The sequence below is a fragment of the Etheostoma cragini genome, chromosome 20 (assembly GCF_013103735.1).
Source record: "Etheostoma cragini isolate CJK2018 chromosome 20, CSU_Ecrag_1.0, whole genome shotgun sequence".
Lineage (NCBI taxonomy): Eukaryota > Metazoa > Chordata > Actinopteri > Perciformes > Percidae > Etheostoma > Etheostoma cragini.
Window position 1 is genome coordinate 9,173,456 of NC_048426.1, and position 72,089 is coordinate 9,245,544.

At 39.5% G+C, this 72,089-nt stretch overlaps 3 protein-coding genes across 4 annotated transcripts in view; 2 read left to right on the top strand and 1 right to left on the bottom strand.

Moving 5' to 3' along the window:
* Positions 1–3,112, top strand: part of d2hgdh (D-2-hydroxyglutarate dehydrogenase) — a 6,187-nt gene extending 3,075 nt beyond the window's left edge. The window contains exons 5-10 of one of the 2 annotated variants that reach the window (XM_034858412.1): positions 1–110; positions 701–869; positions 983–1,126; positions 1,225–1,367; positions 2,023–2,188; positions 2,543–3,111. The exon at positions 1–110 is cut by the window's left edge and continues 84 nt beyond it. In XM_034858412.1, coding sequence (XP_034714303.1) covers positions 1–110; positions 701–869; positions 983–1,126; positions 1,225–1,367; positions 2,023–2,188; positions 2,543–2,805 — 995 coding nt within the window. In that variant the 3' untranslated portion in view covers positions 2,806–3,111. Of the gene's footprint in view, positions 111–700; positions 870–982; positions 1,127–1,224; positions 1,368–2,022; positions 2,189–2,542 lie in introns of both variants that reach the window. The other variant, XM_034858413.1, reaches the window with a different exon arrangement.
* Positions 3,113–12,227: 9,115 nt separating this feature from the next.
* acvr1l (activin A receptor, type 1 like) lies at positions 12,228–21,427 on the bottom strand. The gene is made up of 10 exons (XM_034858520.1): positions 21,248–21,427; positions 20,463–20,546; positions 19,008–19,268; positions 18,665–18,876; positions 17,691–17,790; positions 16,372–16,518; positions 15,598–15,873; positions 15,014–15,211; positions 14,687–14,817; positions 12,228–13,563 (listed from the first exon to the last, which is right to left on the bottom strand). The coding sequence occupies exons 2-10, from the start codon at positions 20,533–20,535 to the stop codon at positions 13,432–13,434; spliced, it is 1,530 nt and encodes a 509-aa protein (XP_034714411.1). The 5' UTR covers positions 20,536–20,546; positions 21,248–21,427; the 3' UTR covers positions 12,228–13,431.
* A 2,123-nt stretch (positions 21,428–23,550) lies between these two features.
* otomp (otolith matrix protein) lies at positions 23,551–30,767 on the top strand. Its single transcript, XM_034858521.1, has 9 exons — positions 23,551–23,867; positions 24,072–24,208; positions 24,448–24,550; positions 24,801–24,986; positions 26,693–26,867; positions 27,889–27,956; positions 28,763–28,947; positions 29,277–29,448; positions 29,599–30,767. The coding sequence occupies exons 1-9, from the start codon at positions 23,777–23,779 to the stop codon at positions 29,607–29,609; spliced, it is 1,128 nt and encodes a 375-aa protein (XP_034714412.1). The 5' UTR covers positions 23,551–23,776; the 3' UTR covers positions 29,610–30,767.
* The last annotated feature ends 41,322 nt before the right edge of the window (positions 30,768–72,089 follow it).

A 72,089-nucleotide genomic window follows, 5' to 3' on the forward strand; every position in this document is an offset into this window, starting at 1 on the left:
TTGGGGCAAAAGGCAGTTGCCACATTGGGGGAAACGTGGCAACGAATGCAGGGGGACTCCGTCTGCTGCGATACGGCTCCTTACACGGGACTGTTCTGGGTCTGGAAGTGGTGAGTGGAGCTAATAAACGAGGAACTTTGATGTTCCTTGACAAGCATTACATTAACCCTTGTGTTGTCCTCCCAGGTCAAAAAGATTAACACTTGTTTTGTTTTTTGTTTTTATCCTTTTTCCGACATTTGACATTTTCAACGCATTATTTATTTATTTATTTATTTCACTAGCTCCACCTTACTACCACTAGTTTTACACTACCTTTTGGAATCCATGGTCAATAACCCTCATTTGTATAGAATTATACCTCAAATTTGAGCTAATAAAGCAGAAACTATGAATTATTTTGACTACTAGTAAAGATCAGAGGAACGTCTGTTGAGTGGAGGAGTTTGGTCAGGAGACTGATTTGAAACCATTTCAATTTTCACCCGAAATTCAATGAAAGTGATTAATTGTGTTTGCAAAGAGCGTTGCATGGTATCCATCCTTTTTTGTGGAAATTTGGTTAAAAAGAATGCCATATTTATGATATAGACATTTTTAAAAGGGGTCAAATTTGACCCGAGGACGACAGGAAGATTAAACTCAGGCTAAAGGATAATAAGCACTGATCTAATGTTTGTGTGTGTTGATGTATGTACAGGTGTTGGCAGATGGGCGAGTGCTGGACTGCTTGGCCACACTGCGGAAAGATAACACAGGATATGATCTCAAACAGCTCTTCATAGGGTCAGAGGGCACGCTGGGGGTCATCACTGCAGTGTCCATCCTTTGTCCACGGAAACCCAAATCTGTTAATGTGGTTTTTCTGGGTATGATTGTCTCATTGCTTCATTTTGACACTTTGATTGGCAATTGTTGATAAGCACGTGTGCCGAAGTTAAAGGTCCCACGACTTGATTTTATTCTCTTAAATTCTTGTTAGGCTGTGAGACCTTTGAACAGTTGCTGAAGACATTTCAGCTCTGCAGGGGCATGCTGGGAGAAATTCTGTCTGCCTATGAATTCCTGGACAGTGAATGTATGCAGCTGTTGAATATGCACCTCAATCTACCCAATCCCATCTCTGGTAGGAATACACACAAATCCACAGCTTACAACGCAAATAAACACACACACACACACACACACACACACACATTGCAAACTCTTTCTTCCTTCTTGCAGATTGCCCATTCTACGTTGTCATAGAAACGTCTGGATCTGACCCAACACATGACGGGGAGAAACTCCACAATTTCTTAGCGGAAGCAATGACATCATCATTAGTTACTGATGGGACTGTAGCAACCGAAGACTCAAAAATAAAGGTTTTCTTGTCTTTTAAAGAATAAGTCTGTTGATATTTTATAACAAATCCCATGAAAAGGAAATTGATTAACAAATATTTATGCATAGCTAAATTGTAATAAAGCATATTCCTCTGCTATAGGGCTCCATTATTGTCATTGAGCCACATGCTGCTCCATTGCGGTAAACATGACCACTGCAGTTTATTTGGAGTGAAGCCCATCACACCATCCTGCTGCTGTAAAAACATACTACGCAGCTGAGAATACTCCCCCAACAAATACATAATTTAATCCTGTCTGAGTAATGTTTACTAAAAAACTGCAATGTCCAGTTGTTTTTGGAAATGATGTAAGATTTTTATGAATAAAAGCATAGAAGTGTGACTTGTTTTTAAAGATTTAAGAAGTCTTCAGCAGGAACAAATATGTTTCGTACTGAGTGCCACAGACGGCATGGAAATCGGAAAGTATTAAGAGACGCGTTGTTTGTTCTTTTTATGGGATTCATAATGATCAAAAATTATATAAGAACTCTTTAAAGCTCTTCACCTAAACTTAATTTTTACCTTTCATATTAGGGTTGTTTTATCAATGCTTCTGTCGGGATTCTATGAATCCTGCCATTTTGAGTTTTTTGATGATGTAATCAACCTTTCTATTTACACCTTTTCAGGCACTGTGGGCGATGCGTGAACGTGTCACGGAGGCGCTGACTCACGATGGCTTCAATTACAAGTATGACATCTCACTTCCGGTGGAACGGATCTATCAGCTGGTGACAGACATGAGGGAGCACCTGGGGGGCCGAGCCAAGCGTGTGGTGGGATACGGGCACGTAGGTAAGGCCAGAAGCCGGGAAGACTACTACTTCTAGTACTACTAGTACTACTAGCTCGGTCAATAGGGAGTTGGGTGTCCCCACACAGACCAAAGTGGTGGACTGGTAGCTGGAGAGTTCACCTCCTGGGCACTATTATTATTATTATTATTATTATTATTATTATTATTGTTATTATTATTATTGTTATTATTATTATGAATATTATTATCATACCTCAAACAACTCATTCTCCACTCTGAAATACTCTTATGTATACCAAAATACCAAGTTTTTGAGTAAATGTGGTATTTAAGTGAGTTACACATGTCTCACTGCGAATTGTCCCATTATCTCTTTCCATCTGTTTCGTCAGGAGATGGAAACCTCCACTTGAACATCACCTCTCCTGCCAAAGACCCTGCTCTTCTCGCTGCCATCGAGCCCTTTATCTACGAGTGGACGGCCAGCTGTCAAGGCAGCATCAGTGCAGAGCACGGACTGGGCCTGAAGAAGAGGAACTATATCTACTACAGTAAAGCCAGCCAGGCTGTGGCTCTCATGGGTAACATCAAGGCCATGCTGGACCCCAAGGGCATTCTCAACCCGTACAAGACTCTTCCAGATAACCTGAAATGACCCATGCTGTCTCACTGCTGAGAAATATGGGTCAAGTGGGAATGTATGCTTATGCAGACCCATTTATCTATAAACGTATTGTCATATGGTTTTTGTGTCAGTTTATGCCCTTTTCCTGCAATACCCTTTTCACACATTTAGTGCCGAGCTGCAGGTTTAGCACCCAGTGACATTGCCATCTGCACAAAGCATCACTTTCAGAATGACTTCAACACTGTAGAAGTCGTAGGAGGAGCTACAAGGGAAGTTACTGCTAAATGTTATCAACTACCACTACTACTTACAGTACAAGTACTGCACAGTGGCTAGAATACGTTTAAACACACATACTAAAGTTGATTTTTAAAAAAAGTGATCAATAAGTGTAAACTTCTTCAAGCCACTGTAGCTGTAGTCCTCCTGCCAACTTCTTCTTCCATAGAAAGTCAGATTGTATAATATATGAAAAACATATTTTAGTATTGATGAGTGGATGTGAGTAAATGATCATAATTGACATCTGTAGGCCGTAAATTGCCTTCTAGTAGGTACTAGAGGGCAGACAGCGAGAACTATAACGTCTGCATATACAGTACTAGGTCTTGTGCATTTAAAAAAAATTGTCAATATGCAATGTACATATGAATCTGATTGTTTTAAGAGTAAATTATGAACCTATAATTTAAAAGTGTATTTGTTAAAATGCTGTACATCTTTTTCTCATAGCACAGTCTAGCTAACCCTTTGGCAAGTGTGCAATAAATATTTTATTAAATTTAAAATAAGCAATATTTGTTTTCCAAAACAAACCCAGCATTTGTGAACAGTTGTAGCTAAGCAACTGTATCGGTTTCTAAAATGAAACGTGAATAAATTAATTGAATCAGTTTTCCAAATTAATGAGTGTTTTTCTTGTTATTTAGGCAACTTGTACAGTGTTGCATGCTGGGACATGGAGTTAATAGAAGCCTACCTCACCACAGAAAACAACTTTACCTCCAACATCTTAAAACAATGTCAGATCTAGCTCAAACAAGTCTTCCTTGATTCCTCTCTGCTTACACAGAAGAGCCAAGCAGAGAAATTCATATTCTTATAATACGCTACAGATTAATGTCTTTTGGCAGGTACTTTATACTATACTATGAGTTTTTAAAGGCATTTTGTTGCCATACTATACTATGACTTTATGACATACCATACAGTGATTTTTTTTTTCATGACTTTTTTTAAGTACACTTATTCCAGAAAGCACGTACAAATTATGACAAATGGAATAAAGCACATGCAGGTTATGGTAAATGAAATATTTAACAGTCAAGTGGTTCTTAAGAGGCAGGTACACACTTTTTCAGCTCATTTCTAGCACTGTGCTTCTTCCAGGCTTTTTCTGCATTTAAAATGTATGTTTATTGTGTGACTTGTGTGTGGAGTTTGAATGTGTTTCCAGACTTTCTTTAACATCCTATGACTTTTTTATGACTTTTTTTCCACATACTATACTTTTACTTTTTTAACACTTTTTTGACATACTATACTTTTACTTTTTTAACACTTTTTTGACATACTATACTATGACTTTTTTATCACTTTAATCAAAATACTATACTACTACTATACTATAACTTTTGTTTTGAAAAATACGGTACCACGACTTCTTTGACATACTACATATGACTTATTATTGACATACTATACCGTGACATTTTCTATGAACTTTTACCATTTTTCAACATGCTATAGTATGACTTTTTTATCACTAATTTAGTGTACTATACTACTACTACTATAATACACTATGTGTTATGTTATGATTTTTTGAAATATTAAACTTGGACTTTTTATCACTTTTTTGTATTGATGTACAATAGTATGACTTTTTCAAAATACTTTACTATGACTTTTTCTATCTACCATACTTTGACATTTAATCATATTTTTCAAAATATTATACTAGGACTTTTTATCACTTTACTTTGACATTCTATACTATGACTTTTTTCAACATACTATTTACTATGACCTTTTTATCTTTTTTTATCGAAATACTATACTATGACTTTTTTATCACTTATTTCGAGATACTATGCTATGACTTTTTAACATTCAACACAATGACCTTTAATCACTCACTTCAACTTACTATACTATTTTTTTTTCCAATTGCTTTTACATATTATGAATTATTTTGACATACTATACTATGATGTTTTTATCACGTTTTTTAATGACGTACAATAGTTTGACATTTTTCAACATACTATACTACGTAACCTTTTAATCCTTTTTATAGAAATACTATACTATGACTTTTTCACTTTTTCGATAGACTTTGACATTTTTCGACATGCCTCTGACTTTTTCAACATGGTCTACTACGTTTTTTTGACATACAATACTATGTCTTTTTTTAGTAAAACAGCTTTATCTCAGGTTAATTAGCGTAATTTAATAAGAATCTGACTTGAAAACAAAGTGTTGATTGTTCAAACCTTATATGTTTCATTGAGGTTTAAGGTCCAGCATACTAAACAAAAGAGACAAATATGTCAAACTCCAGTCAGGTCATGTAGTTTAGAGTGATGAGAGAATGCTTTGTAGATAGCTGGTTGAGTGTTCCAATCCTTTATGTTTCAGTAAGTTTTGAGGTCCAACATACTAAGTGAAGAAAACAAATTAGCCTAAAACAGGAAGTTAGTTTCATGTAAGATGGTTTAGAGTGATGACAGAATGGTTTGAATACAGAAGGTTGAGTTTTCAAATCATACAGGGTACAGGTTTTTTCAAGACCTACTTTATGGGAATGAGGAATTCAAATAGATGGTGTAAAAAGGTTGTGTTCATGCTACTCTACTTGGATCGATGTACACTAGAATTACATTTTTCAACATAGTATATACAGTGAATTATTTTGACATACTTTACAATGACTTTTAATCATAATTTTTGAAATACTATACTATGACTTTTTATCACTTTTCTTCGACATGCAATATTAGGACTTTTTTGACAAACCATACTATGACTTTTTATCACTTTTTTCAAAATGCTATTCTATGACTTTTTTTGACACACTATACTATGACGTTCAATCACATTACTTTGACTTACTATAGCTATACTATGACTTTTTTCACTTTTTTAACAGACTATACTAGGACTTTTTGATCAGTTTCTATTGACTATTTTTCAACATACTATACTATATGACCTTTTAATCACTTTTATCAAAATACTATACTATTACTTTATTTTTACATACTATACTTTGACTTTTTTCAACATACTGTACTATGACGTTTTTTGACATACTATACTACATGACCTTTCAATCACTTTTATCTAAATACTATACTACGACTTTCTTGACTTTTTTTGCCATACTATACTTTGACCTTTTGTACCTTTTTTGATAGACCTTGACATTTTTCGACTTGTCGTTGACTTTCTTCATGGTCTTGTTCTACTATGTTTTTTTTGACATAGGATACTATTACTTTTTTTTACAAAAAGAACTTCATCTCAGGTTGAGTAGCTTAGTTTGATAAGAGTTTGCCTTGAATACAAAATGTTGACTGTTCAAATCTTATTTGTTTCCTTAAGGTTCATTAAGTAAAAGAGACAAATGTGACATAATCCCAAGTACACCTGTCAGGTCATGTAGTTTAGAGTGATGAGAGAATGCTTTGAAGATAGCTGGTTGAGTGTTCCAATCCTATATGTTTTGAGGTCCAACATACTAAGTGAAGGAAATAAATATGCCAAAAACAGGAGGTTAGTGATAGGTAAGGTAGTTTAGAGTGATGACAGAATGGTTGGACTACAGAAGGTTGAGTTTTCAAATTGTACAGGGTGCAGTTTTGTTTCAAGACCTACTTTATGGGAATGAAGAACTCAAATAGATGAAGTGTTAAGAAGAAAAAGAATGTTAGTCTGAAGGTTGTGTTCATGCTACTCTACTTGTATTGGCGTACAATAGAATGAAGTTTTTCAACATACTATACTATGTCGTTTTCATCCCTTTTTTGACATACAGTACATCACTTTTCAATCACTGTTCTTCCACCTACTATACTATGACTTTCAATCATTATTTTCGAAATACTATACTGTGACTTTTTATCACTTTTCTTTGACATGCTACATAGGACTTTTTTTGACAAACTATACTATGACTTTTTATCACTTGTTTCAACATGCTGTTCTATGATTTTTTTAACATACTATACTATGACTTTTGTGACACAAAATGATGACCTTCAATCACTTTACTTCAACTTACTATAGCTTTAACATGACTTTTTTCACTTTTTTCAACATACTATACCATGACATATTTCTACCTACTATACCATGACTTATTTCTACATACTATACTATGACTTTTTATCACTTTTCTTTGACATGCTATATTAGGATTTTTTTGACAAACTATACAATGACGTTTTTCAACCTACTATACTATGTCTTTTTTGACATACTAGACTATGTCTTTTTTGACATACTATACTATGACTTTTAATCATATTTTTTGAAATACTTTACTATGACTTTATTATCACTTTTCTTAGACATACTATACTATTACTTTATTATCACTTTTCTGTTTTAATCACTTTTATCAAAATACTATACTGAGTTTTTTCTACCTACTATACTATTACTTTTAATCATATTTTTGACCTACTATTCTGTTACTTTTTTAACACTTTTTTCGACATACAATGCGATGACCTTCAATCATTTTACTTTGACTTACCATAGATATACTATGACTTTTTCACTTTTTCAACTTATTATACCATAACCTTTTCAAAATACTCTACCAAGACGTATTTCTACTATACCACGACTTTTTGTGACTTTTTTTGATACGTTGTACTATGACTTTTTTCGACATACTATACTATGACTTTTTTACTTTTTCGACATACTACAATATTACTTTTTCACATATTGTACTATGACTTTTTTCAACATACCTTACTGTGACTTTTTTCAACATACTATACCATGACTTTTAATCATATTTTTCAAAATACTGTACCATGACTTTTTGTCACTTATCTTCGACATGCTGTATTAGGACTTTTTGACAAACTATACAATAAATCTTTTATCTCTGTTTTATTGACGTACAATAGTATGACTTTTTTAACATACTATACTATGACTTTTTTGACATACTATACAGTGACTTTTAATCATATTTTTTGAAATTCTACAGTTTGAATTTTTTATCACTTTTAGACATACTATACTATGACTTTTTTGACATACCACACTGTGTGACATTTTAATCACTTTTATCAAAATACTACAATATGACTTTTTTCTACCTACTATACTATGACTTTTAATCCTATTTTTTGACATACTATACTGTGACTTTTTTATCACTTTTTTCAACATACAACACGATGACCTTCAATCATTTTACTTTGACTTACTACAGCTATACTGTGACATTTTAACTTTTTTCAACATATTATACCATAACCTTTCAAAATACTCTACCAATACTTATTTCTACGATACTATGACTTTTTATGACTTTTTTTGATACATTGCACTATGACTTGTTTCAACATACTATACTATGACTTTTTTACTTTTTTCGACATACTATTATACAACTGTTTTTAACATATTATACTATGACTTTTTTTAACATACTCTACTATGTCTTTTTTCATACTTGTCTTTCTTTAATCCCATTTTTTGAAAGGCTATAGTATGACTTTATTATCCCTTTTCTTAGACATACTATACTATGACTTTTGTTGACATACTACACTATACTACACTTTTCTTCAACATGCCATACCAGGACTTTTTTATCACTTTTTTCAACATACAATACGATGACCTTCAATCATTTTACCTTGACTTACAATAGCTATATTATGACTTTTTTTCACTTTTTTCATCATTACTTTTTTGACATACTACACTATACTACACTTTTCTTTGACATGCTATACCAGGACGTTTTGACACTTTTTTCAACATACAATACAAGGACCTTCAATCATTTCACCTTAACTTACAATAGCTATACTATGACTTTTTTCACTTTTTTAAACATATTATACCTATGAACTTTTTTTTTAAAATACTCTACCATGACCTTTTTCTACCTACTGTATTATGACTTTTTTTCACTTTTTTCAACATATTATACCTTTAAACTTTTTTTCGAAACACTCTACCAAGACTTATTTCTACTATACCATGACTTTTTATGACTTTTTTTGACACGTTGTACTATGCCTTTTTTCGACATACTATACTATGACTTTTTTACTTTTTTTGACATACTATAATATGACGTTTTGTACTTTTTTTGACATACTATAATATGGCTTTTTTTTCACATATTATACTATGACTTTTTTCAACATACCGTACTGTGACTTTTTGCAACATACTATACTATGACTTTCAATCAAATTTTTCAAAATACAACTATCTTTGAACTCTTTTTTTGAAATAGTCCACCACGACTTATTTCTACCTACTGTGCTATGACTTTTTAATGACTTTATTTGACATATTGTACTATGACTTTTTAACTTTTTTCGACAAAGTATACTATGACTTTTAATCATATTTTAAAAAATACTATACTGTGATTTTTTTATCACTTTTTTCAACATACTATACAATGACCTTCAATCATTTTACCTTTGACTCACTATAGCTATACCATGACTTTTTTTCACTTTTTTCAACACATTATACCATAACTTTTTTTGAAATACTCTACCAAGACTTATACTATGACTTTTTATGAATTGTTTCGACACACTATACTATGACTTTTTTTTAAATATTATACTGTCTTTTTGCAACATACCGCACTGTGACTTTTTTTGACATTCTATACTATGACTTTTAATTATATTTTTTGAAAGACTATAGTATGACTTTACTATCACTTTACTTAGACATACTATACTACGACTTTTTTATCGATTTTTTGACGTACTATACTATGACTTTTTTTGACATACTACACTATGTGACCTTTTAATCACTTTTATTAAAATACCGTACTATGACTTTTTTCACTTTTTTCATCATACTATACGTTAACTTTTTTCGACACACTACACTATGACTTTTTTCTACCTACTATACTACGACTTTTAATCCTATTTTTTGACATACTATACTATGACTTTTTTATCACTTTTTTTCAACATACAATGCAATGACCTTCAATAATTTTACTTTGACTCACTGTAGCTATACTATGACTTTTTCACTTCTTTCAACATATTATACCATAACCTTTTCGAAATACTCTACCAAGACTTATTCCTACCATACTATGACTTTTTATGACTTTTTTTGACATGTTCTAATGTGACTTTTTTCGACATACTATACTATGACTTTTAATCATATTTTTCAAAATACTATTCCAAGACTTTTTATCATTTATCTTCGACAAGCTACATCAGGACATTTTTTGACCAACTATACAATAAGTGTTTTATTTCTGTTTTATTGACGTACAATATTATGACTTTTTTGACATACTATACCATGACTTTTTTCACTTTTTTCAACATACTCTACTATGTCTTTTTTCATACTTTGTCTTTCTATGACTTTAATCATATCTTTTTAAATACTATAGCATGACTTTATTATCCCTTTTCTTAGACATACTATACTATGACTTTTTTTGACATACTATACTATGTGACCTTTTAATCACTTTTATCAAAATACTGCACTATGACTTTTTTGACATACTACACTACACTACAATTTGCTTCAACATGCTATACCAGGACTTTTTAATCACCTTTTCCAACATACTATACAATGACCTTCAATCATTTTACCTTTGACTCACTATAGCTATACTATGACTTTTTTCACTTTTTTCAACACATTATACCCTAACTTTTTTGAAATACTCTACCAAGACTTATACTATGACTTTTTATGACTTTTTTAGACACACTATACTGTGACTTTTTTTTAACATATTATACTGTGACTTTGTTCAACATACCGTACTGTGTGAGCTTTTTTGACATACTATACTATGGCTTTTAATCACATTTTTTAAAATACTATACCATGACTTTTTATCACTTTTCTTTGACATGCTATACTAGGAATTTTTTGACAAACTATACAATGATGTTTTTATCACTTTTTTATGACGTACAATAGTGTGACTTTTTTGACATACAATACTATAACTTTTAATTATATTTTTGAAATACTATAGTATGACTTTGTTATCACTTTTCTTACACATGCTATAATATGAACTTTTCATCACTTTTTTAGACATACCATAGTATGACTTTTTCCAACATACAATATACTACATGACCTTTTAATCACTTTTGTAGAAATACTATACTATTACATTTTTATCACTTTTTTTGAGATACTATACTATGACTTTTTTTACATCACTTTACTTAGACTTACAATATCTATACAATGACTTTTTCACTTTTTACAACATATTATACTATGACTTTTTCAAAATACAATATCATGACTTTTTCCTACCTACTATACTATGACTTTCAATCACAATTTTTGAAATACTATTCTATGACTTTTTTATCACTTTTATTGACATATAAAACTATGACTTTTTCACTTTTTTCAACATATGGAGCTATGTGTTTTTTGATATACAATACTATGACTTTTTTCTGCCTACTATATTATAACTTTTCACAATATTTTTCAAAATACTATATGACTTTATAATCCCTTTTCTTTGACTTACCATACTATGACTTTTTCACTTTTTTCATTATATAATATTCTATGACGTTTTTTGACATACTATGACTTTTTTATCAACGTACAATAGTATGAATTTTTAACATACTATGACTTTTAATTACTTTTTTATTACTTCTTACAGCATACTATGATATAAATATTTTCACTTTTTTGGACATACTATGACTGTTTTAAACATTTTTTTTTTTTTACATACTATACTATGAATTATTTGTCCCTTTTCTTCTACACAGAATACTATGACTTTCATCAACATACTATATTATGAATATTGGGCAGGCCTGGGCCTTGCTTGAATGCAAAGGACTGTTGTCCTTAGCATTCATTTTAGCTAGGTGAACCTAATAAACTGGCAATTGAGTTCAAATCTTTTAAACTCCTTGGAGTGATGACTGGTAGCTGAAGAGCTGCTAGTTCATCTCCAAGGCAAGCTGAGTTTCCCTGGAGCAAGGCGCCGAACCCGTAACTGCTCGGAGCGCCTGGCTTTGTCAGCCCCGTCTCTCCACAACAATATTGCATGTCGATAGGTCCTTTGTTGTGCGTGTGTATATTTTGGGCCTGTGTGTGTACCAAGGGAGTAAAAAAACAGAATTTCCCCGAGAGGAATTAGTAAAGTATACAACTTAAAAACAGTCTGGCTAATCATGAAGCAAGAGTACAGTTAATGTTTTATTACATATGAAAAAGACAAAGCAAAAGAATGTTCTAAAACAAACCCAGCATCTGTGAACATGTAGGCAACGTTATCTGTTTAAAATCTTGATTAAAACAATTTCCAAATTAGTGTTTTTCTTGTGATTTAGGCAACTTGTACAGTATGGCATGACGGAGTTAACGGAAGCCCCCCTTCGCTAAATAAAAATACTAAACCTCCAATATCTTAAAAAATGTCAGCGCTAACAAAGAGCCACAGCGAGTGCCAGGCAGAGAGGATTATATTGTTCTTATTATAAGATACAGACTAATGCCTTTTGGCAGGTACTAACTGTGTGTCTCCTACAGGAATCACCAGGATAATTACATCTGTAGTATTTTATCCGGATTTATTCCATTCAACAAACAAGCTTAGCAAGAACAATTCCCTACCTTTTCCCTCTATTGCTTAACAACTCTTTGCTTTCTAGCATCATTAATGACAATATGTGGAGAGAAAGTCTAGCAGAGTAAATGTCTATATAAGTATAAAGTCCATTTCACACACAATCAGCCTTACATATCCTCAGTAGTTTGGTAGCAGTGGACATTTCATAAATATCATACTATTTTTTGTTTAAAAAACAAATGGATTATTTTGGCTCCTTTCCTTTTGTAAGTGAACATATTTGTGTGGTCTGTAGTGTATGTCTTTGTGGAATAGGTGGCATGTTCTAATAAAGCTAAGTGAGTAAAACACTTCCGATTGTCTCTGAGCAGAATGACACGGCAGCATGCCGAAAACGCGGCCTGGGGATCAAAAAAATGAATTGTAAGAGATAATCTGTGTCTGTCTGTCTGTGTGTGTGTGTGTGTGTGTCAGTCTTAAATGGTCATTAAAGCATTGTTATGGAGTACTACAATATGCCATCCATGTGCTTCACACTCAGTAACAGTCAACAGTTCAGGTCAGTGCGGGCACAATGGCAACTGGTTTGTGTCCTGTAACACAGGCTGGCTTATTCAGACAGGACAGGTCCAAACGTCTGTGTGGGCTTCAAGTCAGAGAGAGGGATGTCGGTGAAAGGCAACCACAGAAGGATGAGGCTGCATGACACTTGAACAACTCTTTTCTCTGGTCTCTCTGTCCGTCCCTTTATCATCCTCGGGTTTCACAATCACTAAGCCGATCCCTGACATCAGGCAGTGGGCTCGGAAGTTTCACGGCTCCTTGCCCTTCTCCAGAGTGCTGTGAATCTTGTCCAGGGTTTTCTTGATGCGCAGTGCTGTCAGCCTTGCCGAGGGGTTCTGGTACCAACACTCCTTCATCAGTTTCACCAGAGCAGAGAGAGTCTGCGAGGGAGGAGAGAAACAGAGGATAAAGAGGTTAGGGAAATAAAAGAAGAGTCCCGCAGTGATACCAGCCCAGTGAGAGGAAACTTTGTGAAAATGTGACTGCAAGAGCTTTTAGATGTCTAAGCACATTCTGGGAACTAGCGGGTTAAGGCCATCTCACTTGCATTGGTACAAATCTCTTTTGCCTTGTTCAGCAATTTACAGTTGGGAGATCAGCAATTATCACATTTAATTAGTCATGTCTCTTAAAGCTATGGTTGCCAAATTTTGGCTTCTGACAATAAAATTCATAAAATGTCCTACTATAGCATGCCATAATCATACCATTATGTCAGAAAATAAATTTGTCATAGTATAGTATGTCAGAGAAATGTCAGAAAAAAACATCACTAACAAGGTACGTATGTCAAAAGACATCATAGTATATCAGAAAAATTTCAGAAAAATGCAACAAAGTTTGTAAAGAAACGTCAACGTATCAGAAAAATATAGTATATAGTTTGTCATTAAGAACCTCATAGAATAGCATGTAATAAAAAATTGTTAGTGAAGTATATATATAAAAAAAATGGTATAGTATGCCAAATACGTCATTAAATTATCATGAAAATCATTGTGGTATAAAATGCCAGAAAAAAATCTTATAGTACATTATAAAAAAAAGTATGGTGTTGTATGCTTTAAAAGTCATAGTATAAGGGTGGGGTATTGTCCAACATCGGGGACAGTCTCATAGGATGGAATCTAATAAAGTAAACAAGGCGAGTTAGCCCTTTAAGATAATGCGTACTAGTCCTACATTAAAATGGCTACTATAAGTTAAGAATTAAAGACAGGCATTACCAGCACAATGTCCTCAAATGGACGTCATCTTTAAGGTGGAACGTTCAACTCTAATATAATGCTGGATAATGGTGTTATTTTGTTAGTAAAATCTGAATCCCCCACGTAACCAGAAAGTCATTAGCAGTTGTGTTGCTATGGGGCCTTCTGTAAGTTACTTTGGGGTACCATGATTCTGGAGAAAGCTGCAAGCACCGATACCACAAACCAAGCATTTATTAACGGGCACTGCCCTAGTTGAATTAAAAGAGTATAAGTTAAAAGAATGAATACTTACAGGATCAGAGAACCAACGATTAGGAATGAAAGGCCTCTGCTGCTCCACACACACCACCTTCCTCATGTCCTCGAAGCTGGGGTCATTTGGCACCTGGTCGTAGAACGGAGGCTTGTACTCCTCAACAATGCCTGGACAGTCAAATTGAGATGATAGAAATGAGTGCACGTAACAGGAGCAATAGGATGAACCAGTGGTAAATGCTCCCTCCTAACAGCAATGCCTGAAGCCAATTTGAATTCACAATCATACATTGGAATATAAGATATAAGAGGCGATTGTCTATTATGTCACAGTCCTAAAAATGCACCAAGGCACGCCACTCACCATTGCTGTATGTGCGTCTTGCTATCTCCCACAGCACCAACCCAAAGGCCCAGATGTCCACCCTTTTATATGCATCAAAGCAGTCTATCTGAATGGTCTCGTCCAGTACTTCAGGGGCCATGTAACGCTTGGTGCCGACCTTCGGATTGTTGCCCACATCCAGCAGGTTGTCTGCCTGGGAGTGGGTCACAGCCAGCCCTGTAACATGCAGTCAAATACACTATTTACAGTACATACAGGGTTTTAGCTGGACTTAAAAAAAGATCTGCGCTGACATAGACATTCTTTCACCAGGTAAAAGATAAATAGATATGGCGACTGTGCAAAAGACCAATGGATGAACCGAAGACTGCAACCCAATGTTCATGATGATAGTTTCCAAACATTAAAAAAATGCTCAGAAAGATGCAGTCAGAATATTGGTTTGATTAACATAATGTATTTTGATGTTGGTTTGTCTGAAGCATGAAGTGCTGGACAAGGACCTCTATCATGAAAGGTCTAAAAAAAACAAAAAAAACGGAGACTAACAGATTAACAGTGATCGAAGTAGATGAAGGTAATGTAATGGACGACAGACTGACCCAGGTCTGCGATGCAGCAGCGCAGCTCCTTTGTGACCAGGATGTTTTTGCTCTTCAGATCCCGGTGTGCGATGGCCGGTTTCCCCTCAGTGCCGAAGATCTCTGTGTGCAGGTGCACCAGGCCACACGCTATGGACGCCGCCATCGCCAGGCCCTCCGACGTTTCCACAGCAACTCGTTGCAAGTAGTCATAAAGTGAACCGTTCTCATGGTAATGGGTGATGAGCCACAGCTGGGTGCTGGAGTTGCGAGAAGTCATGTCTGACGCCATGAAGCCTGGGAGGAGAGACGAGGGGCGGCACGACACAACATCTGACATTTAAAAGATCGTCAAAATGTGTCTAACTTTCTTATTTAATTGTTATTATGCTGGATTGCATTATGTCATATTGCACCTCTATGTGCTTTTAAACATTTAGGAGTTAAGACACGAGTATGTTAAAAGGAAGTTGAGATTAAAAAAGACAAGCTGAGTGGAAAACACCCTGCCACATGCATTCAGCTTGAAAACAAACATGTATATCAAGAGATTCTAAAAGTTTTTCTTCAAAGCAACCCAAACTGCTACACATAAAAATCTTTAAGTCAAGATATTTCACATCTATGTTCTTGGCAACAATGCTAAAACCATAATCTCCGACAGGATTTAATGCATTGAAAACAATGCGCCAAGTCACATATTTTACAATAACAATGTTTATTCCCCAATCCACCCGTTCCCCCTTTTTAAAATGGTCTAACAAGATCTAAGGGGTTTGTGTGTAACAGACTCACCCAGTATGTTTTCATGTCTTAGCAGCACAGTATTGTAGATCTCCGTCTCTCTGAACCAGGACCTCTCATCTCTCGAGGAGAAGATTTTGACAGCTACGTTCTCCCCCTGCCACTGGCCCCGCCACACCTCTCCGTACCTTCCTTTGCCTGGATAAAGGAGATCAGAAAAGGAGAAATCTGAAATTGTTGTATCCATTAAGACACTTGAAAAGTGCTTTTAGGGTATTTTCATATAATTGTATGGCTAAATTCCCACTACTAATACTATATACTACTAATACTATACAATACTAATAATTTAATTTAAATGCTGGATAAGTTGCCATGATAATGAGAAAACTTTACATCACCAACCTAAGACAAGTGTTATGGTGTTAAACAAAACAACACAAACAACGAGAAGAATTACAAGGCTTGTGTTTTGACAGTTGCTTTGCAAGTCAAAAAGGATGTGACCTCATCTTATTGTTGCCCTCACATCATCAGTTGGACATTGTTGTCAAATCTCTATCAATTCATGGTAGAACCGATACAAATATTTGATTATTTAAAAATCCGATATGCCGGTAAACATTTTTAAAATAAATCCAGAAAAGCGTTACAAAACATAAACAGATTTCCCTAACATTAGTTATTTGTAGTTATTTATGATAACTATGATAATGATTTAGGTATACTGTCACAACAGAACAGAGGAACATCAAAATATATAAAAAAATAGACTTGATTAAAGGTGAAACAAACCAAAACACATGAACAAAAACAATAATGAATGTTGCCAACAGAGACGTTGTAGAGTGCCCTCTGGTGGACAAACTATGCAACGGCAACGCTCATAACATGGTTGACAGTCTGTTTTTATTTTTTAAATATTCATTTATTACAATCAATTACTTTTTTTATTTTTATAAATCGGCCATTGTGAATGCTGATACCGATTTACAGGGAAACGCCTAATATCGTCCGATAACATCAGCCTGCCGATATATCAGTCAGACTCTAACAAACGGGTTAGATTAACTATTACAATCATCCAAAATCGCTGGTATAAACTGCAAACTGAAACTGAGCAAACGCAAGGATTACTGACACTAATGACAACAAATAGCATTCTGTGTAAGTGAGCTAATCTGTACTGTAGGCTACTTGTGGATTTGTTTATTTGCTGATGTTTAGTATGTCATAATTTATATCACTCTTCTGCATCTTATGATGTAAATTACCTGCGGAAGGCTCTAATTGATCAAATCAGTTTCTAAATCAAAGAGATCTGAATCCAACTTGCAGATGGCCTGAGGACAGTGGTGTGTTCTACGTACCTACACACTCCATCAGGCTGATCTGTCTGGCCACAGTTCTCTGGACGAGGAAGGGAAGACCTGAACCACTGCCTGATGTACACGGGTGGTCCAACAGCTCCTAAAGATAGACACGAATATCAGATTAGCTAGGATGGAAAACATGACCTATTTACAATAAGTTATGATTTTGAGTGTGTAGGCATTACTTAACATCCTTTACTTGCACTACAGACATGTGGGACCTAATTAAGGCTGAGCCAGCAGAAAACAATTGTGGAAATGGTTATGACCAAACCACTTCAACGTTGGTGTGAAATCAGGTTAGTTTCACTAATTAGAATGTTTCATACACCTTGTGAATGCCAGTTAAAATACAACAATATGAAAGATTGTTTTCACAGAAATCATGTTTCTATTATATTCAAATGAATTCAATGTATCCATAGAGAACCATACAACCTTGTCAAAAGTGAATTTGAAACTAGCAATTTTTAACTTAGCACCATTTAAGGCAACACATTTAGATCAGTGTTTCTCAATGAGGTTGGTACCGCCCCCCCAGGGGCGTTCTGATGATGACAGGGGGCGCTGGAAGCAATAATGTCTTAAAGGGGGGTGTTGGTGTGCCTTTAGGGGGAATTTGTTTTAAGGCGAGTTTACACCAAGGATTCACAACAATGCTATAATACTATACTATACAATACTATTCAGGGCAATTAGCCTACATCTTATTTGAAGGGGGCTGGTAAGGGACCTGGAGAATGGATAGGAGACACTAATGGACGGACACTAGTTCCAAAAAGGTTGCAAACCACTGATTTAGATCAACGAAATCCTTCACCACAATTTGAAGACACCCTGAAAGTACCTTTTCAATACAGATGCACACACTGTTACAGCTGGGAGTGAGAAGAATATGTGAGATGAAACCTCTGTTTATTTTGTTGTCAAACCCTTTTCATTGTTTCAACAAGAACTGCTCATAGTCTTACTGCTAATGTGCTGTCTCCCACATTGGAGGTGATGAGGCCGTCTATGGCTCCCTGCTCAGTGTCAAATTCCTGCAGCCTCTGCAGACGGCCGTGATGGAGCCTCCTGCAGGCCAGAACTGACACTACAGACAGCAGAGCCAGAACCACCACTGGACCAAGAACAAAGAGAGCTAAGGTCCCCACTCGATACCCAACCGGCTCCCCTTCTGGAGCTGTGAGCAAGAGTAGAAAAGAAAGAGTGGATTAGATACTAACATTTTCTTTTGTCAGATTATCTTATAGTCACCTACTGAACATGATTGGTCTATTTGACAATTAACTGCCTTGCAAAAATGATATCAACCTGTTGGAAGCAGAGACATCAGCGAACTCCTGGTGTTGTTGCCGTTGCACATATCCTGGGAGCAGCAGAAAATGGCGTGGTGGAAGGATGGAGCTGTGGAGCAAATCAAACTGATTTTCTCCGACCCCTCCAGGCAGCCACGCTCAAATACCACCCCGCTGCCACCCTTGCCAACTTTGACAGAGGAGAAGCACCGGGTACCATGGCACTGGGTAGCTTGGAGGCATGTCGGGCTATCACACAGACACGCCAACTGTCCATCTGTGGAAGAAATGATACAAGTTAAGCAAAAACTCAAGCTGTTTCATAAAGAACGAAACACATAAAGAATGTTGACTTATTTAAAGCAGCAAGCCAACAGAAAGACATGTTTCTTACTCTCGCCCAAACTCGCAAAATGCCCATCTGGCAAAAACATAACTGTTGGCTAAAAGACAGACAAGATGCAATAGGCACTTGGTCACCAGGAGGGTGGGACTTACACTGCGTCCAAAATTAAGTCTGTAGTCACATTGATGTAATAACCTATTACTGATTTTGTCGCACTGTTGCTTGCTCTGGAGGAAACTACTAGAACTGTTGGGTCCTTGTAAATTCTGGAGGGGGGTCTAGACCTACTCTATCTGTAAATTGTCTCGAGATAACTCTTGTTATGAATTGATACTATAAATAAAATTGAAGATGCCTTTGTCCAAGGTGACATACAAATGGGGGACAATCCAAGCCATAGCAGATCAAGGAGAAGCCTTCTGGATTAAGGGCTCCTGCACATTGCCTGCGTGGCACGAGTGTGGCGTTTCTGTTCCGTGGCGTTTTCTGTCTTTGCACAACAGAAACATGTCTGACGTGGTGCTGCTGCTGCCCTTGTTTGACATGTGGGGAGAGATGTGGAAATGTACTGCACTCAAGCCGTAGTATACTGTTCAACACAAATATATTCTGATTTGTTGACAGCAAAGGCAGCGTTGGCAGTATTAAAGGCAAAATAGGCTACCAAATATTTCAGTCTGTATTGACAGGTGCAATTCTTTTCTTTTTTTTATTACTTTCATGTCAAAACCTAGAGACTTCAAACATTAAAATGTAATTTATTAAATGTATCACACCATGCAGGCAGTGTGCAGAAGCCCTAAGTGCCTTAACACTCCGTCCCACCTAACTTGACTTACACAGAACTGCAGGTGCATAAATTAACCAAGCTTTTCTAGGAAACTGTCGTGTTTTTTTGACTTTGCATGTCCAGAGCTTTGGAGTGGGACATTACCAAATGGTAGAATCCATGTCAGTTGTAACACTTGTAACTAGTATAACCTACGTGGTGAAAAAAAAAAGAAAAGATAAGATAAACAGCTGCCAGCCATATAGTTGTTCATCATGAGAGTTTGAGTGCACAGCAAAAACAGCAGATGAGATCACGGTCGAGAACCAGTAAAAACATAATGTGGAGGACAATACCTGAGCCCTCGGCTGTTGTCTGCAGGGTCTGCAGCAAGAGCACCAGAAGGACGTGGACACTGCAACGACCCATGTTTCAGTGCACTAACAGAGGGAAGAAAGAGGACCCAGACACAGTTTAAATGAGTACACTCTTGCAAAGAGAATGTTTTCTAAACAGCTCTGCCAAAGATTCATACAGTAAGGAGGCAATCAATTTCAATGGCTGAACACTAATAGTCCTCTGTTTGTCAAATCTTTATTTAAAACACATGACTGATTATGGAATTAACTGCAGCCTTTTAGAACCACCTGGAATAAAATTACACTTAAGTTAAAATAAGTAAATGTTTTTACCCTAACATAGCATATTCACGTCCTTGGTTAGTTAGTTGTTTGTTAACGACCTAATTATAACTAATGGCATTAAGGTCACATTTTCTCTACAGGAGGTGTTCTTCTGCAAGTTAACAATAAGTGTAGCATTTTTAACAACTAAGGTTAGCTATCACGGTAACACCTTAAATGTCAATGTCACAGCCACTGGTTTTGACGTAAAGCAGACGACCAAGCAAAGCTATCAGCAATTCCCCTTGGTAGACCTCACGGACTGAGGGCTTGGTTGTTTGCTGAAGCTACAGGCCATTAACAAGCGGTTCTATTGGTCGTCCGCAGGCGCCAGTCAGACAGACGGCTGCCCGCTGCTGCTGTTAGCCATGCAAGCTAAGCTAGCTGCAAAGCACAAGGCGCTGCCTAGCAGCTGGGCGAGGACCCTTAAAACAGAGCGATTAAAAACATCCACCTACCTGGCACACACGAATTGCGGCCTCTAACTCATTCTGTAATGTTTTTGTATCCCTATAATAGGTTTAAATAATCGTATTGGCGTTGTTTGCGATGCAAGAAGCAGAAAGCAGGACAACAGCCCAGCCCACCCACTGGCTGTCTTCCCTTCCAGCTACACATGACGTCACCAAAACATTATCATCGAGATGCATTGTGGGGCAGTGGAGTCCTCCAACAGGTTGTAGGCTAAAATAACCATAACATCAGTGATTTATTAGGCTACATACAGGTCTTTCATTAGCTTTATATGACAATTCATTACGGGCGATTTACTTTGCTTCATTGCTTATATCTAGTTAGTTGGTACTCATCCTTGAGTTTCATTAATTTGTAAAAGTTAAATATAAAACGAATTAAAATAATAGTAAGATAATTAATTTGCAGGAGAGTAAAAATGCAGCAAAGTGCAGATTCACCACTTATGCCTAAATAATATAAAGCAATGTTCACACTATCAATAATATTATGTATGACTACTGCACTATTTAAATATTTCTAGATACACTGTTGTAAGACAAGGATTTTAATACCACTATCAGACATATAGGACTATCAAACTTTGACTCAGACGACCATATCGGCTTCAGGGAATATTAGGGAGAATCCATGGAGTATATTGTAATTCAACTCTGAAAAAATTTCTTACAGTCCAGTCTGTGTGGGTGAGCATTCACTTGGCAATCTAACACTTACAGAGTAGGCTGCAGCGCCACAAGGATTTGTAAACAAGACAGTAATTATAGGATCCAGGAAAACTTCCCACTATGTCAATATATATTTAGTCTCCCCATACAAGACTTGAGTTTAATAACTACCAATGAATAGGCTGCTGATATAGTTAAAACTTATGTCATTGGTCAGTTTCTCAACATGATGTGCTTGTTGATCATTTTAATTAGTGTACTTGCTCCCCATGAACTACATTCTTGTTTTTTTGTCTGTTTGCATGCTTAGGCATGGGGAATGTACATGAATTTCTGTTTGGTTATATTTATTTGAGAATGTCCTTGTCTAACATTGCAGTCACTGTCCTTCATAGAGACTGCTACACAGAAAGTTGGTAGTTTTAGCTAAATTTTGATCAATGCCTTATTCTCTATGAATCAATTTGTCATGTGAGCCACTGCCTGAGTGACAGACCACATGAGGTCAAGGGTCACCATTTGCATTATCCTTTTAACAAAACTTACCTGGACCATATGATATGTTTGAAACTTTTTAGATTAGATAGCAATCCATATCAGTGAATATATGTAGAGTATGTGAAATTATGATGTGCTATGTTTCCGCTGTCAAAATATGATTTACATGAGAAGAAACACAGAAGGAAAGAACACATTTCAGGATTTCCTGAATTGTTTATTGGTGAAGGCAGGCCAACATATCGGGAACAAACACTAATGTCCCAAGATACTAATGCACTATTGTGAACTTAAACATTTGTCAGCATATATTTATTTATTTATGGAGAGAGGCTGGTTTTCAGGTCCTCATCTACTAAACAAAATTGATTTCGAAACCAGAAGTGTTATTTTGGTGGTTAACCACCCCTCTTTGCTCCCACTGTTATTCATTACCTATACTATTTAACTGCTTGATTAAAAAAGCAGTGCTTCCTTGTCCCTTTACCCATTCGTGCTGAGGATCAGATACCACCCCCCCCCCCCAAAAAAAAGACCTCTCCTTCTCTTAAAAAAACTTAATGAAAACTAAGATGACTTTTTATCTCCCAAGCAATCATGCAGATCTGTCATTGCATAACACTTGACAACTAAAAGAAGGTCCTGAGAAGAGTTAATTACTTTACCTGAGTGTGTGTGTGTGTGTGTGTGTGTCTGTGTGTGTGTGTGTGTTTGTGAGTGTGTATGTGTGTGTGTGTGTGTCTAAAGAGAGAAAAAGGAGAATTGTATCAAGTGGCAGATATGTATTCCCTCCACTGTGTCCTGTGGCTGCGAACAATAGCCAGTGCTGTTTGTTCTTGCTTACCTGGGGCTTTGGTCTCCAGTGAGTTGGAGCAAGACCCAGCCAGTATCTATTCTCCACGAGCACAGCTCCAGCACAGAGACACATTGTCTGAAGCTTTTTTAATCAAAGACCCTGGGTCAACATTCTGTGCCAGCTGACCTGAACCGTTCCGAGCCTACGTGTGTCTAACACTATCCTCCCCACTGGGGATAAGTCTCAGTGGATAATTGGAGGAGGAAACGCTATACTGCTATCATGAGATGGAGGAAGGATTATACACTAAGGACTTTGACTTTTAAGAGGAGGGGCTAGAGGAATAATGTAATGTTTTCTTCTTTCTACATCCAGCCTACCTGCCTTTTTCTCCCACCTTACCCTTTCACCCCCTGTTTCTGTCTCAGGACCAGGTTACAAGAGAGGGAGGGGAGTAGCTGAGTGATTTTTTTGCCCAATGAAATCCACCTGCTCCTCAAGTATGTTGTATTAGAGAGATTGTCCCAAGCAGATTGCCTACCAGAGCCGACATGGAGCGTCTAGAGAGAAGACTGCCTGTAGCTTTCCTCCTCCTTCTGCCTCTTCTGTATGTCAGCTGTGTCTCCAATAAAAAAACTACAGGTACAAAATAATTTCAATTTAATTTAATTTTCTATTTGTAGATTTTTTAACAGACTTGTCATTAACTCTAACCTAGGTGCCTGTTTCAAATGATGTTTTACATGATTTAGAAAGTGCAGTTAGGGGTGTCAGCATGAAACATGTGTTCTCTTATAGTGCTTCATTTTCACTTAATTTGCAACTCTTTCCCCCTGTTTTGTTCAGTATCCTGGTGTGTGTTGTCGGACGCTGAAGAACAGAAGTGTCTAGATTTGGCCGGGAATGCCACAGCTCAGAATATAAGAGGAAGTTTGCAATGTGTCCGTGGCCTGAACACCAGAGACTGTATAAACAAAATCAAGGTACCTGAAGAAAAAGGGGTGGGAAAGTGGACTGACCATTTTGCCGTATAATAACCACGATTATTTTCACCTTCATTAATTACTCAAATTCAAATACATGTCATGTGAAATGTTTCAGCTGCATGGAACAAACAAAACAAGCAGCTTCTGTATTTGTTGTCAGATTTGTTGTCAGAATTTGGAATAACCGAGCATCCTTTTGTGATTTGACATTAACAAAATAAATGTGTTTTTGGTAGAATGGGACAGCAGATGCTGCCTCCATGTTTGCAGATGACATCTATGCTGCTGGCTTCTGCCACGGCCTCGAGCTGGCTGCAGGAGAGTCCCACAACGGAGTGGGTAAGTCCCAGGTTTGACCTTTACAACAGCTAATAAAGGAAAGCACTGAAGCCTCAGCAGATTAACTAATGTAAGTCACTGAAGATAAAATCCGCAAAAGCTTGCTACAGCCACTTACACGGTGTGTGGACACTATTATTCTTTGTGTCTTGTACCTTTATTAAACATTTTCTTATTTTCCCCCCCATGTTCCCCTGATCTGACAAATTATTCCCACTTGCTGTTTTTTTCTCCCAAATCCTCCTTCCAGATGGTTTTGGCTACTACGTGGTGGCGATGGCACGTCGCTCCTCGTCAGACCTTTCCCTGCTGGAGATGCACGAGCGTAGCTCCTGTCACCCCGGAATACGCACCACAGTGGGGTGGACTGTTCCTATTGGCTACCTGGTCAACACTTCCCAGATCAGCATAGGGGAGCAGTGCAACTTCCCCAAAGGTTAGACAGAGCGGCATGGGAATAGGTGCAGATTGAGGCAGGAAAGGTGAGGGGATGTATAAGTGTGTGTGTGTGTGTGTGTGTGTGTGTGTGTCTGTGTGTGTGTCTGTGTGCCTGTGTGTTTCTGTCTGTGTGTGTGTGTGTGTCTTTCTGTCTTTGTGTGTTGATGTGTGGAAGCTATATGAGAGGTTCAGAGGGCGGAAGGATGAAGTAGTGATGTGGAACGAAGAGTGCAGGCATGAAGGAGACTGAAGGTAAGAGGAGAAGAGTCAGTTAGAGAACAGTGCATCTGTCTCTGTAAATGTGAGTGTGTGTGTCTTTGTGTCTTTGTGTCTGTGTGTCTGTGTGTCTGTGTGTCTGTGTGTGTCCATCTGTGTGTGTTGATGTGCGGAAGCTATATGAGAGGTTCAGAAGGAGGAAGGATGAAGCAGTGATGCGGAACGAGTGTAGGGATAAAGGACACTGGAGGTAAGAGGAGAAGAGTCAGTTAGAGAACAGTGCATATGTCTCTGTAAATGTGAGTGTGCTTGTGTGTGTGTGTTTGTGTGCGTGCGTGTGAGCGTGCGTGTGTGTGGGTGTAACAATGAAGAGAAAGACATACTGGAAGATCGTTGTTTCCTCAAGAGGGGGAGAAGGAAGCAAGATAATGAAGATGAATAGTTTTCTTATTGTTTACAAATCCCATAAAACCCACAATGACTTGATCTTACTAAACAAATACTGCCTTTGTATTTAAATGATGATATATCTTAATCCTCTTTGCCAAAGAGCTCCATTCTTGTTCAGAAACTATTTAAAGGACATTAATGCCAAACCACTGACCAAATGTTGCTTTAACATGAAATACATCAGCACTGTAGTTTATTTTGAGTCTTGCCACCAAATAAGTATTAATCTGCACCCGAAAATGGTCAGCTGAATGTTACAGTAACACAGCAACATTACTCAAGTTTTATTGCAACCCATTCAATCAATTCAATCCAAAATGTGGACACAGAGTTTAAATTGTAATTTCCCCATTGGGGATCAATAAACAGATTTATTAAATACACAATAAACAGAGCTGAGGGCTGCAGGGTAGTGGACCGTTGTTTTTTGACAAAAATAAAAAAGGAAATACATACAGAATAATATAAAATTGTTTTTAAAAAATTGCAACTACCTTACCGTGTAATTTCTAGTCTGGATCATATGTTCTTTATATGACAGTATGTAGGGAAAAAAACATTATTGAAGTGTCAGTTAACACTATAGATACAACACTACAAAATAAAAACATCTTACAAGACAATTACCAATTACTTTAATTAAAAAAAAAAAATCAAACCATAGAGTATTTTCATTATCAATAAAGCTGCCGATTTTGTTTTCAAAATAAAATGTTGCATATTAAATGTGTAAAGTTGCAGTTACAATTTCCTATAGCCAAGGTGCAATCAAAGCCTAAAATATATTCCATATACTATCACATAAACAAAACAAAGCGGCACATCTGCACAAGTTAGAAGCTGAAACTTAAAAACACATTCAAAAATAAATGTGTATATTTTTATTAATCACTTCAACGTTAACTGTAGTTTAACCCTTCTTTTTGAGAGTGCACTTGTAGTGGCTAATTGGAGGAATGGCTTTTTAATTAAAAATGAATTAGCCTGCTTTAACCTTTCCTATACTTCTTCCAACTAATTATTTGTCTTTTTCACCAGCCGTCGGCAATTTCTTCGGTTACAGCTGTGTGCCGGGGGTCAAGGATGCCCAGCACGACCCGAGAGGCAACAACCCCAAGAACCTGTGCGAGGCCTGTATAGGAGACGACAACGACAGACACATCTGTGCCAACAACCACAGAGAGAGGCACTACGGAGAGGCAGGGGCGCTGAGGTACAACACTGACACTGATACCATGGGAAATAATATGCTAATGAGACCCAGAGGTGAAGTAGTTGTTACAACTTCTGCCTTTGTGTACCCTATTTTATATCTAGTACAGCCTGCTGTCTCCATTAAGGCAACATAGTAATTAAAGCAGCCTGCCCTCAATCTTATAGAGCACTTAAAAACAAACAAAGTAGACCAAAGTGCTGTTCAGAAGAATAAATAAGACATATAATAGAAACTCACACTGGCATAAAATACAAATTAAGAGACATAAAACATGAGAAAACAGCTGTCAAAGGCCAAGGAGAAGAAGTGGGTTTATAATAAGGGATTTAAAAGCAGCGGGTGAAAAGGCCTGTCTAATGGGCAGAGGCTGATGGGTCCACAGTTTAGGAGCTGCCACAGTAAAGGCACGGCCCCCTTTGAGCTTACGCTTCGTTGTGGGATACAGAGCAGTTGATCTGTTAAGTTGCTGAGCTAATCAGTTTTAGGTTAAAAAGCTAACATCGTGATGATAGTAATAACACGTTGACGAATGAGTGACCTGAGTGAGTGTTTTAGTTAGAAAACGTAAAATATTACCTAACATTCATTAAATTGCAAACAGAACTCCATTGCAAACACAACTTTTTAATGTGACTTTCACTCAATGCCTGCATGTGAAATGATTTGATTCACACACACATATATATATATATATATATATATATATATATATATATATATATATATATATATATATATATATATATATATATATATATATATATATATATATATATATATATATAAATAAATATATCTATTACCGAGTGTTATTCTGCTCAGTGATGTAGTGAGATGTAAATAAGAAATTTATGTCATTAAATCTTGAAGTGTAACAATTGAGGAAAATGTATTCATGGTCTCCAGAGTCATGCTGTTACAAAAACACAAGAGTGCTGATTTCCACCTTATTCATCTATTTATAGATGAAATATGTCTGATTATTTGATTATTCGTTTGGTTCATGTTTTTCTTTCAGGTGTGTGGCAGAGAACCTCGGGGACGTGGCCTTTGTTAAACACACAACAATCTTTGAAAATGTGGACGGTGAGTGCTAATGTGCATTTTAGAGACTGCACCACTGGTTATATAATGACATAATTTTAGAATTTGAATGTATGATGAGGTTATTTGGGGCCAGCAGAGAGAGAGAGAGTGCTAGTCTGTGTCAAGACACAGGATGTCAGTGTTTCACAATTTTCTTTTACATTGTGTGAAATCCAAAATAAAAGGAATAGATTGCACAGTTTACATGGTACATGATGTGTGTTTGTCAGACAGAGATCAACAAACAGACAGATAGATAACAGTGAGAAACAGATATCAATACAGGCAGTCGTTCAAACATTTTGTCCAGCTAGAAAATGCCCTAATTCTTTGTTTGCCGCATCTGCTCCTCCGCTTTGGGCAACATCCAAAATTAATGGTGATCATTATCCCAGTCACGCTACACAGACTCTGCTGGTGGAAGAAGCAGTTTAACGCTGGCTCCACAAACACTGTAAAATTAGCTGTTTAACAAAGCATGCTTTCTCATATGGTTCAGAAATGTCCCGAGTCAGACCAATTAACGGCAAAAACACACGAGGTTTGTGCTGTTGTCTAGAAAGGGAGAAGGTTGCTTCAAGGTGGTCCATCTTTTGCCTTTATTTGTATGGCTAACTATTATTTTGTGTGCTTTTGAAATTCTTAGGTGGCCAACAAAATGACTCAAAATTAAAATGTGAAATATTCTCAATAAAAAGTTTACATTCTCATCACAAGCAGATTTAATAAGATGTATTGTAGCTAGCAAGTGTAATTTGGAATATTGTGTTGTTTCTCCTTTACACCTTCTCTCCTCTGCTGCATAGGTAAGAACCAGGAGTCCTGGGCCCTGGATCTGGAGCTGGAGGACCTGAAGCTGCTGTGCCCAGATGGAACCGAGGCGGGTCTGGATGAGTTTGACCGATGCCACCTGGCAGCTGTCCCCACTAACGCTGTGGTGGTCCGCATGGAGGACAAGTGTCGTGTCTGGAAGTACCTGGAACGTTTACAGGTGGGTGTGGACCAAAATTGCATCAGCCGTGTGTGAGCGTGTGTGCGTGTTATTCTCCAGACATACGTGTTTATTCCTGTCTCATACCTCTGTGGTGTTTGGTTTATGGACCAGCACAACTCAGAGCAACGGTATCTGCTGAACTGTCAACTTTCTTCTTTACTGAGTGTGTGTGGGAGAGGCCAGATGACTGATACGTCCTATTCTGATCCCCTGGCTACACGCTCACACAAACCAAGAAAAACACAAACACATGTACACAGAGCATGCCAACGCACTACCATGCCCTTACACATTAAGCCCTATCACGCAGCTTCTCTCTCCTTCAGAATGCGTTTGGCAATGCCACGGAGGGCTTCCGTCTGTTCAGCTCAGCAGGCTACGGCGAATCCGATCTGCTCTTCAACGATGCCACCCACCACTTGCAGAGGGTTGTGGGTAGCTACACCTCTTGGCTGGGCCCTACCTACACCACCATGCTGCAAGCCTTTGAGTGTGAGGGTAAGAGTGATGGTATCTTTTTGCTTATGTGTAAATGTGTGTTTCTGTGGATTTGCTGATGAAGCGAGTGGCTACAGGAGTGTGTTTTCCTTTGTGTTTGTCTTTGTATCCACTACAGCTGTTCTCATTATTGTGCTTTACCACCAACAGGCTTCTGCTGATGGAGCAGGAGGAAGACATCCACCGTGTCACTGTCCACCTCCTACCTATGTCTCAGTCCTCCCTTTCTGCGTCTCCTTGTTGCTATCTGTGTCCTTCTGCCACTCCATCTTGCCATCTCTCATTTTCTTTGCTTTGCGTTTGTTTTCTCCCTGCATTTCCCCACCCATTTTCTATATCACCATGCCCCCACTCCTCCTCCAACCTAGTGCTTCACTTGACACATGCTGTCTCTTTTTTTAAAGAGGGGTTTGATGCATTTTTTTAGTGTAGATACCCCATAACCATCATCTCGCCCAATATTGATTTACACATACAAAAACTCTACAAAACACTCAAGAAATTGTGTCCTTCTTGTTGCATTAGCCTAAGTGTCAGTATCACCCATACCCCCCCCCCCCTCCTCCCACAGGGTCTGTCTCTGGCACTGAACAACTGGGTGCTATTAACTTTGAGCTTAGAGGTCTCAATTACTGTACGTGTATGTGTGGATGTAAGTATAGACTTTTATTCCCACAGCCATTATTGCCCTAATTGGCAGTCTGGCATATCATACTGTTTGTGTGTAAGTGAGAAAAAGTGTGTGTCTGTAAGTTTATGTGTTAGTGTGTTGATAGGATTGCTGCTTTCCCATGGCTTGTATAGGCTTAGGACCTTGGCTCACTGCTTTCTCACGTCTGGTATGGTGGAACGGACTCTGCCAGCTCACAGTGTATTGTTACACCATACAGTAAGGAGAACCTGGATTAGGGCTTGGGCTGCCTCCAGTTACCCAAGTGAGTCTCTCTCTCTCTTTTTTTTTTATAGCTTCAATAATTTTCTCATCTGTTCTCATCAAAAAATATTTGCATCAACCAAAACTTCCAAAATGGGCTCTCCAGTATCAACTGTGTCAGTCCTGCTTCAACAAATAAAGGAATGTAGTATTTGGAATAAATTTTTTTTCCCAAGTTATCATTTATACTTTAAGATTCCAATGGCAAGACGTTGATATTGACAGAGGTTCCTAACAGAAAGATGTCCAAGACATGGTGTTACAAGCAGAAATTAGTCAGTGCAGTGTGTAATATTATCAAAGAATTTTCACAAAGAAGAGTCTTACTGAATACTACACTGTGAAGAAATGGTGATTGTGAGATATTCAAGGAAGGGTAATTAAAGAATCACAGTTCACATCAGCATGTTGATCTACAGAATAGTGTACTGTAAACTGTACAGACTGCTCTGGGCTTAAGTTGAGTCTATATCTTTATTACCTTCACGTTTTGCACCACAGAGGTTCGGCAATACACTGATAAACCGGATGAAGTTCTCCTCGCCAAACTGTATTTTTTGGCCTCATTGTACTGAAAGACATCCACCGAGTTAGAACTAATACAACAGATGCTGGCGCTTTTGCAGGACTCTGTTTTGCAGGACTCTGTTTTGCAGAAGAAACCCAATGTTTACTTTTTTAAATAAAATCCTGTCATAATTCATCATCATTACATTACATTACAGTACATTACATGTTGGCTCCTGATGGCAAAAAAACTCAAAAAAAAAAAAAAGATACCACAATTATTGAGAGACGCAATGTTTTTCACCTCATTTGCGGAGGGTGAAAGGCACATCTGTTGTACTAATTCAACTTTGGTTTGTACCATTGGTGTTGTTTCTGCTATTTTTTATTTTGACAGGCTTCAATTTATGTAAAGACTCATCATGGCTTGAGTGTGTACTGTTGCAAACCTTCTCTTTTTTTCAACCAATTAAATGAACGATGATAAAGAAGTAATCCTCTCTAGTCCTTTTACGAGCTGACTTCTAATTATCTTGAAACAGCTACATGATATCTGTGTGGAAATGAATTATGCTTGATAACTCTCGGTCCGTCTCACACTCCCTTTTCTTGCTCTCGGTCTCGGTCTTTCTGTCTCTCACACACATAATATTCCCTCAGATATAGGCTGTATGCTGGAAGGAGAGAGCGAGGCGAGGAAGAGGAATTAGGACGGAGAGAAGTAGAAAAAAAAGGAAGGTCACACACACAAAGACCTGCATACAGAGACTCAGTTGCTCACTCAGGTGGAGAGAGGCACCTCCCAGGTAGACAGGTGAATAAGGGACACCAAATCTTCATAGGTGGTCCCCACAAAGAGACAGACCTCTACTGAGCATGCACCAAATGGCCCTGCTGGAACTGCTTCACCTCATTGACAACATTAATCCTTTAGAGGAAGTCTGTGGCTGTGACGGAGGAGTACCATTTAGCAGCAAGCAGATACTGTAGATAAAACTGCATTGCAGCAGAGTGCTGCAATCACTCTCAATCCTCAGCTCTCTTGCTGGCCATTTTGCTGTAATGCATAAATAAAAACAACTAATGTGGCCCTTAGTACAGCCTTCTCAACCATGAGTAGTTTGTAAGAGAGGAAAGTGTGCCGATATACCACTGGTGGAAATTAACTAATAATTCAATACATTTGCACTCATGTAATCAGCATAAAAACAGATCACAGAAGTGAAATAAGATAAAGTCTGGAAGATCAAAAAACCATAGACTTCCACCCAGTTGATAGTACTGTAATAACCTAATCTAAATGAACTTGCAAAATAATAATAATAATAACAAAATAAACATATATGTTGAACTAAAAACTTTGATGTATTTTAATTGTACGCACCTCAACCTTTCTACTGCACTGCAGCTGTGCATTTAGAGTAAGTAAGTAAGTAAGTAAGCAAGCAAAATGTTTGCTACCGGTACCGTAAATATTGACACTTTACGCCATTCAACTTCTACTTCTCGTACTTTTTCAAAATAAAATATTATACATTTTCCATTTATCTGACATAGATTGTTAGCCTACTATTCACTTAAGCAATTTTTCATGCCAAGTAAATGATCAACTTGCAAAATATGACTCAATGCTTTAGATTTAAGTAGTTAAAATTGTCTCCACATTGAAAGATTACACAAGTAAAATGCTGCTCATAATTTAATGCACCACTGATAACAATCTAATTATTATAGTATAATGCTGTTCTGCATAAAGTCCTTAAACGTTGATACTTTCGGTATTTTATTCTTAATGCAGGCCTTTATTTGTAATGGGGTATTATTTAGTTGAGTGTTGCTTAAGTAAAGGATCTGAGCACTTCACTATTGACTAAAATAGTCTAGTGGTAGAATGTACCGTAATACAACACTCTGAAATGGCCCATTTTAAATATAGAGCACTTTTGTAGCCTACATCTTGCTGCAAATACTTGATCATTAACCCTTAAAGGTCCCATGGCACAAAAATGTCACTTTATGAGTTTCTTTTAACATTAATTTAAGTTCCCTCAGCCTGCCCATGGTCCCCCAGTGGTTAAAAAGGGCGATAGGTATGAACCAAGCCATGGGTATGCTGCTCTGCCTTTGAGAAAATGAAAACTCAGGTGGGCCGATCTGGAATCTTGACCCTTATGACCTCATGAGGGGCAAGGTTACCTCCCCTTTCTCTGCTTTGCCTGCCCAGAGAATTTGGCCCTATGATGAAAGAGAGACATCATGGCTTTCAAACGAGACAAGTGGCAGTTGGTCAAGGCTTCCGTCCTATGGCCTCCATCTTGCCCCCCCCCCCCCCCCCCCCCCCCCCCCCCCCCCCCCCCCCCCCCCCCCCACCGTATCTTCTCTTCAAAAGCTACAGACTCAGAAATGGTACATCCTAAGGACAGCTCATTGTGGGACTGGCTCTAGTGGTTGTAATTCTGCACCAAGGTGGAATTTTGGGAAAGAGACTTTAGATATGGTATAAGAGGTATTGAATACTTATCCCGGTCCTTGTTGATGTCAACATGTCTACATACAAAAGTGTGTAAGGATGCATGTTTGCTGGGAAGATTTGTGTTTGAATCCGTGCAGGCGTGTTATCACACGTGTTTGTGGGTGTCTTTATCTCCGCTGATGCGGGTGATGGCACAGGAATGGAGACAATTTGACCGGAGGTTGCGAGGCGAGAGCGGCAGAGAACAGAGGGATGACAGTGATGGAGGGGGAGAAGAGAGAAGAGTGACAGGTAATCCATCAGAGGCGTTACTGTCATTATTCAATTACCACCCATCCTTAGCACTCCCGATAACCCCGACACACACACACACACACACACACACACACACACACACACACACACACACACACTGTTGCATTGCATTGAAGTTGCATTGAAAAAGTGGATCCACTTACACAAGGTGGGTTTGTGCTGTGTTGGTGGGGAGGTGAGTCAGGGCATGGGGCTTGGCACTGCTTCTTTATATGCTTTTAGTGCATCAGACCCTTGAATCTCAACTCCATCTTCTCTCATGTCCTCTACTCCCCCCTCACCTCTCTCATCCTTCACTTTTTCTCCTCCTCATCTCTACTCCCCTGTTGCCACTTCTTCTACCCTTTCCCTCCATCTCTACTTCCCACCTTGTCCACCTTTCCCTCTCATCCTTTTCCCTCTCATCCCCCTCCTCTTCTTCCCCATCTACACAGCTCATTCCGTCTCCTGAGCCCAGAGCCGATAAGGAACATGGAGTATGATTAGACACCAGTGACACCAGGCTTATCGCTCTGCTCCCATAATGCTCCCCAGATCACTTACAGTACACAACAAAAGCAGCGCAGCGCAGCACACACACACACACACACACACACACACACACAAACACACACACGATCAGCAAGTCTCACAACACTGGCTATCATTTCTTAATATCTTTTTGTGTTCGGTTTGTGTGACGGCACATGTTGTCTCCATATTGGTGCAAGAGCTGGGTGAAAAATGACCGTGAGCAGCAAATTGTTTGAGTGTGAAGCGCAGGGAGGAGGATGTTTATGCATTACAGTTTGTGCAGGTGAGAGTGAGTGTGACATGAGGGTTCATAGCTCAGTGGCTTCCACTGGAGGAGAGAGTTTGAGGCACCAATCACTAGATGGCACTGTCTCCTCAGCAGTGTGCACTACATCCATCAAGCCTTTTCCAATTTAACAGCTGTAATGCAACAGGGTGATCCAAACAGCACACGCACTGAGGCTCCTCTCTCACCATCACAACTCTGTTTGTTTCTGCATCCTGCGCCTCCCTCCTGTTTTCTCATTCACACCCCCCCTCACTCTCTTATTTCTCCTCTTTTCTCATGTATACTCCTCTTTCATGTCTTCCCCTCTCCTCACCCTATCCCGTTTTTCCCCCTCTTTTGATTTATCCTCTCCTTTTTTTCCGACTCTCCTCACCTCATCCCGTCCTTCCTCCTCTGTTGATCTCACCTCTCCTTTTTCTTTTCTATTATCCTTAACTCAATCTTTCTCCCCTTTCCCTCTTGTCCTGTCCACTACTTTTTCTTTCTGTCTTTATTTATTTCCTCTCTACTCTTTACTTTGTCTCCTTATGTCCCCTGTCTCCATCTCTCGTGTCCTTTGTTTGTCTCCACCTCCCAATCTATTCCCAATCTAATCCCCTTCTTGTCTCCACCTATCTCTCCCTTCTTGACCTTTATCTCCTCTCCTCTCTCCTACTTTTACCCCATTTTCTACTTTTCTGTTAGTTTTCTCATTAATCTCCTCTCATCCATACCGCGTTCCCTTCTCCCTTTCTTCCCTACTCTCATCTCTCAATTATATCTTTTACATTCTTTCTCTCCGTCTCTTTTTCCTGTCCTCGTGTCCTCTCATTTCTTCCTCTGTTCTCATTTCTCTTTTACCTTGTGTTTCTCTTCTTTATTCCTCTTTCTCCTCTCCTTTCTTCTTCTTGTCTACACCTGTTTTCTAATTTCTTCTCCTTTTTCTTTTTCCTCCTCTCCTGTCCTCTCCTCTCCTCTCCTCTCCTCTTCTCCATGAGGCAGTGGCTCTGTAATGTTGATAGGACATGCTCTCATTAATAACCTACACTCTGAGAGTCTTTGCTAGTGAAGCGTGAATCTCTCATTCGTTTGGGGACAAACAGAGGGTGTTTCACGAGCGTGTGTATGTGTGTGTCCGCGCGTGCGCTCTCGCAAGTGCGTGTTTGCTAAAGACAGAAAGAAGACAGACAAAACCAGAAAAAACACGACGGGTTGAGGCAATGTAGAAAAGCATGTTTCCTCACGTTGTTTAGTGGTGCTGGATCAGCTGGCAGACTGCTGGTCCAATATGTTTTATTTGTGTGTACTGTAGGTGGGCGCGTGGATCAGTTGCAAAAGTCCTTGAGTCTGACCCTGTTAGGGAACCTTGCCTTTGGGCATCCCATAGCCCAGTGCTCATTACTGCTGTAGGCACACTCGCACAAATGTACACACACCTATTTACACACAAACTTACATTGCGCACGCTACAAAGCCATCGTCTCGCGTGCCAATACCCACTTCTAGTTAGAGGGAGATGGCAGGTGCAGGTGTGTATGTGTGAGCTATGTTGCCAATGTACACTATGTTATAAGGTCTTGGTAAAACAGTCATTTGTGAGCAGTGCTTTCTGAACCTCATTAAGAAAAAGGTTATTTTAAGTGTCACACATAAACGTGAAAGTTATACAAGGTAATGGCTGCACTCAGGCAATTAGCAGCGATGTGGAGTGGGGGGGATAGTTAGAGAGTGTGTGTAAATCAACACAAGTATAACAAGGATGTGTGTAGGTGTGTTTGAGTGCAGCACATGTGTGCGCGTGTGTTAGATTTATGCTTCGTGTGCCACCTCTATCTGTTCCCGTGCTCCATAACGAGCCGACAGGTGTACGAGCCAGCAGGCTGGACACTGACTGAAGCATTACTAATGCTCACACATTTTCTCTCTCTCTCTCTCTCTCTCACACACACACACACACACACACACACACACACAGGGATAATGTATTGTACAATAAGTGTCGTCTAACCTCAGCAGTACACTCAGCTTTGGCAGAGGCAGAAACAGAGAGGAGGGGGGATAAGAGAGGGTGATTAAATAGTCTAGTTAGTCCACAGAGTGGTTGAGAACATTAAGAGCTTGGCCATTCATCAGTATAACACACATACAAACACACACACACACACACACACACACACACACTACAAATACATGCACCCACTCATATTGATTGCACAAGTTAAAAATGTCTCTGCTTGGTGAGCCAGTGGACTCTCACAGGAAAACAAAACACATATTCCCAAAAATTGCCTTATGCACGCACACACACACACACACACACACACACACACACACACACACAGATTAATTTTCCATCACTTACCCGTCCTGTCATAAGTGTGAGCACTGGCTCATTAAAACTCTTCCAACTCCCTCCCACACCTCACCACCCGTCTCCCTCCCTCTCATAAACGGACAGGGCTCCTCACTGCTTCAGAGGTGGTGATATAAAGGGAGAAAAATAACTGAGCCATAGAGGATAAGGAGGTAATGCAGGTGGGCTGTCAAACAAGAGAAGATGGGGATGGAAAAAACTGGTGGCTTGTCAAAGAATAAGCAGACAAAATGAGGAATGAGCAGGGAGGATTTCTACAAAAAAAAGATGAAGAATGAGCAGATGGGGGAAAAGACAAACAGTCAGGAAAAGGGAGGATAAGCGGTTTGGATGAACAAAACAGAAATAGAGAGGACGGAGAGGTGGAATTAAAAAGGTTGAAGAGGAAACCAAAAAATGATTGACAAGGACAAACAAGGGAGAAGAAGAGAGAGACGAATATGGAGGAAATACAAGAACAGTCTAAAAGGTGGAAATGAGGAAAAAGTAAAGAAAACAAGATGGTGGATAAAAGATTAATTGGGGTTAAGAAGAAAGACATAAAGAAATGATGTGTAGGGAGCAAAATGAGGCATTTAGTTGTCGATTAGTAAATGGGATGAACTGGGAGGTAAAGGAGAAGAGACAAGGACATTATCAGAGAGGAAACAGGGAGGGAGGGAGGGAGGTGAAGAGAAGAGCAGCAATTTCTCCTTCTGCTCCCAGTAATTCCCATAAACGAAGTCCCTTGTTATCACTGTTTAGTTTTAATCTTCAGCCTTATAGTCTTTTTCATTATCAGGATAATGCCACTTATTGCCTCTTCATCGCCAGGAATATTGTGATGGATGTGTTCCAATCAACCCCGGCATTAATATGATTAGCGTGGACATTAGCACAATCAGTCAGCACGCCGCTGATAATAACTCATTATTGTTGTGATTTAGTCCCAACGCCACGACAGCTGGAGCTGCGTTTGAGGACCATTAGTTACAGGGAGATGGAGTGAGGGAGGGGGGAATGGAAGAAAAGTGCCCGGGAAGGAAATGGTAGAGGAGAAAGTAACAGAAGAAGGGAAGCTAGGAAGGAAGAGAAAGGTGGAGAAAAATGAGAGTGAAAGTGAGAGCGAGGCATGGAAAACAAATTAAGGCTGCATTCATAAGCGTGTTTGGATTCAATTTCTTAAGTGTTTACTGCTTTGATTTAGTTCATTGCAGCAGGTGAAAATAATGAGATTCAAACTCAGGTGGCTCCGACTTACTGCAACAAGGCGCCTGAAAATGCAGGTGCCGGTCTTTCTATAGAGAATGAATGGGGGGGAACCCACTGGGGGTTTTCATGGTTAACAGAGTGCTCAAACCATTCAGACCCCTCGTACCCCACAGTATATGCCTTGCATTTGCATTTGCATTTGTTTCTCCACTCATTTATTCATGTTTTTCCATTAATTTGTCATCCATCTGTACATCTCACAGTCAGCATTTAATTATGCTTCAAAGGGTAGGATGACAAAAATAATCAAGGAAATACTTTGCTAATGCACACACACTATCTCTTTGTGTGTTTTTCATTGACATGAGCACCAGGAAGGGTAAATTGTAGAAAAAAGTCTGTCGTGCTTTGCTTTCTGTAAATCACAAGAACTTGGATTTGTTTCGACTCCCCTGCATCGCCTATAATCTTCAACCTTGCATGATGGCTGAAAAGCAAAACTGCTCAATAAAGCTGAAGTATTAGTGACTCCTGTTAACAAGCCCTAGTTTACTTTACTTCGTTGTGCAGTGTTAACATGAAGGGACCAATTGCAGAAATGCAACAAAGTTAACTTTTAGATATGTCTATAACAAAGAATACACACCTTTAGCATGCCTGTGGCCTTAGATAATCTCTGCCAAATTGGTTGGCAAAAACAAAAGTAAATGTTTTTTCACAACATCTATGGATTTTGTTTGTGTGTGTGTGTGTGCGCGCGCAAGAAGAATGTAGCTCAGCATGAACAGAGCCCAAAAGAACTACACCCAAAATCTTCTGCTCTCCCCCATAGCATTGCAGCACCCTGCTGTGAGATACAGCCCTAAACCAGCTGCGATCGTACGTCTCTGCTGAAACCTGGGAGTGAGTTGCATGTGAAAACTGGGACAGAACAAAAAACAGGGTAGAAAGTATCTCACACAACTAGCATTAATATTATATTAGACCACATCACCAAAGGACCAGATCAGTGTTGCTCATACTCACACTCGCCTACGTCTATTACACAGTAAGTGGAGCACTCCTTATGAATATTACACACCTCTCTGTGTTAAAAGCTTTCTATCTGCGTGACATTGCTGGCAAGCTGCTCCACAGCTGTCAAACCGGTGTTGGAGAGTGAGAGAGAGGGTCTGGAGCTGTAGGGTGTAAGCCTGAGTGTGTGTGTGTGTGTGTGTGTGTGTGTGTGAACGTGAGTGTGTGTGTGTGTTGGTTTCGGGATGCATCCTGTCTTTGTCGCACGGCTGTAGGGAACCAGTATGACCACGTAGAGTTACAGAAAAAGAGTATCCTCCTCTCTCTGTGTGTGTGTGTGTGTGTGTGTGTGTGTGTGTGTGTGTGTGTGTGTGAGTGTGTGTGTGTGTGTGTGTGTGTGTGTGTGCGTGCATGCAAGCGTGCGTGCGTGCATGCGTGCATGCATGAAACAGAAAAGCCATCTTACTGTAACATGTTTATGAATAGTGATTATTAAGTCATTACTCTGTCCCATATTGACGATGTTTGCAAATGTGTAAAACAGCATGTCAGCTGTTTGTCGGGAGATATCATAAACGGAGAAAGCAGTAATCCAGAATGTGCATATATCAGTTCTGTTGACCAAAAATTACTTTTATTTTCCCATTCGGTTTCAAAAGGCAACTTTATTTATGCCTTGATTATGTTTTATTTGTTTTTGTGTGTTACATTAATGTACAAATCACAGGGTTCCCTAAAGGAATTGTTCAACATTCATATGTATGTTTCCTTTCTTCCTTGCTGAGAGTTAGATGAGAAAATGAATACCATCACAGACATAAGAGTGGTACCAACCTTTTCATCTCATGGCAAGAAGGCAAAAAAGGAATTTCCCCTAAACTAACTAAACAAAACCTAAACTATTTTTTCATATAAAGTATATAAAATATGCAGTACATATATCTGACTTGGTAAATGTGCTGATTAACATCTTTTCTCAATTATAGTGATAGAAAACACAATTAAATACTTAATTAAAGTAGGTATTAATATTAAAGGTCAACAGGACAAGATTTGCACACACACACACCGCACACAAACGTACACACACCGCACACGCACACACACACACACACACAAACACACAACTCTGGCTATAGCCCCAACCAAGTATACCTTTTAACCTTAAAATCAGCTTTTCACTAATGAGGTCTTGAGCTCATAGACTATTCACCCAGTTGTTCTACTCTTGCTGAGACCAAATGTCCCCACATGCCTGTAAAAAAAAACATTTTTATTATCACACTCTCTGCTCCTCACCTCTCCTTGGCACCTCTCCTCTGAGGCCTCTGAAGGCAGCTGGCTGTGAGAGCAGGTCTCTGCTCTATTAAAACCAGACCTCATCTCATCTGCCATCTATTCCACTGTAAATACACTCTGTATGTTTGCACCGTGCTCTGCTCTCCTTGAATGCCTCGACCCGCCGTCCTCTCTGCACTGGCAGCGAGGTATATATTAGGTTTTTCAAGGCCGGGTATCCTTGAACTATTATAAAGTGCCTTTTTAGTGCTTCCTGTGCAGTTATTCAGCAGCTCAGTTCACTGAATGAAAATGTGACCATAAAGGACATTTGGCACTTCTTTTTTTTTATTAACAGAAGGGGACTTATTAAAGAAACAAAAAAATAATTTACTGTTAAATTGCCTCTCACTACAAAATAATGGTTAACCTGAATTGTAAAATTACAACTCCAGCACCATGAGTCTTCTAATATTTAAGATTTTACAGAATAATTTTCCATTTTTACTGAAGTGTATTGGGCACATTTTACATTTTCTGCAGACGTTCAAATACCCAAAGATACAAAGGATGAATCATCTTCACAGTAAGTAAAAGTCTGATTTAGGAAAAATACACAAGAAGTGCTGTATGCTTTTCATCACAGCAGGTATTTACGATGTGCTGTTGGAGGTATCCACATTGGTCTGCATCAAAACACATGCGGGATAAATGAAAATAGGAAATAGGATGCATTTAAAAACTAAACAAAAAAATTATAATCAAGGGTTTTTATAAAAAGTATTCACTTATTCCTTGCCCAATGGCCACTCCATTACAGTTTTTACTCCATTACTCAATTTTTTTACATAAAACTGCTTACACACAAATTCTTTACAAGTCACACAATTTTTGAAACCTCTAACTCAAAGAGCAAAGAGCACACCTAATATCACACAAAATATCTGAAACCATAAGCTTTTTCTCAGCCTGTCACTCAGTTTTCAATTGCATAAAAATGAGTAAATCATTCAAAACACTACACCCAATTCTCCACATAATACACAAAAATTGTGGAAGTGACTTGCTTTCCTTTTTCAAACACGACCAATCATAGTGTTACTTTGCATTGGTGTTTTACACTGTACTTTTCAACCCTCAGCAGGTGACTTTCACAGAAGTAAATTCACTCTAGTACTCTAGAAATGTAGATGTAAGCCTATTAAAGACCAAAAAGCTTTATAATTAGAACAACCGTGTGTACATGGTAAATCCCAAAATGTACTATTCAAAAAAAGTGTTTGCCATTTGATGAAAATGCTTCATATTGAGATGTGTTCATGGCACTTTGAATGCAGTGTTTCATTTTGCATTCTTTGTGGGCAGTTTTGGGAATTGTGAAAATTAGAAATTCTGAGGTGCTCAGTCCCAGAAACTCAGATTCCTCCACAGAAGAAACCAAAAGGAACCTTCATAATTATTTGGATTTGTAATATTTAGTTTAATCAGTTAAAATAATCAATAACGATGTCCATCCTGCCAGGAGTACACTCCAGATTGTCTTATCCGCCGACTTAAATGAGGATTTTCTCAGATTCAGTGCTGTTCTTTGTCAGTCTCAGATCTGAAGACACTGGAAAAAAATTCTTTTTTAAGAGTATAAATAATGTGTTTAAATATATACAGTACATGTATTTTTTAAATTTTATATTATAAAATTGTATTATGTCTCTGGAATTATTTATGTATTATGTGTTGTGTGTATAGTGCTGTCATTTTATACATTTTACTGTTTATTGAGATACCAACCAACAAACAGATGGATAAACAGGAATGAAAAACCTCTTTAGGTGTTTTAAAAGCTACACAAAAATTACGCAAAAAATGTACATTCTTCTCATTAATATGAAACATATAGAGTGAGGTGGATCATGCTGCCATAGAAGTTTTGTATACTCATGCCGACGGGAACTAGGGTTTTTTAATATTGATAATAACCTACTCCTTTTCATTAACATCAAATGTAACTTGATTTTAAAATTTGGTTGAGAAGAGATAAACACATAATTTGATCAGAATGAATCTGCCAATTTTGCCAAGAGCAAAGTGTCTGACGCTAATTCATGAAGCTAGTTGTTGAAACTTTCCCGGCGGGTCAACAATGCAGAATTTAGCCTATAACATGGCACGAAAGCGCATTTTGGATTTCTTCATGAATCACTCACAGGCTAAAAAGCCTGATAGACCTGGGGCAGAAAACCCAGCAACTGTACAAAACAAGTACCAGCAGCACCCTACACCTGTCACACCCATAGCAACCTGGCTAGCAACAGACAACGAGGCAGATAACCTTTGATTTCATTTCATTTAATTCAGTTTATGTGTTTTATACCCTTGTATTTTGTGGCTCAGTGGTTGAGCTTGTAGTAGGCCTATTCTGTGCCATCTTCATAGCTTTGTGCTTATTTCCTGCATTACCCGTGCCTAGTTTCGCCCTGTCTGGGATTTTGGATTTCATTCTTGTTTTTGTTTTGCTGCTTGTAGATTGTGTGATGGATGCAGTGTGGTGGTTGACCTTTGGTGGTTGAAGATGTCAGTGTCGAAAGTTTTTCAGCACCCCCAACTCAAAATATGTTCCCGCGGCCATGTGTAAACTACATTATGTAATAAGTGTTTGTGTATATTTCAATTTAGGAAAACATCACTCAGAAATGCCACATTTAGGTTGTTTGCAGTCATAAAGCAAAAGTGAGAGCCACAAACAGCTTTCAAAACATCTGTTAAGTGTTACTCACTAATAAGAGGTTCCCAGTGGTTGGAAAGCACTCATTTTACAAACAGGTGTTCACAGGAGGGAGAGGGGCTGGATATTTATTTAAGAACATTCTGTTAGCTTTGCCAAATGAAAAGAAAAGAAAACCTTCTGTTTTAAAAAATGAACAAAAGCGTTCAATAGGTATTGCCAGAACTTATTTTTTATAGTCATTCACACAAAGTTAAAATGAAACACTTTTTATCCATGGTAGGATGATCAATAAGCATTTTCAAGTAAATGGTGGTATCAGACATTAGTTTCTTCTTAATGTTCTCCATCAGCTGAACAAAGTACAACATTGTGTTGAATTGAAGGGGAGAGTGCTTCAGAGAGTTTGAGACTAATCGGATTTTAGTAGGAGGCATAAATCCCAGAGGTCTCCGGTCGTTTCTGGACTCATTCCCTGCAGTTTTAAAGGTTAAGAGCCCTCTATAAATAAGCAAGACACCACATTAAGTTTCTGATCAAGATCAGGATACATGAGACCCTTGAGCGCTGTGGGAATGTGTCATGTTGCATAAATTCCATGACTTAATTGACAGCGATTACTCCCTAATTAGTCTGCAGAGACAAAAGAGGCGTGATGAGGGTGAACCATTTCTGTCAGTTTTAACACAACGGTGCCGCCGTGACGCTCCGAGGTGCAACCTACTTGTTTTAGAGAGTGAACCATTTGTTTTCTGTGTGACTGCATGGAAACTACACAAAACACATAGCAATTTCACGTGTACTTCTTAAAGCCACTGCTGTATGTGTAGACATTGTGTGTCATTATTGTGTCTTTCAAAAGCTTATAAAAATAAATAAATGCTTATATAAGCAAAGAATTTGCAAAGCAATACCAGAGAAAAACAATTTTTCAAACAATTCAGAGTAGAGGAACGGGCGGTAACCAGCATGCATTCCCACAATGTTCTCTTTGATACTCACCCTGGGGTTAACAGAATCACACATTTTCAAACTAAAAGACTGTTTCCTGTTATTTTTGTAACTCTGGGTATTGGCTGTTGGTTATGATAACATTTTCCGAAAAAAAAACCTCACTGCTGAGATCAGGGGACGAGGCAACATTGCTCTGGAGTCTCAGCAGGGTAAGTGGATGATAAACAAACCATCTGTTTTACTTGGGAGAGGAAATGAAGGCAAATGTTAGAACCATTGCCCAATCTGCCATTCTGCATAAAGAACAGATTTTTTTTATGGGAATTTTATAATTTAACAGCTTTTTTCTCCTCTTGGGGGCGAAAGGAAACTAGATGTGAACACAACACTGACATATTCATTTTTAAATTCATATTCTAAGGTTAACATGTTAGCGCACAATTGTTTTATTTACACATCAGGATGATACAGAGAAAGATTAGCATACATTTGAAGTTCCTTGCCAATTGGTTCTGGGCAGACCGAATAGGAAACAGCTGCAGGCTCCTAAAACTTGACTGCCCTGCCTTAAAAATTGACTTTATAAGTTGCATGTAAAATCAGCAATTACTATCCATATTTACATTTTATTGTCAGGTGATGCTGCCCTCAAGTAGCTGTAATTATGGTGGGAGCAAAGCAGGAAGAATGAGGGTGCCAAATTGCACATAAGGACATGATTTGGGGTGAAAGATGGGTCTCAATTTGCATCACGTGTAACCAGAGAAAAATACCGTAACAAATGTGCTGATTTGAACCCAAACCACAATGTTTTTCTCAACTTAACCAAGTAGTGTTGTTGCTTAAACCTAACCACGATCAAACCGTGACGATAATGTTTGGGTATGAAGATGAGGAAACGCCCACACAATAATATAATAAAAGATAATCAAGCTACATTATCATGTGGTTTGGACGACAGACTGGGAAAAGTTGACACTTGAGAGATTGTTGTGCCATTTCTTCCTCATAAAAGCCTGTAATGTTTGGGGGCTGCAACTCTCCCAAATGTTGTTTTGAGCACAATGTCTTAGGTTCATATTTAAACTTTGAAAACACACAGTGTAGGCTGTGTGACAGATTTATTTGTAGGCACTTAGACAAACTCTTTCTGTATCTCAAAAATACTTACACACACAAACACACACGCACACGAACACATTTTATCTATCTCTCTGGTGGTGCTGTCTTTGGGGTGAATCTGTATCTGTTCCCCGCAGCGCTACATGAGCTGCATCACCTTGCCTGCACTGACACATGGTCAATGGTCTACTCTGTAACATGCAACACACACTGAAGCCTTTACACTTGTTCTGATAGACAGTCAGCCTCAGAGACCAAAAATCTATACAAAGAAGTGAGGGAGAGAGAAAAAAGAGAATGCCCTTAAATTCAGTGTAGGCCACTGTGCGCACACACGCACACACACACACAGACACACACACACAGATGTATGAACTCAAAAGGATGATGATTATTATTACCTCTCTCCTTGTGGAGGTTTGTGATGACCTTCCTTGTCCGTCCCCCAGTGTGCTGCCGCGGCGGCTGGGGCTGCTGGACTGAACTAGCCAGAGGGCACGCAGGGCCCGTAGAGGCCCCGTGATGAATGGACCATGCTTATTTATGGGGGAAAATCTTCACTTTGGGGTGTGTTTGGATTGTTGTGTGTCCAGTTAATATGAGTGTGTGTGTGTGTGTGTGTGTGTGTGTGTGTGTGTGTGTGTGTGTGTGTGTGTGAGACTAATATGCAGGTAAAAAGTAAGTGTTTGAGGTGAAGGGGGGAGAATGTCGGGCAGTGATTTTGAAATGTGCTCTAATCTTCACTTCGCTTCTGGGCAGGATAAGGCCAAAGTTTGTGTGTGCGTGTGCGTGTGTGTGTGTGTGTGTGTGTGTGTGTGTGTGTGTGTGTGTGTGTGTGTAACTCGGGGTTTTAAAGGCCAGAGGGTAGTCTAACCTTGGCAGAGAATAGGTTGGAATCCAGCCAGCCTCCTCTTCACCTTAATCCCCAAGCCTATATATCCTTCACCAAACCCTGCTGAGACGATGGCATATTTCACTTTATGACCCGATCATATTTCTGATAAATCTTCCCCATTACACCTCAAAAGAGCTCACTGAATATCGCCCTGATGAGTCTTCAGAGCCGGGCAGTTGGCAACACTGCCCCAGTGCACCTGTTGATGGCACTATTGAGCTTCTGTGTCCTGCCCTGCTAGAACCAGTCATCAACAGTCGGATAAAGGCAGTAACACCAACCTAAGCCCCCTCATACCAGATTCCTGCATCCCCTGCCTCCATCCACCCTCCCCCGGAGCTCTGATGGATGTGTTTGCCTGCAAAACTACTTACAAAACACTTAACAATAATAATGTTGTTATTTCTCATTCACTATTCTGCAGAGCTTCCATTTAGTCACTCTAGCAGAAGCAGAAGGTAAATGACAAAAACCCACACTTGTCACAAAATGTCATATAACTAATACAAATGGTGAAAACATGCAAAACAATGACTGCATTTATTCTAATGGAAGCTGTGGGTGCTGTTCCTGCAACGAAAAACTTTGGCACTGCTGGATTTGGAGAGTACAGCTAAAGAATGGCTGAAAAGGAGAAGCAGAAACATAGAAAAGAGCAAGCTACAGCTAAAGGGCAAAAGACAGTAATTTGCCTTTTTACCCCTTCATCCATCCATACAAGGCAAATTCCTACGTCTACTTTGTTTTTATACTCTATCTATTCTTCCTTTTCCTTGTTCAGCATGCACAATATTGAACATGTATGCTTTGCTGGGTTAAAATGAAGAAAAAGTTTCACTCTACTAGCACAAAGTGCATCTGTTCTTATCATAGCCATGGGTGTTTTGATCCCAACCACACCAAATGAGCTTATCTCATTATTCAAAATTATGCTGTGTTAGTGAGTATCAGAAGAATGTTTTGTCTGGTGCAATTATATAGATCCGCCCTGGCAGTGGGCGCGTATGCATTATTAATTTCTCCATATTACAGTTTTCTGTTGGGGTAACCAACAAGTTCTGCTGCAGAGAGGAAATCAAATCTGACAAATGTCTTGTTTGTCACTGAGGCGAGCTTTCAACACTGACTAATTAAAGATGGAAGCAGAGAGGCAGGCTTTTTTTTTTTCTTCAATTTTCCACTTGCCTTAACCCTTACCCTGACCCTACCTCTAACCTCCACCCTGTCCAATGCCATGGACAAAGAGAACATATTTCATGTGTTCAATCATTGTCACTGACGTTATGGCCATTGGCTGGGCTGTCAGGCGTGACTACAGGATATACTGGCTAACCCCGGGTCCCTGCAAACACAACGACAGCACCTCCTCAGCCTCCCACGGTGATGGCTGCCTGGGAAATAAAAAGTACAGCCTCCCTGTGATCATTCCAGGAGCTATCCTGCCTAACTGCTCTGGGCTTTATGGCTCCGCTGCTTCTGATGATTCACACTCTCTCGTATAGTGCAAGCACAGCTACACGGACAGACACAGATTCATGGGTGCACAAACACACACACACACACACACACACACACACACACACACACACACAGACGTACACAGACATACAGTGTACATGTGCATGTGCACGTGCACGCACACCAGTGAGGCTCATACACAGATAAGTTGGCAAACAAGGCACATTCTTCCTCACACAGGGAAGCACAAATACCCACACAAGGCACAAGCACACACACACTTGAGGAAAATACAATGGTACAAGGCTCATACCGTACACTGGTACATCGAAACAAAACACAATCCTGCAAAAACACTCACACATTTGTACTTCTATACCTATGAGGACACCGCATTCCCAAACCCTAACCATAAAGGATAATCCCACTTTATTACAACCTGGTTCTTGCTTGTGTGGTTTTGCCAACCAGTAATATTAATAATATTAAAAGAAATGTAAGGTAATTGCTGAAAACACACAGTTTTTTTTCTTGCGCAGAGAGGAATTACTTCACACATTTTGTGTAGGCTCACTTTTAGTTTTCCCTCTAAATCAGGTTATTGAATTGTCAGATTGTTAACATCATGTCTGATTGTCTGAACACTTGTGTCTCTTGCCCCATCGCAATTAGTTGTAGTAATGTCGCCGTTTCCCCTATTTCATATATTGTTCTGGTGAGTGTATTGTTATCAGCACCAATAGAAATGATGGACACAGCCATTAAAATGACACCCACATTGCCATAAACTGGAGTTATGTTTTAATAATTTAGAGTTTAACCTTAAACTTAATTGAGTATTCAGACAGGACGGGAGGTAAGGACAAAATTACACGAGTATTTGCTGCAAATTGACACAAGGTGTTGAAAATGTTTCGGGGTAAAATGTGCACTTATCTCTGGCTTTGTGAATCTTCTTCATAAAAATAAGGAGAGGGAAAGGGAAAGAGGCTGGAGGGAAATAACCGGCTGTCAAATTTGCATGAATGATGCGAGGCGAAAATGTGCTTAGCTGTCTGTCTGAACACACTTTAAAAGAAATAACTCTCAAAAAGCCATTTGACAATGTGAGAAATGTCCAAAATGCCCCCACTTTCCAAAAATTGTTGAAAATTGGTCAAAGCACACAAGCACACACACACACACGCACACAAACACACACACACACACACACAGGCCTCTTTCACAGTCAGTGCTGGATAATTCCTCTGTCCCTTCGTCTGCACAGATAACAATGTCCGACCACCAGTCTGACACCGTATTTTAGTTGCCTAGGTAACCTCACGACGACTCCAAGACCTCATTAAAATCAGTCAGGATGGAATAAAAGAAACAGATGTAACAAAATCCCTCTTAACCTTTACCAACCCGCCCCCCCACCCTTCCTCTAATTCCCTCGTCCTCTCATCCTCTGTCTCCCCAGACTGCTATTCAAATCCACCTGTACCTCTTCACCTTCATCAACCTGCACATTTTTCTCTCTATTTCCTTTGCACTGACCGACCGTTATTGCTTCTCCCCTAATTTCTTTGTCTCGCTAATCCCTCGGCGCTGTACCCTCTTCTCCCTTGTCCGGTCCTGTTGCTCCCTTCGCTCACACTCTCTCTAATTCAGCTTGCGGCCATCTCTCTGCACCCTTTTCATCCCCTCCTTTTCCCTTCATCTCTATCCCTGTCTATCAACCCCAGCTATGACATTTTATCCCTCTCATCCTCTTCTCCATCCCTCTCTCTCTCTCTCTCTGAGCAGCCCCCCCCCCAGCCATTTCCCTTTGAATGCAGATGTGAGCCACTGCATAAATAGCAGCTGTATATTTTCACTGAAGCTCCCCTGATTGAAGTCCAGCCATGACCAGTGCATTGCTTATCCCTTGCATCCCTTATCTCATCCTCGTGGCTGTATTTGAACAGTATCCTTCACTTCGGTGTCTTACTGTGGATGCAAATGATGGATGCATCATGATCTGCAACATCAAAGTTGTGTTGTTTTATTTATACATCTAAATGATCTGGCTGCCCTTGGCATATGTCCGTAGAGACTGCAGTGGTGTCTGAGAGCGGCGCCGACACCGCCCTGCCCCGGCCACTGTCACACTGATGTATGGCAACAAATTACAGCGATAAAAGCCTGACACTGCTACTGTTACCATCCACTCAAATGCGCTTAATGCAGAGTGGGAGAGAGGGAGAAAGAGAGTGCGTGTGATGCATGGCACCCTCACTTGTGTTTGTTATTTTGAGTTACGGACTGTTCAGTTGTCGCCATCCCTTCGGGAGGCCACTAAGAGGTAAATTGGATGTATATACAACTGTCAAAGTGTAGGTACAGTTTGTGTGTGCGTCTGGTGGGATAATAGGATAGCTGCTTAAGTGAACTTTCTCTATCACTCCGTGTCTTACTACTGACAATGTCAGTGAACAGCGTTTTGTCAGATGTTGCCGCTTTGAGCTATATGTAATTCTCAGCGCGATGACAGCAACAACTGAGATGACTTTGAAGCGACGGAAGAGATAGGATGGAAAGGGAAAAGAGAGTTATGAGGAAGAGAGATGACAGGAAGAGAGCATGATGGGGGAAAATGGAGGACAGGAAAGAAAGGACAGGCAGAGAGGGATTCGCACAGGAAAAGATGGAGGGTTGGGGAAAAGAGGGAGGGGGGAAACCAGATAAATCAGGAAAAAAAAAGGAAAGTAAGCAAAAGAAAGACATGGGGTGTAAGGAGCTGGAGAGAAAGAAATAAGAAGAACTTGTAATTTGAAGAGGAGGGGGGAGGTTATATGGAGCAGGTGACCTCAGGTGTGCGTCGCCACAATGAGGCCATTTTCACCCTGGAGGTGCCTCAGCTTGATAGAGTTCAGTACAAATGCCATTTCAGGAGCTATTCTGGTTACAATAGCCACTTTCGGATGAGAAAATGTTTTTAATCTTTGCAGAACCCATGTGATTTGGAAAATACCATTGAGCAGAAAGATGCAACAAGTCACATTTTGGTTACGTTTGTAATTAAAACTAGAGACCGCAATGTCTGAAATTGCGGTGGGAATGCTGTATGTTGAAAGGCTGACGCTACACTGGATTGCTGGCTTGAATGTGTAAGGTGAAGTAGAAGTGAGGGAGAAGAGAAAGGAGGAAGAGAGAAAGAAAGGAGGAGGAGGTAGAAGAAAGTAGGATAAGTAAAAGATGGGAGGAGAAGAGGAAGAAGGGAAGAGGAGAGATAGAAAGGAGGTGATGGAAGAAGGAAGGAGGAGATGAAGAAAGGAGAAAATGTAGAAGTGAGGAGAGGAGGAAGAAAGAAGGAGAGATAGAAAGGAGGAGAGGAGAAAGTTAGATTCAGGTGCAGGACTTTTACTTCTAAAAGGGTATTTTTACAACATGGAATTAGTACTTTTACATAAGTAAAGGATCTGGATACTTCTTTCACCACTGGAGAAAGCAAACACTGGTGTGTGTGTGTGTGTGTGTGTGTGTGTGTGTGTGTGTGTGTGTGTGTGTGTGTGTGTGTGTGTGTGTGTGTGTGTGTGTGTGTGTGTGTGTGTGTGTGTGTGTGTGTGTGTGTGTTGTGTGTTTGTGTGTGTGTTTCTGTACAGCAGTTGAGCCATTGCTTCTTAATGGTTCCTTTTTTTGTTTCCTCGCTGGACCTAGGATGGGTGTGTGTGGCAGACAGGTACAGAATACCAATGAGGAAAGCAGTTTCCACAGGAATGGAGTCCACCATGCTGCAATCTCACAAATCAACCTCTATCTCTGTACAATTTCAGTTTAATGAGCTCAATTGAAATGGAAGTTCAGAAACAATATTGCCAAAGTAATTCCGTACAAATGAATAGCGTATCATTTAGATAATAATGAGATACGGTAACAGAGTTTGTGTTTGGACGTGTGTTAGGGACATATTAAAGAGGAACAATTGGGAAATCTGGACAGGTTGTGTTGCATATTTTAGATATTCAGGTTAGATTTGGGTTTGAAATTGAATGCCATGATGAAATAGACATAATATGAATAGTAGTGATTTATTTAAGACAAAGAAATGCATTCGAACAAACGCAAAGACATGTTTCAATAACAGTCCTTTAAAATGAAATAAAGTAAAAATTGACTAAACTAGTATAAAAGAAATAAACTTTCAGTGCAGTAATAATTTTGCCCAAATTAAAAAGCAAATACAAGCTCAGAAGAGAGAAATTTAGTTGATTAAATGCACAGGAAAAAAGGAGCTTTTAATTTAGGTTTGAAAGTAGCTATATTAGATAAGACCATAACTGGCAATACATTTTAGAATAGGGTCGTAAAAACATAAAGTCTGAAGGTGTTATTACAGTGGTGTTGTATAATGCTATCATGCAACCATTGTGGCCATGCTGTATCCTTTAACTGATGCAGTGTTGTTGCTTGTGGAGCATTTTCAGTTATTTCATTTTAACGAATCCTAGTTGTGTTTTTGTTTAGCATACACTTCACTCCAAAAACTTTGGGACGTTCCTGAAACTCTTCATGGCACGATATCATTGATGACCTGATATTTACTTATATGTGTGCTATTAATCAAGGTTTCAGAGCTTTCAACCATGTAACATTTTCTTCATCAACAACTCCATCGGTTGATCAATTGTTGTTATCATTACGCAGAGAAACAACACAATTCCCTGATGAAGACCAAGACATGCGGTTGAAAGCTCTGGAAGATAAATGGAGCTAAAGTGAAGATAATTATTTTCAAACTACTATTTCCAAGATTAGAATCCATTGTTGTTTTCACAAAAGCCTTCATTACTTGAAGCAACGGTCGTTCCAATGTTTTGGGCCACACAAGTAACCTTGATTTGATAGATATTTGACAAGACCTAGAAGAACAAATGAACTGATGATGAGGCGGATGATCGCAATTTTGATGTGGTTTCCTCTCTCTCGGTTTGTGTCCTGTTAAAAACCTGTGTTGCACATGCACTGACAGCACAGAACTGACTCACAGCCACAAACAGACACACACTTTAAACCTATACCCCATTCACATTTGAGTACTGTTGGCCAAGTGTGAGACAGCTCATGTAGAGAGATGTGAAGTCATCTGGGAGCAAACAAAATCCCCAACGTAGAGACTTTATTAAAGACTCGACAGGCAACGGAGGTACGGGAGAGACGGCTCCATCGATTAAGACACTCGAATAATATGCACACAGGCATGCAATTCTCCATCTCCCTGTCGCTCTAGTCTTCCTTCCCATTACACCATTGATTGCTTTTATCCAGTAATAACCTCTCGGTCCCACCACCTCCATCTTCTGAATGCCATTGTCTCTCTCTTCACTCTTCTATACTCCACTACACTTCCTTTTTTCTCTTCTATCATTTACATCTCCTCTAGCTGCCACCATCTATTCTCTATTCCTTAACTGTGCTTTGCTCTTCCATCACCTTCCCCTCCTTTTAAATCTCTTCTTCCTCCTCCTTATCATTCTCATCCCCTCAGCTCTACCTTGAAACCCTCTAACCTCCCACCTCTCTGTTTTTTCTCTTTTCCCTGGCCTTTTCTACTATTCTCCCTTGGTTTCCCTCTCTATCTCTCTTTCTCTGCTTCTCCCTCTGTTCTCGCTGGTGCTGTAAAGGTCAGGCTAGCTCCATGAATAAGCTGCAGATTTATGATGCTGCCATATCCCAGGAATCACTGTGACCAGGGCCAAACAAAAACAATACTGCAATAGGCCGCAATAGATCGCCGGAGCCCCATTCAGCAAATGCAGGGGTTATTAATGAGGCCACGGGCCGGTGCACTAGAGGTTGAGGGAGTGGTTAAAGCTGTGGGTTGGCACACACACCTACACACACCTACAGCTTAGACATGAAAGGTGGGAGAGAGGGGAAACGACATGCAGCAAAGGGCTGCAGGTCCTGCAGGTCCTGCTGCGGCGAGGACTAAACTTCTGTACATGGGGCGACCGCTCTACCAGGTGAGCTACCCAGGTGCACCAATATTTCGTTTTATTAGCAGCCTTTCAAAGACACTATTTACCGTGAACTATTATTTATATACCGCCTTTCAAAGAGCCCAAGGATACTTTACAGAATTACTGTGGTCAAGCTAAAGGAGGTTATAGCTGTGGTAACCAGGGGGTGTTTTAAGAGTCAGAGTAAAATGTGTCCAGGGATGTAGCATTTCAGATATCTGCAGGGAGGTTGTTCCAGAGGGATTTGGCTGCAACATTAAAGACTCTGTCTCTGAAGGTACAGAGTCTTGTGTGGGGAATGGAGAGCAGGCTAGCAACTGACGACTGCAGGTTTTGGGGTGGGTGTGTGGATGGAGGAGGTCGGAAAGGTACTGTGGGGTCAGGGCATGGAGGAATTTGTACCAAAATGTTTCCAAAACTTACTTACAGAAGGACCCCGTACCACTTGACATGCAACTCCACTGTACTAACTTACAATGTAGGCTACGTCTACATCAGAGGAAGACAATGTACTACTATATTTACCTGGAAGAGAACATTGCAGATTTAGAATTTAATCACAAAATATCACAGTGAAAATGTGGAGTACCTGTCAACTAAAACAACTTTTGAACGAACACATGTTCCATCAAAACAAGTTCCTTCCCAAGGCTATTTTGCAGCGACAATTGTGATTGGTTTAAAAAAATGCCTAAAAAACAGAGCAAGTTTCTCTCCCATCCTTGAAGCAAATTTAGGAATCCTACTATGGCCACGCCAAGACCTGCCCTTCAATAGCATTCACACAGTAGTATTGGCCAGGCGTCCATGCCTACATGTACAGGTCCTAAACCCTATCCAATCAGCTATCCTAACCTTCCACTTGAGCTGTCAATACCTAACCCCAACCAATCACGGGCTATTGAAGGGCGGGTCTTGGCGTTGCCATAGCAGGATTAAAAATTTGGCATCCTGGAATACTGTGAGGCCTAGCCCGACCTTTCATTCCCAGCGCTGTGTAGGAAGGTGTGGCAATGCGAGACCAGCTCAAAGTAAGGAATTTACATTTGATACATAAGGTAATGAATTAACAGCCTAAGAAGATCTCTAAAGATAAAGGATAAACAGTTGAACTAGTGTGTAAACTTGTCCAAAGAAATCAACAAAATTCAACCTTATGAAAAAAAATACAATAGACAATAGACAATATCTATCTATCTAATACAATAATTTTAAATGGCATCCAGTCTAAATCCATTAGAGAACATTTGAAATTAGATGATTGGTGTCAATGAAGGGCCAATCGAACTCACCTCACGGGACTTTGAGCTGTCAAAGATTGGGAATCACTGGTATACAGTATGCTCAATGCCTAGACATTGCTTTGTAGGCCTGCAAACACTCACATTATAGGAAAACAAACAACCTGATAAACTGTGATAAAGAATATCAAGGAGGAAAAGGACATGAGTTCAGCAACAACTTACTGAATACAATCATTAAAGGCAAATACCAGCTAGAACATCATTCCCATAAGTAAGCCTTATCATTCTGTGTAGTTCAATCAGTGTCTGCAAACATGAACATCTTTCCCCCCCAAAGCCAGACACTGTGAAAGGCTTATTTCCTGGGGATATGGTCAAATGTTCTGCATACTATATTCACAAAGGGATAAAGCTTCTTTTTTTTATGTGTATGCATAAAAGCTTTTTTTTCCGTTATAACACAACAGATTAAAGTCTTAGTGCTGTTTTCAAGCTTTGGAAGAGATTTGTTCATGTTCCCTTTGAACTATTCTATTATAAGAGAAAAATAAATGTGATTTCACTATAACACACCAAAGCCTCCTCTGAGTACACACTACAATAATGGAAATAATATGTTATATGTTATTGTGTATCTTCCCAAGGACAACAGTTGCACGTCAATCAATACACTATATAATACTGTTTTCATTCATTAAAAAAAACGTTCTTCTAGGAAAATCCTTAGAAGCTCTTGCAGATTTGCCCTGCCTCTTATGTAGTTAAGGGGAAGCTCAGACACTCAAGCACTCAGACAGATAAAATTACCACTCAACACCTCCAGCCAGCCTCATTACTCCCTTCTTCCTCACAATTTCCTTACGCTGCTTCGGCACCCCCCATGCCTCCCTTGGCAAATATTTTCACTCCCACAAGTGTTGGGTCACAACGGGGTCAACCTCCAGTCAACAATCTGGATTAAAATTTAACGCGAGCCCTGATGCATTTTTTAGTGTTCTATGGCCTATATCCATCACGCTATAACCTTCTGGCTGCCTCTTCTCTCCACTGGGGATTCATTTTCCATATTTGTTCATCTCCAGAGTGACCTCACTAATTGTACCAATGTAAGGCTGCAGTGAGTGACATGCGGAGAGCCATTAAAGACGCTCGTACTGTCAAAAGTTGTCTAGAGCCCATTCTAAATTTTCCAAAAAATACAAATGACAGAATAGCAAAGGGAATTCAACAGAGCATCGTTTATCTTTGGTGCTTAGATAGTAGACTTTAAAAACTCTAAAGGTTACCTGAACACAAAAGTAGGAAGCAAACAAGTGCCTTTGTTGTTGCTACATGACGCTAAAGGTCTTCTTTAGCGTCATATTGCACGCGCTTGGTCGTCTCCTTTAGCGCCATATGACACACTCTTGGTCGTCTCCTTTAGCGTCATATAACATGCGCTTGGTAGTCTCCTTTAGCGTCATATGATACACTCTTGGTCGTCTCCTTTAGCGCCATATGACACACTCTTGGTCGTCTCCTTTAGCGTCATATAACATGCGCTTGGTAGTCTCCTTTAGCGTCATATAATACACTCTTGGTTGTCTCCTTTAGCGTCATATAATACACTCTTGGTTGTCTCCTTTAGCGTCATATGACACACTCTTGGTTGTCTCCTTTAGCGTCATATGACACACTCTTGGTTGTCTCCTTTAGCGTCATATGACAAACTCTTGGTTGTCTCCTTTAGCGTCATACAACACGCGCTTGGTCATCTCTTTTACCGTCATGTGACACACTCTTTCTAGCTTTCTGTGCTGCTGAACTCTGTCTGACCTGACAGTAGACTGGTTTAACGCAGCGGTAACCTCACAACCACTTGTCTCATCACCCCTAACGTCTCAGGAGCAAACACACTCTGTGCAAACACACTTACATTCACACACCACACACACAACCCATGGAAGACATATCCAACACATACGACACATACTGTACATCTCTATCATTTTTGACGCCGTTAGGTTAAGGAAAAGCTTGTGGGTGGGCTAAGTGTTCCGTGACCCACGGGAACGGGACGGTTGGGTTTAGGGAAAGGTCATGGAAGGGCTTACGGTTCTGTGACACGCGCCAATGACGGGATGGTTAAGGACACACGCAGGACACAAACTTTGCTCTCCTGGGTGAAAGTCCTGTGTTTGACCCAATCCACCCCGCCATGCAACCTCCCTACGCGGAATTTCCCCCTTACATCATACAAAAGTATTGCAGTAAACAGCTCAGACAGGTAACAAATAATGGCTGCTACAGATGAGGTAATGTTGATATTTCATGTTAATCAATAATAGTCAGAGCCTATAAGGGCCATCAGGCTATATTAGTCAAGCCCATACTACATACGTATTTATAATAGCAGTGTGGAGTATATATTCAGAATGCTTCATGGTTAAATGTAACAAAAAGTAACATATACAGAAGCATGTAATATTTAAAATACAAGGAAATAAAGCCCTAGCCTTTCAAGAACAGTAACATCCACCCCATGCACATAAAGCACAGACACACACACACAGTAAGAAATAGGAAAATAACTAGCAAAACAACTGTTTCGCTTCAGCTTTGTGTTTAACACATGAGATTTCTGGCTCCTGCATTTTGAATGAGCTGGAGCTTTATTTTTTTGATGTGTGGAAAGAATTTCTATCAAAACAAATTGTGGATAGTGATGGGACAACTCCAGAAGAAGAAGTTAATAAAAGTTTTAAATCTTTGGAAAAAACATTTGGGTTTCTTTTTGTGAAGTTTAATTGGCAGCAGCTGTCCAAAGTCGGAAGTAGCAGCTTGATTGACGTGTGTCAGCACCCATCTTGCATAGTTTCATTTTCATCATCATAAGAAACATAGAAGCACATTGACTTCTTGTGTTTTTATTGAAAAAAAAAACTATATACACTGTGACAATTAGCATAGCATACAAAGATAGCATAGCATGGTAGAAAGGTATGAGTTAAAAAGGCAGCTCTGAGAAAGTAATGTAACATGTCATTACTTCAGCTGCGAGTGATTAATAAAGTAATGTAATGTATTTATTAAATGACAGTGGTGGAAGACGTATACAGATATTGGATACATCGTTTGAACAAAGTATACTCAAAGTACCAAAAGTAAAAGTACTATACCGGATTGCCCATTTCCAAATCTTCATCATTTATTGATGCATTAATCAATTTAAAGATGCAGCTGGTTGAGGGTGGAGCTAATTTCATTGACATCATATACTGGTGGATAGTTTGATCTATAATAACACATCATAATTATGTATTCATAATATAAATCAGGAAAGTAATTAGTAGATAAAGCTGTCAAGCTAATTAAGTGGAGTAAAAAGTGCAATATTTGCCTTCATAACTTTGTGTTGTAAGTATAAAGTACCAAGTTAAAATACTCAAGTAAAGTACCTCAAAATGGTACTTGCTGTAAGTACAATAGTTGAGTAAAAGTTCGAAGTTAAATTCCACTCCTGCCCAAGGACGGTTGGTATCACTAAGTTCCTATAATTCATTTCTTGGCCCCAAACCTCCACATATACACGACGCAGGTTGCTGACTTTGAGAGTGCTGCACATTTTTTATTTCAATTCAAGCACGGACTGTAACTGTAAAATAAAGAAATAAATAAAAAGTGCTACAGCTTGCAGTTTGTCTGTTCTCAATTTCGAGCGAGGGAGAAGGATGAGAAAAACAAAATTGAGGGTGGAACATCTTTCCTCATCGAGGCAGGGTAGTAGCTGGTGTCTTGACTTCACTTCTTCCCACAGGTTCCCATGGTGAAGAGTAAATAGTGTCACGCTGGTAAAGTACAAGCTTTTGCCTTGTTTCACCATTACTGAGGGGAGCTCTTATCTTTATACTTTCATTTCCAAAGAATTCGATTTCCCATGGATTTAATTTCAATCCCCTAAACCCCTGTATCCTCTCGTCTAATTCTTGGTCTCTGGGGGAATTCCACCTCAGCAGTTTTGTCTGAATCACAGCGATGGCCCCGTCTACCTGAGCTGCGCTTCAGTTTGCTGCTTTCTAGCTTTCTGTGCTGCTGAACTCTGTCTGACCTGACAGTAGACTGGTTTAACCCAGCGGTAACCTCACAACCACTTGTCTTATCACCCCCAGCGGCTCAGGCGGAAAGCATGCGCGCGCACACACTTACACACACACACACACACACTTACACACCACATACAACATTTACAGCATATACAACACACACAAACACCTCATTTGTTCCAACAGCACGGTTGGCTGGCTGAGTAAAATTCCTAACACTAAATACAGTTCTCATCCATTTTTAATCGTGCACGGAAGCATTGGGGGGAGGAATGAGGCAGGCTATACTAAAGCTTTGAAATACAGTACGCGCACAAACAGACAGACTTGAAGAGTATGTGTGCAGGCGACAGCCTCAAAGCAGTGTGAAGCTCTACTGAAGGTGGCTTCAGTCAACATCACACAGCCTGCTGCAGGGGGGCTTGTAGCAAGAAGAGCATATGGCTCTTTCGAAATTGTGAATGGTTGTGAATAGAAATCCAACTCCACATGTTTGTTTGCGCACAAATCTTCCCATGGAGTATAATGACAGGACACATAATATGGTTGCGTTCCTGATGAGTGGTTATTATGGTGTCAGAGGAAAAAGGAACTCGAACATCCACAGATTCAGTTCTCGCCTTCTTTACAAACACGTCCAAGAACGTGCCAAAATACCCAGACTCATCTGCAGCTTTTGCTAGGTCATCCGTCGGTCACTCACCGCACACTGATCCTTCTCTGAGTTGAAAGCGCATGCTGAATTCTGAAAACATAATCATTCAATCCATCACTCAATCTTACTTTACCTTGAAAGCATGTCAATCCTCCCCCTCTTGTGTAGGAAAACGCATCTTTTCAGGATGCAACTCATTGCATGTCATCTTCTGTGCACTGAATCATTTCTTCTCTCCCACATCTCCTGTCTCTGCGTGCTCTAGCATGTCATCTCAAACAGAAGAAAAACATCATCCGTCTCAAAGAAGGATGTTGTCAGAGCACTGTGCTCAACTTGTCATTTCCTTTATATATGTACGTATTTTAAAGGTGAAGAGGGAACTGACGCTTTTTGCACTAGATAAAAAACAATAGCCTAAAATGTGGCTAGAAAAACACAAGGCACTACAGACAACCCAAAAGACAGTACAATGGCAGCATAGGCATGCATTAAATGAACATCATAGTAAGATGGCTTCTAAATAAAAGCCTTAACATGAATGAGTCGCCCATTAGTTAAGCGCCGCATTTGTTTCCTCCTTGTCAAATAAGAGGCCCGACAGAAGAGAGGGAGGACAAATGATTGCTCTGCTGTAATGGGACGCAAGTAATATGCTGTGAAAGCACTGGAAGACAGTGTGTCTGTCACAATTTGTGCATGTGTGTGTGTGGCGTTTCAAGTGTAAAGATATGAATTGTATCTTCAGGCTTGTGTTGGTACAGTACGTGTGCATGTGTGTGCATAATTGTGTGTACATGTGTTGTTGAAAGTGGTACTAAAAGCATCACATGGCTGAGTACTCCTCGGACTCCCAGCAGGGCTTTTGGTCTTGTAACACACGAAGCCACGCACCAACACCTTCCCTGGGTCATTGTAAGGTTGCCGTTGTGTGTGTTTTTGCGTGAGTGCAGGCAGGCACGCGTTACAATCGGTGTCTGTCTGTGTGATTGACAGCTCGCCCTTTACTGCAACATAGTGTAAACTCGCACAGAGCGGTCAATCACGACCAAGTCAGGAAATGGCGCTGTAACACGCTGCGTCTCTGTTCAATCAAACTCGGTAGAATAAAAATGAACCAATGTCCAAAACAATCTGGGAAAAAGAGTCATGCTGTGATCAGTAGATTAGTAAAAACATGACCTGGTTCATTTAATCAACAACACTTTGTAAGCTTCAAGTGACACTTGCTCCCACCGGACAAAAAAACTGAGCATTAAAATTAGAACAAATAAATGGGCGTTTCAAATGATGGATAGCAATGACTTTGTTTGCTAAGATAGTATTCCACAAATATTTAATGAACCACATTAAACAATATCAAAGAATTTACTTTTTTATTTTGCAACCCAATTTTGTTATTGCTACTGTATTCCCCATCCTCGACGGAGTAGATTATATAATATATAAACAAATCAATATACACAATTTCAAAACAAGGTCTGCATATTATTTATAAATATAACAATAATTATGGATTTTCCAGGGGCTTTCAACTACTTCTTGATCTTCGGTTGTCATGTCAACTACATTCAAGCTCTGTAGCTCTCATTATTTCATTCCTAGCACTTTCCTATTGTCATATCAATACTTTTTATGATAATGTGTAACGTGAAAGGGGTTGCTTGCAGTGTCTAAGCTACAACAGCCAGCTCTTTCTATAACACCCACTGTACACTACCTGCCCAGAACCAAACATCAGGCTAAGTAAGCGCCCGGCTGGTAAACCTGATGTAGTGGAGCGATTAGCAGCTAAAGAGACAGCTATTTCCCTCTGTGTCACAAATGTGTTAACAGTTTGTCACGCAACAACTTATGAATGCAGGTTAAAACACTATAGTTTGGTCTTGATCTTGGATGTAATAGTTGGAAAAAACTATTTCTACTCACGATGACCATGTTGAAAGCTCTGAAGGAAGTGAGCGAGTGGAATTGGGACAAACTTACATTTCCAAAGTCAAGAATGGAGCTCATAACAGTGTTTCATCCTTTTGCTCACTCTTTTTCATTTGTTGCCGTCACCTTAACTCTCCCTCCCAGCTAAGATGTCATTTCTTTTCTAAACTCGAGCCCCAAATGTTTGTACCAATAAACACTGTATACTAAAAAGGTATACAGGCGTCTAGAGAGCTGTTAATAATTAATACTTCCAACTTGTTTTTGATGAAAAAAAGTATCAGTGCATCCCTGGTGGAGAGTGATGTTTTCTTCCTACCTTGTAAACAGGGACGAAGTTCAAAAAGCAGATTTTTAAAGTTTTACATCCCCTGTGCCTCTTCGACTGGTCTCACCTACTGGAGGCCACAAATCAAACTGACACGGTCAGAAAAGCCAGTTTCATGAATGAAATAACAAGTTTTTTCTTAGGGCACCTGTGAATCATATATTATTAATCCTGCTCTCTGCTCCTGTCCTTTTTGTACACAAGCTAATACACAAAAAGCAAGATGAGAAGATTGAGGATGAACATCTGTGTTTTGGGGTTTTGTATGTGATATGAATATATGGATGGAGCTGAGTTTTCCCATCTTTTGTGTGTATCCTATTGTTAATTGATCTAAGATGAAACAGATCCCCGTCAGCCAACTGCGCTGTGTCAAATTCACAATTAAATGCATTCGCTGCCCAGAAAAGCATCAACCAACGGCTGATAAAATGGAATACTTGAGCAACGCCACTGTCACAGAATGCAGGCGGACCCCAATGGAAAAAAACACCAATTACAGATGGCAACAAACACAGACTATAACCCTGGGAGATTCCTCCATAGCACAGAATTCAGTGCAGACCCTGAGAATGGTCCTTATTAAAATGCTCAAGACAGAGTAAAATGAATAGAAAACGCTCGCCCTTTGAATGCTGATTAAAACGAATACGTAATTGCTTTTCCCAAAAGCCGAGCACTACGCAGCGTTCAGTGAAACTCCTCAGACTGTAGCTTTACATTTAAAAAAAAGAGCTGTGTGAAATCCAGAGCCGAGGGAATGTGACTGAGGAAAAGTGGGGTGATGGTGAAGTGGGGTAGGGTGTGGGAAGGCAGGGACAGAAGAAAATGGAAGAAAAATTCTAGATCATGCAACAAAAAAGAGCCAAAGAGAGGAAGAGCAATACGTCCTGCCGCTGTTATTCGTTTTCATTTGAACCCCTGAACCCCGAATGACTTCCCGTGGGTAGAAACAGCTTGTCAGCGCTGTGTGCGTTAGTGTGTGTGTACGTGAGAGAGAAAGGGAGAGTGTGTCCACGCTTACATCAGCACTTCAAACCCCTCATTTCACCGCCTCAGCACCCCTCAGTATTGCACCCTGTTCTCTTTACGCCCCATCTCTTTTCCTCTATTTCGCCTCCATCCGGCCACCACCCCACTGTCACCAGCATGACTATTTACTCTTTTTTGGGTGCCGCTCACAACACTTATTTCGCTCTGCCTGCAGCATTTTTAGTGGCCTTTACTCAGTCAGTCAGTCACTCAGTCAGCCTGCTTTGACTTGTCTGACTGGTTTCTTGACTGGCTGTCAATCACACTGCTGGTCGGTCACTCAGTGTGTCCGTATCTGAATGGCCTTGCTGTATGTCCATTTGTCAGTCTGTCTCTTTGATTCCTGTGAGCAACTTTGCCAGTTGGCTTTCCTGTGATTTTAAAATCATTATTATTTTTATCATCATCACTGGTTTCCCCGTGACAACCAATTCCTCACCCTTCTTTCAAGTCTAATCATCATTTCATATAAATACTTAGGCCCCGGAAAATTTAAAAAAAATTTAAAATACAGCCATAGCACCATCATTACTATTACAATAGTATCACATCCTCTCCACAGTGATGTATATATATTAAGGTGAAATATTAAATTAATTTAACTGTTCATGCAATTTAGTAACGTGAGCTACTTAAATTAACTGGATACATGGTTAAACATAATTTGCCGTGTTGACTTTGTCTATAGCAATCCCCACCAATCAGTCCTGAAAGGTCGCAGATAGAAAGTAAATGCTGTAAAAATATTCCTTTTAAACATTGATCATTCACCAAAAACAACAAGCAGGTCTGCCTTTTTTGCGCGATTTACATTTCCGTTGCCATTTTTCAGAGTGTAACGCTACCTTGCCAGCTGGGAGGTTGTTTATGTGGTTTCCTCAGTTGGATGTCCAGCTTGTCAGGCTTGTCCTGGCAATGTAGATGCGTTGACCCAGACTGCTAACACAATGGCCATGGGTAGGTTTGTTTGCAGTACATGTGGGCTACAGGCTATGTTTCTATCGGGCACAGTGATGTATGTGCCAGTCAGATACTGCTGCCCAGCCCAATTTTGAGAGAGTTGCCAAAGGCATCTGTATAAGCCATATTTTGACATGCGTCCTGTAGACATTAAAGATCAGGGCCATTGCTGCATTTCTCGTACCAAGTACCAAAAAAGAGCTGCGCAGTTTCCTTTGGATGACTGGGTACTATCGGCGGTTCTACAGAAAACTCTGCTAACTGCTTAAACCGTCAATCAAAGCCCAAACAATTTGTACTTACCACAACTTGGAGCCGGCAGTTATAAAAGTTATATGACCAGACATTAGATTTAGCAGTCATACTGATTCATTAATTATGAACTAATTAACATCACTATTAACAGTCACTCTTAGGTGTGGAAAACACAATGCCAAGTAGTCAACTAAACAAAACTAAACTCAGGACGTGATGAACTGCGCAGACCTAACAAACTGAGCACAAATGTTCTCCGTTGTGCCCAGTTAGTTAGGTCTGCTCAGTAAAGGCAGCAGTCTTCCAAAGGCGCTGGGCAGTAGTGTACAGTATATGGCTGGCATGCACATCACTGTGCCCGATAGACGTAAAGGAAGCATGTCTCTGAAATAGAATCCTCTTAGTCTAGCCACAGTCTTCAGAAAGCTTCATCATAAGGGATGTGAAGCATCACCTGTTTTGAATGAGACCAAATCAGTACCAGGACACAAAACTGTGCCATGGCGTGTTACCCTGTAGCCATCATCTTCTACTAGTATTAGCCATTAACACCTCACCCTCCACACCAAATATCCCCACACGAGGCCACCGCTGCATGTCACCTACCCACTCGGTGGAGTACATTAGCCTCAGCTGCCAAAGTATAATCCCTCGTTCCAACCTTTCAATGTTGCTTTTCCATCTCTTACCACGTTAGCCTCTCCATGCTAATACGTTTTCAACGTAGCTAACTAGCCGTAGCTAGCCGATCGGAACAAAGTCAAAGAGGAAGCCAAGATATTTTAAAAATGGACGGGGCTAAATAAGGTGAACATGCTGGCTGATCAGACCATTTCAATTTTTGAAACAGAAGGGGTGACACAAAGACAAACCCTAAACTAAACAACAATGATATCAAACAAAATTGTATTAATATTGTAGCATTTTAGGATACAAAAGCCTCAACAAACTAATACAGTCTAAATTAATAAACAAAATAGTACATAGTAAAAAAGGTAGGAATACCCCCCCCCCCCCCCCCCCCCCCCCCCCCCCCCCCTTCCAACCGCCCCCCATGATGTCACAAGCACTTGGTACAGTCTGATTGGCCACTTCCTGTATACTTTAAAGCTCTGCTAGCAACTTTTGCTCCAGCCTGACAAAGATGTCCGTTCAGAAGCAGCAGCCAGCAATGGAAACCTCATTACTGGTAACTCATATAACAACTTCAGAAACACTTCACTAAAGACAAACTTAAGTGTGACTGTACAGAAGTTATTGAAATGTGTGCGCTACAAATAGAGGCTGATGTGCTGCCAACAATACTAAATTATAAGAGTCACCATTTGTTTGTTTACTGATGTATGTGCAATGTCAATGCAATGTGCATGAGGTCAAAAAGTCAAAAACTAGTGTAAACTATAGAAGTGTAAACTATAGGAACCTAAGATGTGTGCAAAGGGTTACTGACATTTATATAAGTTGTGTGCGGCCATTGCGCAAACATACAGCAATGTATGAGCTGATCTAGGGGGATTACTGCATGGAATGTGGCATTAAAACCATTTTGGCATGTTTCAGTGGTTTGAGGCACAGGAGCATTGTTTATGGATGCGTTGTTAAAATGTTAAAGCTATGTAATTATGTGATTGATGCTGTACTGTGCAATCACTTGGGGACGAAGGCTTGGATCATCTGGTTGGAATTTGCTCCCAACCTGCTAAGCTGACCAGGTGTGCCATGATGTGAAACTAAGGCAAGGTTTAAATTTGTCACTCAAACAGTTTTTTTTAATTCTTTACACATCTACAGCATCTCAAATGTTGATACACACTCATTACTTTTATATCCGTCCATCCATCTTTGTCTGCTCATCCGGTGTCACCTAGTCCTGGGTCTTTCCCGAGGCCTCCTCCCAGCTAACATTACCGTTATAACAACAGTTTAAGGTCAGACTTTAGTATTTCACTTTTGCATTTTTTTCACACTCAATATTATTCCTGGGAAAAGTACATTCTTTTTGATGAAAATGTGTTCATCCACAATCCCATTTTACAGCATGAAGTGCTCTTTGTGTTAATCAGTTAACTAATCCCACTTAAACTGCACAGTTTGAGACCCATACATTACGCAATACAGCATGAGTCACGGAACACATAGCTCCCATACATTCAGCTCCTAATGACACTCTGTGTGTCTGCATCTGGTGTGCAACCAAGTGTGTTTATCTGTGCATTTGCATGCTTGCATAATTGAATTCCTAATGCAATATGTGTGTGTGTGTAACTATGTGTGTGTGTGTAACTGTGTGTGTGTGTGTGTGTGTAAATGTGTGTGGTTGTGTGTCTTTGTACCTCGTACGTCTTTATTTTATTACATAATTAACAATCCAGCTTCATAGATGCTCATCCTCTGTGACAAATGAGGTCTGTGTTGGCCATGACCTAACCAAGGTCTGTTGTCTGTTTTAATGCTCCGGGGAGAGAAGCTGAGAAATGGGTCGGGACAAAGAGAGGAATAGAGGAGCATGTGCTGACCTGTGTGTGTTATTAAAGCCAAGATTCATGTTTTTCACAGAAAGAAAAACGCTTAGCTTTGATTCAGTGGACACCCAGTTGAAATAAGGAGACCCAGATGCTGATGGCAACTTTTCTCAATGTTATAGGTGCACTGTAATTGATATGATAAGAACAAAGTCCAGTTTTCAAAATAGACGATCTCAGCTTCAGGGATATTTCATTTAATCATTTATTTTACTTTTTCTAACGCAAAAAACAATTTACACAAGCTGCTGTGGTTTACAAACAGATCTAGAATTGAGATTATGTTTTAAAGTTTTGCCTAGATTTGTTCTTTCTTTGCAGCACCAAAGTAACTCCCACTCTTACCTAATGAAGAGCCAAATTTAGCTGCTTTTCCACCCTTGCGATTGCTTCTTAATGCATTGCAGTGATAGCAAATAGATGAGTTTGTCTGCGTTTTGAAGACACAATTCACCACCTCGCAACTTAGAGAGGTCTCCATGTTATACTTAGTGATGCCTGGCTGGGTTCTGTGCGTCGCTGCCCCGGCACTAATGAATCTCAGAAGATGGAACTGATGATGAAAAGGAAATGTAAGACTGACAACAGTTGCGACTCGGAGATATGGAGATAACAGGAAGCATTTCTCTCCCCCGTTGCGAAACATGTCAAGGCCTATAATGAGTCTTCCTCTCATATGAAATGAAAGCCTGCCATTATCACAACTCGATCATTCTCAAATACAAGTGAAATTACAGGGTGCTTTCAAATGGAGAGAGAGAAAGAGGTGGCAAGCTGAGGACGGGAAATCACCATTAAAATACCTTGCGGTTTCCAGAAATGTATTCTCCTTAATGTATGTGTATTCCATAGGATCTTAAATTGAAAAAAAAAGTGTATGAATTGTTTTTCCATTCATATTAAGTCAGGCATTTCAAGAGGAGCGTTACCCGTGTGATTAGAGTGCCAATGAAAAATCCATTATTAGCAGCAAAACTTTTTGTGTTGGCTCCCGCCCGAAAGATGAAGGAAGAAGATGAAACATTGCCACATGTAATTACCAGAAAATTCTAACTGTGCTTAACTAAAAATAGACGCGATAAAAGTAATGGATATGGATAATTTCTTTGACAGCACCAGCTATAAGGGGAGAAAATATGGAGACAATTTTACTGGGTTGGACAATGTTTAGCTCTTACCCCTAGCTGACTATCCACGGTCACTACATTATGGGTGTCAATATAAATTACATTAAAGTAGCGTCAGGCTCACTGGCTTTGATCTCAACCGCGCTTTCTTTAGCTTATGCTGATGAACCTACAAGAAACTCATCAGCGCGACCAAAATAAGCAGCTCTAATTGTCTTTACAAGGTCACAGAGTCATCCTTTCTAATTTGACTGCATTGTTAATTTCTTTCAGCTAATATCGTTGGACAAACTTATATCACTGGACAAAGACGGGAGATGGGCTCACCCTCAGGGGGGGGCCCGTTCCTTTCATGGTCTTAAGTCCATAAGAAAGGACAGTATTGGAAAGAAAAGGGAGAAGTGAGGCTGGTGACTCATACTAAAAAAATAAAAGAAGAAAAAAGAGAATAAGACTAAAGTCTCAAGAGGTGTGGCAACAGAATATACACATATATAACAATCAAAAACGTATTTGTAATAAAAGCTCCTCTTCCTGTATTTTTTATGAAAGATTTTGGAAATAGCAAAAAACTTAAATTGGAGATGTTCAGACATGAAAAAGGTTAATGCTTTAGCCTCAAAAACCTGCTGACCTCGGGGCCTAATCTTCTGTGTCTCCATGCTCACCCTAAAAAAGGGGGAAAAATAGGGGAAAAGAAAGGGATTAGCTCAGTGGGTTTTGGGACATTGGGAATGGAGCCAGAAACCAGTGACTGAGTTCACACTCAAGCAATTAGCCCAACTTCTGTGCAGTGCATGGTATGCTATCAATCACCGCACTTAGTCAGAGTCCTGTGCATGTGCGCGTGTGTGTGTGTGTGTGTGTGTGTGTGTGTGCGTGTGTGTGACTTAAATCTATCAACCGCTTATGAATCAATCAAGGGTTTCTGTGATGTAACCAGGAGACCAGTTTGAATTTTGAATCACTTCTCAAGTTAGCGTCTACGTTGATACACAACAACACTCAAGGTGTTGTTCAGCTTTCAGCTGTTCAGCGGGCATAACTGTATTTTTGGCGTCCTGTTGCGTCTATGTTAAATAAATAATGTGTAAATAAAAAATCTGCATAAACTGCATCGCTGCTTGTGATGAAGTTCGCGCCCACGTGAATCTGCGGGCGTCAGAGCTGGTTTCACTTGGTAGCATCTCACGAAAGTCAGATAGAAGATGGAAAGGTCTAAGGCTGAGGGCTCCAGGAGGAGAGATGGTGGTGTTTAATCAGGTCCTTCGTTCTTCTCCCCCTGCTGCGTTGGGCGTTGGGCCTGTCTGCTCTGGCATTCGTCTGTTGCCATGGCAAAGGCACACTTATTCTCATTCCAGTGGCATTCTGCTGATTCTGAGCCCAGCAAAGGCTCACACTTGCACAGACAATGGCACACATGAATTCTTAAATGTATGTGGAACTGCTGAGTTCCAAACACACAATGCAACAGATATGATAAGAACAAAGTCCAGTTTTCAAAATAGGCGGATGTATATGAGCAGATGCACATTAACATACACACACACGTCCACAGAGCCAATAAACACTTCTTCTGTTTATCATGTGAAGACACGAGGAGCCTTAAGCCTCAAGCTTTCACTGACTTGAATGCAGATTCATGCTTCAACCATCTGTCGGCTAACAGCTCTCCATGTTGGCGGCATGTGTAATTTGGACCTTCGCAGGCAAATATGGAATCGCCTTGCATCATACTGTATATCTCACACAGGGTATGTATACCCGACTAAGTAGCCCCATCAAGGGACCAATCCCCAGGCATCTGCCCTCGGCTTCTGAAACAGCAGGGATGGGAGGAGGATCAGGAGGGATGGATGAAAGTCTGGCAGAAAGAGAGAAAAGGGAAGGGAAGAGAAGTGGTTGCTGCAAATGAAACCGGAAAGAGGTATAGATGAGGGAATTTGTATCAACCATATGGTTGATACAAACGTCAAGAACCACTAAAAGTAACCTACTTAAAACTATACTTTGCCCATTTTCAAACCAGCTCTGTGTCATCTTAGTGTGGGCTTGAAATGGTTTGTTGTAGTTACTTTTTTGATGGATAATTAAACTAATCAGCTAACTTTTCAATCACCTTTTAATTGTTTTATTAAAGCTTTAGACCTGCATGGTCTGGGTAGGCAAAACCTTTTCAAGTTAAGTTATACAATAGACATTTATCTTGTCTTAATACAATCTCAAGTGCCATTTAAAAGAAGTATTGGTTGCTGTAATCATTCCTCTATTCATACAACATAGCAGCCTTTTTAATCTTTTAGTGTGTTTAAACCCCCATCTTTGGAATGATTACAGCAACCAATAAGTCTTCTAATGTAGCCTAAATATTGTTTTTCTTTTTTAGGGTAGACTTAAAAAATGAAAGTCAATTCATCACGAAAGAAATCTTGTCACTGTGACAGCGAGTTAAGTCACCGACAATGTACCCACAACAAAACATTTGAATTAAAAGATTCTTTGTTGTGTGGATAAGATCTAAGATTGGAAGCCATCCGCCAGTGTATTGCAGTGCATTGAAAGCATAATGGCCATTAAAGCTACAGCTTTCGTGGGTGGCATCCCTGTTCTGTGTGATCCCAACATCATGAGTAAGTTTAGAGGATAATTTATTCATGTAATGTAAACAATAAACACATTTCTGGTAATTATGATGTCTTTGCACAGAAGATAAATATTGAAATGCTGTATCCTCATATACAAAGAAAACTATTTGTTGTTAAAATTTTGCTGCGGCTGTTTTTTTTTTGTTTTTTTTTTAACGTGGCTGGGTGATACATCAGAGTTAATGAGATTTATCTGCCAATCGAGTTCACCAAGAAAATTGGCTGGCCAAATTAGCATTGATGGATGACTAACCATTGTTAACAAGGACTATTGTGGTAATAAAGTGATTGTAATTGATCTATCATTTCAAATCTAGGTGAAAAAAGAAAAATCTGAGGACAAAAAAAGGGGCCTGAAACATATTCAATGTACTTCTGAAAAACAGGTCTATTGAGTGAGTGAGTCTGAAATAAGAAAAAGTAAAAGTCCCTGAAACGATAAAATACACAAAGGCTTGAGGAAAAAGATACACGGACAGAGGAAGATGGAGGAAGATGAGTCATGGACAGGTGCACAGACACAGAGAGAGAGAGAACAGTGGAAGTTTAGACACACAATAGAAAATATTTGGGTGGGGGGAGGCCATGAGTTACCGAAAAGAGGCAAGATATCAAGAATAACTAACTCAAAAAATCATCTCCAAATCTGTTTGATTGACCCAAACAACTCTTCAACTCCATGTGCTCTTCCCTAGTGAATAGCTTAATAAGGCATAACAAAAAAAATCACTCCGGGCGAAAACACTCTGGACAAACAAGGCAGAGAACACAACATCATTTTTGTCCAGCACAATCAAAGACACACACACTCATTAGAGGCATATGTTTTGATTCTATGTCTAATACAAATCCATAGCGTGATGTACAGCTTTCCATGAGCATGGGCCGCTTGTGTCCGGCGGGCACAGTTATGCTCATATAGAGTTATAAATAGCTAATGTACGCACGCTCTGTTTGCCTGCTGAAATGGATATTCTTTAAACAAACACATACTGTAGTCTTAACCCGCAATGTTGATGGATAGATGCACGCCACAGGGTGTAGCAAGCTGGGAATAGGCAGCCGGGTAAATGACGGCTTTCACAGCGAGCTTAACGCTTAACAAACAAAAGATTAAACAACAGTTATATTACATAACTAACGTAATTGCTGCTGACCTGTGGACACTGACAGTTTCTGTGTGAGTGAGTGTGACGCAAACACAGCTATGCTTTCTCATTATAGATTGGTCAGTAAATTGATTAGCTAAAAACAAACCGCAATTTGTACTTGTAACTGCCAGCAACACACCCGGTGAGCCAATATTCATCTCTAACAGGGCTGTCAGCTCATGACTACAATGATAATTTGTACCACTGGACTATTGAGTGTAGACTCATTTACCTTGCTTTAGTGTGTGTGTTTGGGGGTGTTTTTGTGTGTGTGTTTGTGCGCGCAATAGGGACTAACTCATCTCTGCCAAGGTCAGAGAAGGCAGCTGTATTCATTAGCCAGAGCCACTGATTGTGCATTCAGTGGGAATTTTGATTGTGTAACTACAATGAGGACATTACAATGGGCAAAATGCGACAGATAGCAACAATATTTCCCAAGCTCATCAGTGAAAACACTGGAGGTACCCTAAAGCCTTGTTTTTACTGTGTAGCCTAATTGTTCTCTGGAGTCAAACACAAAAGAAACCAAACTGTAATTGTTGCCTGTTGTCTACTGGATTTCACAGGAAGACCAAACCAAAGCTGTGACCTGACTCTTAAGTTGTGTGGAAATATGGCATTCAGTTACTTCACGGGGCACATGTTCAGCGCTCTTGTCAGAAAGAAAATTGGTCAATCTAGCAAATAGTGATGTGAAAAC

Bases quoted from the DNA above. Each gene is read 5' to 3' on its own strand.
- otomp (XM_034858521.1), top strand. From the start codon at position 23,777: ATGGAGCGTCTAGAGAGAAGACTGCCTGTAGCTTTCCTCCTCCTTCTG. The intron at 24,209-24,447 runs GTACCTGAAGAA...TGTTTTTGGTAG, and splicing joins ACTGTATAAACAAAATCAAG to AATGGGACAGCAGATGCTGC. The intron at 24,551-24,800 runs GTAAGTCCCAGG...TCCTCCTTCCAG, and splicing joins AGAGTCCCACAACGGAGTGG to ATGGTTTTGGCTACTACGTG.
- acvr1l (XM_034858520.1), bottom strand. From the start codon at position 20,535: ATGGGTCGTTGCAGTGTCCACGTCCTTCTGGTGCTCTTGCTGCAGACC. The intron at 18,877-19,007 runs GTTGATATCATT...TCTTGCTCACAG, and splicing joins GATGTCTCTGCTTCCAACAG to CTCCAGAAGGGGAGCCGGTT. The intron at 16,519-17,690 runs GTACGTAGAACA...TCCTTTATCCAG, and splicing joins CAGCCTGATGGAGTGTGTAG to GCAAAGGAAGGTACGGAGAG.